The sequence below is a fragment of the Bidens hawaiensis genome, unplaced genomic scaffold, assembly GCF_021521415.1.
Source record: "Bidens hawaiensis isolate Kalapana, Puna unplaced genomic scaffold, B.hawaiensis_p1.1 tig00014729_1, whole genome shotgun sequence".
Lineage (NCBI taxonomy): Eukaryota > Viridiplantae > Streptophyta > Magnoliopsida > Asterales > Asteraceae > Bidens > Bidens hawaiensis.
The window spans coordinates 222,168-294,256 of record NW_027492294.1 but is presented as its reverse complement, the minus strand read 5'-3'; the positions used below and the strand labels follow the sequence as shown (position 1 = coordinate 294,256).

At 35.3% G+C, this 72,089-nt stretch overlaps 4 protein-coding genes and 1 pseudogene across 4 annotated transcripts; 3 read left to right on the top strand and 2 right to left on the bottom strand.

The window, feature by feature from the left end:
- The first annotated feature begins 3,171 nt into the window (after positions 1 to 3,171).
- On the top strand, positions 3,172 to 3,272 carry LOC143547544 (small nucleolar RNA R71; annotated as a pseudogene).
- A 4,780-nt stretch (positions 3,273 to 8,052) lies between these two features.
- LOC143547527 (CDPK-related kinase 7-like) lies at positions 8,053 to 10,057 on the top strand. The gene is made up of 6 exons (XM_077038928.1): positions 8,053 to 8,490; positions 8,949 to 9,079; positions 9,159 to 9,200; positions 9,272 to 9,380; positions 9,582 to 9,660; positions 9,741 to 10,057. The coding sequence occupies exons 1-6, from the start codon at positions 8,053 to 8,055 to the stop codon at positions 10,055 to 10,057; spliced, it is 1,116 nt and encodes a 371-aa protein (XP_076895043.1).
- Positions 10,058 to 28,097: 18,040 nt separating this feature from the next.
- LOC143547535 (CDPK-related kinase 7-like) lies at positions 28,098 to 32,508 on the bottom strand. Its single transcript, XM_077038936.1, has 11 exons — positions 31,876 to 32,508; positions 30,952 to 31,082; positions 30,809 to 30,850; positions 30,627 to 30,735; positions 30,409 to 30,487; positions 30,032 to 30,328; positions 29,424 to 29,536; positions 29,209 to 29,316; positions 29,054 to 29,116; positions 28,795 to 28,962; positions 28,098 to 28,444 (listed from the first exon to the last, which is right to left on the bottom strand). Exons 1-11 carry the CDS (start codon positions 32,362 to 32,364, stop codon positions 28,307 to 28,309), a joined length of 1,737 nt encoding a protein of 578 aa, XP_076895051.1. The 5' UTR covers positions 32,365 to 32,508; the 3' UTR covers positions 28,098 to 28,306.
- A 10,983-nt stretch (positions 32,509 to 43,491) lies between these two features.
- On the bottom strand, positions 43,492 to 45,129 carry LOC143547534 (T-complex protein 1 subunit delta). Its single transcript, XM_077038935.1, has one exon. It carries the CDS (start codon positions 45,121 to 45,123, stop codon positions 43,522 to 43,524), a length of 1,602 nt encoding a protein of 533 aa, XP_076895050.1. The 5' UTR covers positions 45,124 to 45,129; the 3' UTR covers positions 43,492 to 43,521.
- Positions 45,130 to 48,796: 3,667 nt separating this feature from the next.
- LOC143547526 (uncharacterized) lies at positions 48,797 to 50,191 on the top strand. Its single transcript, XM_077038927.1, has 2 exons — positions 48,797 to 49,154; positions 49,953 to 50,191. Exons 1-2 carry the CDS (start codon positions 48,797 to 48,799, stop codon positions 50,189 to 50,191), a joined length of 597 nt encoding a protein of 198 aa, XP_076895042.1.
- The last annotated feature ends 21,898 nt before the right edge of the window (positions 50,192 to 72,089 follow it).

Genomic DNA, 72,089 nt, shown 5'->3' with positions numbered 1-72,089 from the left:
CGCGGAGCCGAGTTCACTTGGGAAAGGGAATATCAGATGAAGATCAAGTACCCGCACCTTTTCTCTGCGCAACCTACTTCGAGATAAATTTCGGGACGAAATTTCTTAAAGTAGGGGAGACTGTGACAACTGCCCAATCCGACCCGACCCAGGTACCCGTTTTCTGATCCGATTCTTCTTTTTATGATTTAAAATTTTGATTATTTATCTTTGTAAATTTTATATATATATATATATTTTTATATTACTTACTAATAATAATAATTTCTTTTCCGCCGTCCCGCCTCTTTTCTCTCTTGTCGCCGTCCCGCCTCTTTCTCTCTCTTGTCGCCGTCCCGCCCCTCTGCTTAACCCTTGCGCCTTGAACTCCCTTTTTCTTTTAACTCTTTGCTTGTCCTTTGGTTCTTCCCGCCTAAGGATGTCTGCGCAGCTCCACGCGCCAGACTCCTTACAAGGAAGCCTGCGTGAAGACCAGTTGTTCCTGCGATACGCGAGGCGAACTGTTCTCGCAGCGCGCTAAGAATTGTAGTTCTTCTCGTGGCGCGCTAAGGACGGTAGTTCTTCCCGCGACGCGCTAAGAATTGTAGTTCTTCTCGCAGCGCGCTAAGAATGGTAGTTCTTCCCGCGACGCGCTAAGGATTTGTAGTTCTTCCCGCGGCGCGCTAAGAATGGTAGTTCTTCCCGCGGCGCGCTAAGGATCTTAGTTCTTCCCGCAGCGCGCTGTGGATTGTTCTCTGTCTGCCTTCGCCCTCGCGCGTGCGCTCGAATCTTCTCGCGCTAGACCTTAAGTCTTTTCTTCTGTTTAGGTCAGCCTGTATTCTTTTGTGATATCTTATCTTCTGTCTGAATAGTCACTTTCGGCGCAGCATGCGCACCAACCCCATTGGTTGGCAGAAAAAGTGACTGACATAATCTTTTGAAATCTTCTTTTGCATGCCTTGAACAGTGTTTTATCTGACTCCTCCCATGCTTTATTCTGTAACCTGTCAGCCCTTTTTCCTGTTCCCCGGCTGCCATATCTTTTGGTATCTTTTGCTTTTGTTTTCTTGTGCTTTTTGATATCTTTTGCTTGATTTGATAAGATCTTTTCCTCTTTTTATGGGATTGTGTTCCCTAGGGTTTCCCTATATATAATACTATTTTCTTTTAACACTACACACACAAACACTTAAACTCCCCTCTGCTCTCTTCTCCTTGCCCTCTGCCGTTGTTCCTCAGCTGCCTCCTCTCTCTGCCTTCGTCTTTTCCCTTGTCCTGCCCAGATTTCCGGTAATATATAATATATAATAATTTGTTAAAGATACATATTACTATGCTAACATATATTCAAGGCATAAAACAAATCATTAAACCAATAAACTTTTATTTATAGGTTAACTTGTGCTTGTTTAAAAGTTGATTCTTGCATTATCTTTCAACACACCTTTTTCAGGTGAGTAATCTCAACCTAATCCCTTTTTATTTTTAATGTTTTGGGATGTTCATGTGTTCGTACAAACTTGAGTCTTAAACTTGTCTATAAACTTTTGTCGCGCAAAACCCCATGTGTTATGGACGTAGACTTGGCTGTTTATTTGTATGTGTGGATCATTAACCGTCTTGTCGGCCTATTCCGCAGTTTTCATGGATCCATTAGATGAACACGGGAGAACTATCGTTTATGATTTCTCTTTTGTTTACACTTGCACAGTTTTCTTGTTTTTGTGCTCAATTGGGAGCACGGATTGAACTATGAGCTATGATCTAAGGCTTGATCACAATCTGATTACACCCTTGTTGAACACCAGTTATACACATGATGCGAGCAGTGTTTGTATTATCTATTTATATCTATTAAACTTGATTTCTCACCGACACGCAAGTGTTGACGTTTTATTTTAACACATGTTCAGGTTTGCTGTAGCTGTTTCTGGAAGCTTGAGGACACCTAGGATGTTTTCTTTTCTTTTGGACCTAGTTTAAAATGTAACAAGACAAGTTTATGTTATTTGAATATTTTGAGATATGATATGATTTATGTTACTTTATGTCATGTTCTGCGCGTGCGCAAGGAAATGTATTTATTAAATATTGGCACCAAAATAGTGTCGCGAGTAATGAAACAATACGTGGCGCCCCGATGTATAATCCGCCATCGGTCAGGGTGTTACATTATTATCAACCCTCTTATCCCTTATTTTGGTTAATTTGTCATTTAAACATTTATCACAAGAACAATTTTCACAAGAAGATATTTCATTCGGTTGTAATTCAGAGTTGTTTTGAAAAATTGTTTCATAATTACTCACACTTTCAGTCTCATCACTGATATTTTCCATCACCCCCTCAACAAACTGTGGTGTTGGATCAACTTGAACACTAGAAATTCCAAAATTGGGTAAAAGACTTACCGCATTGATATGCACGTTGTTCCCCTTCTTTAAGCTCGAGCTGTTTTTCTTCAAATTCACAACATCGGTTGCAAGTTAACCCATTTGAGTGGTCAACGATTGAATGGCTTTGTCACGGATTTCATCCTTTTGCATGCGCACTTCATCAAGTTGATTTCTCCTTTGCATGTCTTGTTGTATCATCCTAAGCATATCCATGAATTCATTCCCACTTGAAGAACTTTGTCCCGAACACCCACTTTAACCACTTCCCATTTGTTGAAATTGACTTTGAAAGCCTTGATTGTTGTATTGTTGGCGTGGAACATAATTTCCTTGATTCCCTTGGAAATTCGGATTAGATTGAGTAGCCGGATTCCCATAACGAAAATTGGGATAATTTTTCAACCTGGGGTGGTAAGTGTTTGAATTCATGTTATAGTTTTGACCACCTCCCCCTTGACCTTGAAGTGCATTCACTTTCTCTACTTGTGCTTGTCCCACCGTACACACATCCGCCGCATGACCTAACTCATTGCAATTTGTACAAACATCAATTCTTTGGTTAGTGGTTTGTACTCCTACATCTTCTACGGCATGGACTTGCGGTCTTCCAATTGCCGGCCTTTCTCTTCTTGCGGTTTGAGCCTTTCTCTTCGATGTGACCGACATTTGCTCCAAGAATGCCCAATCATCTTGTTCATAATTGGTACCGAATGTACCATTTGTGATTGACATTAAGTCCCTCTCATCTTCCGCATTTAACCCCTCATGAAAAGCATTCAACAATTCCCAAAGAGCTATACCATGGTGAGGACAATTTTTTATCATCATCTTAAACCTCTCGAATGCTTCATGAAACATTTCACCCGATTGTTGTTGGAATCTTCTTAAACTTCGTCTTGCATCATTAGTCTTTTGGACCATGTAAAACTCTTCTAAGAACCTTTGTTGCATCTCGGCCCAAGTATAATTGATGCGGAAGGCAAAGTATAAAACCATCCCTTTGCCTTATCCTCCAACGAAAATTGAAATAAAATCAACTTAACCTCATCCGGTGAGAACCCTTGACCCCCAATCGTGTTGCAAATAGAGTCATATGCCTCCAAATGAAAATAAGGTTCTTCCGTTGCTAGACCCTTATAGTTTGGTAAACTTTGGAGCACATTGGTTCTCACTTCAAACGTGCATTCAATCGGTTTAGGTTTTTGTCGATCAGAACAATTAGTTTGTCGGTTGCTATAATAATTGCTCATAGGATTGTATTGACTAGTTATTTGTGAGAAAGCATACATTTGCCCTTAGTTGAGTCACACTGGCAGGGATTGTTTGATAACCGGTTCCATGTGTTAGCGATCGTGGATGCCTAAGGTTTAACCGATTAGCCAGTCTATATTTGACACAAGATAGTTAATCTGTTAAGTTGCATGAGATTACTGTTAGTTTGCTTACTTGAATTCCCGGGTGTGATTTGCTTGTTTAATTGATTAAATCTTTGATTACTTGTTTATTTATTATAAAACCCAATCTTTTGCTAGTGTGATCAGCACTATTAATTGAATTACTTCATAATGCTAGGAATCAGTTTCACTGCACATTGACTACATACTCCTCGTGGTTCGACACCATACTTACCCTAGCTTGCTTAGATGATTAGAAACACTGATTTAATTATTTTTGACTACATAGCGACAGTCTAGCATCAACAAGATGCTCTTTTTTTTTTTAAAGAAAAAGTTGTATTATTCACTTCATAATAAAATATAATATTTACATCAAGACAGAACAAGCTGTGTCGCAAACCCTTTTGAATTGCAAAACTCAATCTTTTGAAAACTACATTAATAGATTTTGGGGTCAAAACATTACTATCATGACCAGTTGGACTCGGCTAAAACGCTATTTAAGTCATAAAGATTAAAGATGTTTGGTGGGTTTAATGTCACGTAAAGAGACTAGAGTGATCGAAGCATTTTCTATGTGTTGGTGGCATAAGAAATCCAATTATGGTTGACAATAATATATGCTTTATGGACATATTTTTATTCCTATTCACATTATCCCATTATTAGTAAATAATATTGCAAGATGCGAAGCATACGAGGATAACATATTCGACACGCATATTATATTATTGGTTTCTTTTTAGTGTCACACTCTTGTTCTATCTTACATCAAAAATAAAATGAATCCAAAACATTGTATTATATATGTGAACTGGTATTTTCTCGGCGCGTTGCACCGGGTAGGTCCGTAAAACCCGGACTGTGGTAAAACCCAAACGTTGATACAGTAAGTTAATGCGAATTCGGTCGGTTTCGGTTACGTGCATTATCGTATAGAAACCAAGGCAAAAATAAAACAAAAAAATATGTATAAAAATTGGGGTGGACCAATGGCATGGCGTCGGTCGGTAAAACTCAATCGTTGGTAAAACCCGACCATTATCGATCCCAGGCATTGAGGCAGTTGAGTCTACGCGAAATCAATCAGTTGTCATCATGTTCATTACTGTACCGGAACAAAAAAAAACAAAAATCGGTATTCGGCTGGTTTTCATTACGGTACTGGAACTAAAGCAAAACGCGGTGAGTCTACGCGAATTCGGTCGATTTCCGTGGCGTTAGACACGATGCCATAAGTAAAACAAAAACAAAAATCACAATCGGCAGATATTCATTACGTTGGAAAAATCTCAGCGTTGCCAGGCGTTGGTAAAACCCGATTGTTACGACGATGAGTCAGCACAAATTCGGTCAGTATCAGCTGCATTCGTTACGATATAGACTTCATTGGTAAAATTTGAGCGTTAAAACCCCAAAAAATAATTCGTTAAATTAACATATAAAAACATTAACATACAAGAAAACAAAATATTTAAGACGGTGTTTATTTGATTGGCAAACCCAGGCGGTGGTAAGACTCAAGCGTTGTCGTTCCCGAGTATTGAGGTGGTAACCCAAAAAATGAAAAAAAAAATTAACATGAATTTGGTCGGCTTTGATTACGTACGTTACGGTAACGGAACTAAAAAATGGAAAAATATATATAAAAATTGAGGTGGACCAACGACCAATTTGGGGGGGAGCGTTGTCAGTCATGGGCTTTAAATAAGGCCGCGAGTCTGCGCGAATTCGATCGGTTTCTTTTAGGTTTGTTATGATACCAGAACTAAAAAAAATTGACGTTTGGTGGATCTCCGTTATGTTGATTATGGTAATTGAACTAAAAAAAAAGAAAAAAAAATTCACCGACCAATACGGTGCCACTAATTGGCCCAATAGACTACTTACGACACCAAAATTCTTATTTATATATAGTAATAATAATTATGATAAGCTGGATTTTAATAACTTAAATTATAAACTTATTGATCGATGATAACTTATATCGATAATATGATTTGTGGCACTCTTGAATTTTTACTTTAGTTACCAGAGACAATTACGCTATATGAAAAAAGTAAGTCCTTGTGCATCCAATAAACAATTGACTAGTTTTTATTGTTAGAAATCAGGCCCGATAACATGACACTGAATTTGATTTTAACCAATATCGACTCTTTCTGTTTATTATAATTTTTTATGTTTTCACCAATTATTACATACCCTAACCGTCTATTTATACTAAACAAATATCTTGCAAACAAGTTAATATATTCAAGGAAACTATATAATCTAATCTAATTTCCTAATAAAAGAAAATAATGAGGATGATGTGGCAATCCCACATTCATTCTTGGTCTAATCTCCCTTCTCATTCATACAACCTATCCATGGGTCAATCTTGTAAAAGTAGGTCTCCAAGGCCGAGTACTCTCCGAGCACTCGCTATAAGGTATGGCACCGAGGAGAGTTTCTGTAACTCCGCCTAGTTACTAAGAATTGATCAACTGTGATCAACCTAGGCCAGAATTGCATCTAGTCAATCAACTTGCCCCAATATTGACTTAAAACATAAAACATAATTCATATTTCTACACAATTAAAAAAAACATAATTCATATTTCTACACAATTAAAAAAAGAGTATCACATTTTAGTTATTGATTAGCAAATTTTAGAATAATTTAGTATTTAAAAATGTATTTGTCTTAATTATGTTGAATTTCGCTTATTTTATTATAAATATTAGCATACTTATGATATTTGACATATATATAATATCCAAAAAATAATTTTCTTTATATTTACCATTTTGTTATGAGCAAACCTTGCCATGGGTTATGAGCAAAACCATTTTGTTAAATGGATTATAATTTCCTTCTAATATTTCATCTCATTCATCATATCTATCCATAGGTCATGTGTCAAAATAACTTTGGTAAAAGGGTTATAATTTCCTTTATAATTCTCTTTCCTCATCTTATTTATGTTACGTATCCATGAGTCATGGGTCAAAACAATTTTGACTATAATTTCCCTTCTAATTTTATAAACTTTCATCTCATTCATTATAGTTATCCATGGGTAACAAGTTAAAACAATTTTAACAAATGTTGCATATTGTTGTTAAATTGTATTGGTTCATCTCATTCTAATTTCTAAGACTTCTTATTATTTGTCGTATATATTTTATTTTCTTCTTACAGTACCTTATTTATTTTTTATTATTTAACAAATCTCGTGTAATACACGGGTTCAAAAGCCAATACTTAATATTCTTATATCATACTAAAAGATATGTATCGAAATAAACATACTATAACAATTTCATTTAGCCCCTTAGATTTTCTCGATGACCCATTTTAAAATTAACTTTCAACATTTATTTCTATCAAATATTATAAATTGATTGACAACGAAATAAAGGAAAGTTATAAAAAGATAAAGTTACTTCTCTAACTGATATTGGCTATGACCACGAAGTTTAACTTGAAAATATCAATAATTACATTGTCATAATAATTTGTTATCAGTCAATGAGTCATACAAAGGATTATTAAAATCTAGTGCTTCAATTAAGGGTGTTCTCTGGTTCGTTTTTCGGGTTTCAAAGTTTTAAATCTTAACCCGAAAACCAACCCAAATCTCTCATGGGTTTTTCGGGTTTTGGCTTTTTCGGGTTGGGTTAATCGGGTTTCGAGTATCCTAGAAAATAAAACAAAAAACAAAAAAATTTAAAAAGCGTCAATGCTAAAATTAAATCAACATATTCTTCTTTGCTCATAACACAAATAATCAAATAATAAACCAATATAACTTGATAAAGTCATAAAACAATTCAAAAGAAGAATAACACTATGAAAGTTTATTAAAATAATAAATCATTGCAATTTTCTTTTTTTTTTTGGTAAAATTTCAAGAATTACATTTTTTTTTTTGATTATTTTTTCTCTTTAGACTCTATTTCAAGATAATAAATCTCTTTACATTTTTTCAAGAATTCTATTTTTTTTTAATAAATTTTTTAGTTTTTTTGGTAACATTTTTATTAAGAGAATGTATTTATAAAAATATTGTATTTTATTTATATTATTGAGTTTCCTTAGTTATCTTATAAGCAATTGGAGGTTAAATTCCGTTATTTTGGTCAATGATTTAACCCTGTTCTTGATTTTCTTGAAACTTAATGAAAAGCCCTGTTCTTGAAACTTTGTTTAATCATTTAGCCCTGTTCTTGATTTTCTTGAAATTTTATATATAAGAAAAGGCTCCTTGCTTTAATTTCTAATTTATAAAGCCATGGGACTTTGCCATGCAAAACCCAGGCAAACCCTCGAAACTCAACTTGAAACCGAACCAACGACACATAGTTCAACCGAGAATTCATCAAACTTTCCATACTACAGCCCGAGTCCGTTTCACAACAGCTCAGCATTCAGGAACTCACCTGCTAATTCTAGTGTTAAATTCGCACCACCATCGCCTGCCCACCCTATTAGATCTTTGCTTGCTAGAAGACACGGGTCTGTTAAGCCTAATGCAGCTTCAATCCCTGAAGGAAGTGAGTTTGTGGTTGGATTAGATAAGAACTTTGGGTATTCCAAAAAGTTATTAACTTATTATCAGCTCGGTGATGAAGTCGGTCGAGGGCATTTTGGGTATACTTGTGTTGCAAAGGGGAAGAAAGGGCGCATGAAGGGTCAAGATGTTGCGGTTAAAGTCATCCCTAAATCAAAGGTTAGTTTAGTTCATTCGTTTATGTTCGTTCGTTTATTTTTGTTTATGTTTGTTTGAGTTCGTTCGTTTGCATATTCATTTAAAATCTTTAGAACCATTAAAGTCTAGTCTGGTTTTAATAAATTTTTATGGCCAAAACATTATTTTCTTGTTTACTGTTAATTGGCTTTCGCTTGGTTATGCTCTTCATCTATTGTTAATTATGTTTGTTTGTTTACTCTCGTGAACCATTTATTAATACTATTAACGAACGAACACACTCGTTTTCTTAACGAATGATCACAAACATGCTCCGTAGTCCATCCTTGTTCGTTCAATTTGTTTACAGGCCTAGTTGAAATAAAGACTTAAACTTGTGTTACATTAAACTTAATTAAATCCACTAAAACAATAAACCCTTTGCCATCTATGTTATGTTTTTTTTTTCTTTTTCTAATAATATTCTTGATTTTGTTTAGATGACAACGGTAATTGACACTGAAGACACACGAAGAGAAGTGAAAATTTTAAGGGATTTAACTGGTCATGACAATCTAGTTCAATTTTATGATGTTTTCGAGGATCAAGATAATGTTTATATAGTTATGGAGTAAGTATATACTCTTCATAATTTATCACTATTGGAGGATGTTTTTTACTATTACATGATATGTTTTACCCTTTTGTAGGTTATGTAAAGGTGGTGAACTATTAGACCGGATACTTGCAAGGTACGCGGTTAATCTTATTTACGGTTAACCATGATCAACATGTTGCTCAAATTGTAAATACTTGTCAGTAGGGGTGGTACATACTCTGAAGAAGATGCGAAGGCCGTTATGGTCCAAATTTTAAGATTCATCGCGTATTGTCATCTTCAAGGTGTGGTTCACCGTGATCTCAAGCCCGAGGTATATAATTTATTATTTCATTTTTTTAATTTTTTTACTTTTGTTGTTTGTTTATTAAAAGTTTTAGCTTCTAACAATGTCAAATAAAGAGTCTTTATATGACTTTGAGTATAAAATTAGACTTTCTTTATATGGAACCACAAAAACATTACAAGAAATATAGACAAATTATTTGCTAACAATTTCTTTTTTTCATCTCAGAACTTTTTGTTTATATCTGAAGACGAGCATTCACTCCTTAAAGCCATTGACTTTGGACTCTCTGACTATGTAAAACCAGGTCAAAGTCTTGTACTTTAATCTATATGGTTCGGTTTAACCATGTTTGATTATGTTTGACCGATCGTTAAATATATGTAGATGAAAGATTGAATGATGTTGTTGGAAATGCATACTATGTAGCTCCCGAGGTTCTACATAGATCTTATGGAACCGAAGCTGACATGTGGAGTATTGGTGTTATCGCTTATATTCTTTTATGTGGAAATCGGCCTTTTTGGGCCCGCACGAATTCTGGAATCTTCCGAGCCGTTGTGAAGGCGGACCCAAAATTTGCTGAAGCCCCATGGCCTTCTTTGTCAACCGAGGCCGTTGACTTTGTCAAAAGATTGTTAAACAAAGATTACCGAAAAAGACTAACCGCTTCTCAAGTTCTAAGTAAGTTTCAATGCCTTTAAAGGAATATTGTGAAACCGAATCAATATTATCAACCTACTTGTCGAATGTCTAAAACACCCTTTTTATAAAATGAAGGAATCTTGTGAAACCGAATCATAGCGATAAACCTACTCGCGAAATGTCCGAAATAATCTTTTCTGTAGAATAAAGGCATCTTATGAAACCAAATCTTGGCGATCAACCTACTTGCGAAATGGCTGAAATACCCTTTTTGTAGAACAAAAGAATCTTGTGAAAGCAAGTTGATGCTATCAACCTAGTTGCCGAATGTCCAAAATACACTTTTTCATAGAAAGAAAGAATCTTGTGAAAGCAAAATGATGCTATCAACCTACTTGCAAAATGACTAAAATACCCTTTTTATATAATTAAAGAATCTTGTGAAGACTTAGAGTGATTGAGGTTAGACTATGAAGCTATGGGAAAGAGTGATTGAGGTTAGATTTAGACGAGAAACTCAGGTTACGGTCAACCAATTTGGCTTTATGCAGGGGCGTTCCACTACAGAGGCAATACACCTTATAAGAAGATTAATGGAAAAGTATAGGGAGAAGAAGCGTGATCTACATATGGTGTTTATTGACCTAGAAAAGGCCTACGACAGTGTGCCACGACAGGTGCTCTGGGAGTGCTTGGAGGGTAGAAGAGTGCCCAGGAAATACATAGAGATAATTATGGATATGTATACCAGGAGTGAAACAAGTGTCCGTGCGCCAGTGGGGGATACTGATTTCTTTTCTGTAGAGGTAGGTCTTCACCAGGGGTCAGCGTTGAGCCCGTTTCTTTTTGCAGTAGTCTTGGATGAGTTGTCAAAGTCGATTCAGGGGACTCTCCCGTGGTGCATGATGTTCGCAGACGATATTGTGTTACTTGCTGAGAAAAAACAAGATCTAAACATGAGGCTGGAGGAGTGGCGAACAACCTTAGAGACAAAAGGTTTAAAGATTAGCCGATCTAAGACGGAGTACCTCCACTGTGATTTTGGTGGGATAAACGACAATGAAGACGCACAGATCACAATTGAAGGGCAGGTGGTCCCGCAGGTAACGAAGTTCAAGTATTTAGGATCATTTGTACAGAGCGATGGGGAATTAGACAGTGATGTGACCCACCGAGTCCAGGTAGGATGGTGTAGATGGAAAGCAGCCACAGGTATATTGTGCGACAAGAGTTTCCCGACTAAACTAAAGGGAAAATTCTATAGGGTGGCAGTTAGACCTGCAATGCTATATGGAACAGATTGTTGGGCCATCAAGAAGGCACAAGTGCGGAAGATGGAGGTAGCAGAAATGAGAATGCTACGTTGGACGTGTGGGCACACAAGACTAGACCGAATAAGAAACGTTATGTTTCGCGAGAGATTAGGGGCGGCGAACATAGCAGACAAGATAAGAGAGTGGAGATTGAGATGGTTTGGACATGTAAAGAGAAGACAGACGACGAATCCTGTTAGATCCGTAGAAAACATTACTATAGAGGGGATGAGGGGTAGAGGACGACCGAAATTGACTTGGGATGAGAGGATTAGGCATGATTTGATAGACCTAAACCTCTCCGAGGACATGGTTGAGGATAGGAATTCGTGGAGAAGTAGAATTAAAGTTAAGGATTTTTAGAGAAAATTGAATACCTTAGGGCTTAGACTTAACTTATTCAGGTCACATACCATAATGGTATTTCCCTTACATATATTATTATTATTATTATTATAATTATTATTAGCTTTTTTATAGCTGTTAAATTGTGATCTTATTATTAATATTATTATAATTAGTAGTAGTTTTTATATAACTGTTAAACTTTGATTTCCTTTATTTTGCTTCATACACATGTTCTTAGAGCCGAGAGTCTCTCTGGAAGCCACCTCTTTATTCCTTTGGATAGAGGTACGGTGTGCCTACATCCCACCCTCCCCAGACCCTACTTATAGCTTTGCTGTCGGTGGGATTTTACTGGGCATGATTGATTGATTGATTGAATCTTGTGAAGCCAAAAATGTATCTATACAAGTGGAACTCAACGCTCCTGACTTGCGAGGAGGTTACAGACCTACCCGCATCATACCCAAAGATCAAGCAGAAAAGTCGGGAATTTCTGCACGTGACATTAGGACTTCCGCGGGAAAAATCCCCATGGAAAACCTTAAAACTAAACCCTTTTCAAAACCCTTTGCTTAAGTCCAAAAGTTCACCTCACTTATTAACAATTCATGAGAAGAACATTGGACTGGGGGGACTTGAAGAAGTAGGTCCCAGCAGAGCCCAGTTGGACCCTCAAGACTCACCTCAAAGAGGGACGTCTGCGCAGTTGAACCCGCAAGACTCACCTTCAACAGGGACGTCTGCGCAAAGGCTAAACTCGCAAGACTCACCTTGAAGAGACGTCTGCGCAGAAACCAACTGGATCCGCATGACCCACCATGCTCAGAGACGTGACGTCCTTACGCGCAGTACGCAAGCTGTTCCCGCAGGAAAAGCCTCCCAATGGTCGACGTACTCCGCCTGTTCCCGCAGCAACGGATACTAGCCATCAGGGAAGGCTACCCGCGCAGCAAGGCTACACGCACAAGGCACTTAACTCTTAAATAATTCAGTAATGTCACCTGAAGAAGGAGTGAGCAAGCCGGGAACACTCCCGCACAAAGCCGGGAACACTACCGCACAAATGAGCCAGTCCGTACGATACTGGAGGATCTTTTGTACTGTACCTGACGAGGTATGGACAAAAGATCAGACCAAAGATACGACAGCTCAATGACAAAAGTATGACGAGCAGCACGCTCTTGTACTGTATGTCACTATCAGCCGCTGCCTACTCACCAACCTGTCGGAGGACGTGCATAGCCTGCAGTTGGTGGAACAGGAATAGTACACAGCCGGCCTGGTCACTATCAGCCGCTGCCTACCCACCAACCACCAGCATGGCACGTGCGTAGCCCACAGTTGGCAGAACAGGAATACTATTCAGCCGGCTGTACCTGCTTGGAAACCTACCTTCGGCTATAAATACTCCAACACCTTGGAATGGTATGGACACATTACATTACCTTATCACATCTTATCTTTTCTAGCAATCTCTTAATATACACTTATATTCAAGAGCAATCTAGTCTGATTCTCACGCCGGAGGGTGGTCACAAGGAGGTACCCCCCCCCCTTCTAAGTGACGAGCTCACGGTGTCTGTTTTGCAGGTCATCTGAAGAACCATCTTTGCCGGATCTAACCCCTCGTGGGAACCATCTATTTAACCCCCAGATTATCCGTAATCTGCCCGGGGTCAATTAGTGTTTCTTCATTGGCGCCATCCGTGCATAAAAGCTAGAACTAATTCTCTCAGTTTTTTCAAAACCTCCGAAAAGATGGTTAACGTTACTCCGGTCCCCAGGCCAGGGAGTAACCAAGAAATCCCGGTAACCACAACCCCAGCTACTGGAGGGAACACCGGCGAATACACACATTTTACGAACACTACCCCGGTTACCCAAGCCGGGGCTAGTGCAGTAAATTTTACGAACACTACCCCGGTTACCCGAGACGGGGCAAGTGCAGTAAACAATCCTCCCCTGGGATTCATTGATACCCAGGTGGAAAGACAACAGACGAGGCACCCCCGCCAAACACTTGAACAAGTTAAAGCGTGGGCGGAAAAACGTCAAAGGGAATTCCAAGCTGAGTTGGATGAACGCTTACGTTCACTCCAACAGGCTGACGAATTCGGAAGCACTCAACAGCTCAACATGAGCAATGAGTGCGAGTACTTGGACGATGATTCGGAGGAATCCGACACCGACGTAAACCCTCGCCATAAGGCGAAAGGGAAGCGTAAGGACACGGACTTCCAACCGAGAAGGAATTTGGGAGAAACTTTCAAACCAAAAAACGCGGGTAGAAACCCACATGACTTCTCCAAAGCTTTTAGACCAACTGTTGCAAATGCGGTAACGTCCAAGTTTGCAAGGGACATTGCGGAAGCAATCGCCCCGAAGAGTGCCAAGCAGATGCCCAACATCGGCACTTATGATGGTATATCCGACCCAGACGATCATTTGAACAGATTCATAGCGGGGGCAACCGTCAGCAATTGGACGGAACCCACGTGGTGTTATATGTTCCAGATGACGCTAGTTGGAGCGGCTAGAGCGTGGTTTGACCGTCTACCGGTCCACCACATCTATGATTGGGCAGACTTCCAACAGAAGTTTAGCCAACACTTCAGCCAACAAAGAAAGTATACCGAAGAGCAATGGACAATCCTCAATTGCATTCGAGAGGAAGATGAATCTTTGCTAGACTTCATCACTCGCTTCAACTCAAAGAAGCTAAGTCTGGGTAGTATTAGCGAAGATCTTGTTCGCGCTGCTTTCATCCAGGGCACAAAAGACCCAGAGCTCATCCGCACCTTAACGGGTAAAGATGGCATGCCATCCACATGGGATGCCATCATGACACAGCTAAACGCTTCGCGGAAACGGAAAAGCAAATGGGTAGAGATCTTCCCCAGAGCACAAACCTCTTCACCCAGAAAACAAGAGAAAACAATGTCCTTACCGCCCGACTAAACAAAAAGAGGAAGCTATGCATTTGGCAGTCAAGGGTAAACTTTGACACCTCATCCGGCTCGCACCCTCGGTTAGGCGGAAAGGATAACATGCCGTCGTCAAACCAGAACTCCAGATGGAGCCACTCACCAAAAGCGTCACCGAGATATTCGACACCGAGAGACTCCCATGGCCAAAGGCTCCAATAATCCGAGAGCGTCACAACGCTGATCAGAGAAAATTCTGTGACTTCCACAGGACAAGAGGCCACAACACCGAGGAATGCGTAGACTTGAAGGACATCGTCGAAGCATTTGTCAGAGATGGGACGCTCACGCACCTCGTGGCGTAATGAACGCTGAGCAGGCTAATGCGTGTAGAACCCCAGTTGGGGAAAACACGAATAAAACTGCAGCTTCAATGTCGGAGACTACTTACTGCGTAAACAACGAGATTCCGAACCAAGTGCATATCGGCTCGAAAGGCTCGATGACACTCCCAAGAACATGGAAGGGAGCTCAATTACACAGTCTGCATGTAGATCAATTCCAAACTTGTAAAAGAAAAGGCCCAGAGCCACTTCTAATGGAAATGATTCTCCTTATCACATTGACGCTGATGGTCTTACATTTATACTTAATGAACTTTCCACACTGATATGCCGGTCTTCACCGCATACATAAGTGGGAAAACAAGTCGTTGCATGTGGAAGGCGACAAAACCCGCATAAACACAAAACGACAAATTTTTAAAGAAAATATAAGGAAAGCCTTCACGCAGGTCAGTCATAGGTAAAGTTTGATCATCCTACTAAATGAAAGTGCCGGTCCTAACCGCACAAATCATGATAGAGGACACCGAACTAACCTATTGACAACCGCGCGTCGAACGGTTAATTTATTCAAAACACTGATATGCCGGTTTTCACCGCATAAATAAGTGTGAAGAAATCGTTGCGTGTGGAAGGCGGCAAAACCCGCATAAACACAAAAAACGGCAAACCTTCACGCAGGTCAGTCATAGGTGAAGTTCGGTCATCCCACTAAATGAAAGTGCCGGGCCTAACCGCACAAATCATGATAGAGGAAACTAAACTTTAACCTATTGACAACCGCGCGTCGAACGGTTAACTTATTCAGAACACTTAGAAAATATCTTCAAGGAAAAAATGAGGAAAACCTCCACGCAGGTCAGATATAGGTAAAGTTTAGCCATCCTACTAAGTGCAAGTGACGGTCTTACCCGCACAATCACGAAAGAGGAAGCAAAACTTTAACCTATTATCTGCCACGTTGATAGGTTAACTTATTCAAAGTACTTAAGAAATTGCTAAGTTAAACTAAAGTATGCACAAGCGAATCATATATTGTTTATGCGGCAAAACAAGTGCCAAATTAAACTATAATATGCATGAGCAAGTCGTATAACGTTTATAAAGCAAGAATGACGGTCCTACCCGCACAAAAGATTTACATTCCATAAAAATTCAAGTATTACAAGAATGGTCGGGTATCTACCCGCCTACAAGAGTGTAAATCTATACAAAAACATAAACCTATCCTAACAGTGGGAAGTGATCTAAAGGTTCAAGCTTCAGGACCACTCCCTCCAAACCCACTTGTACCCGCACCATCAGTTGGCTGTGGCGGTTCAAGGTCTTGAGAATGGTTAACCCATCATCAGCAGCAGCAACTTCGTTCACCTTCTCCACCACTGGATGCGGGAAGGCAGCATACTGGTTCACTGCTTGGTCATAAGCAGCTTCAGTATCCACATCATATAAAAGGAAGTTGGAAGGCGGGATGCCCTTCTCAACGAACCCTAGACCAAGCAGAAAGCCAGCCTTTTCCCCATCCTCATGAGAAGCGTTGAGGGCTGCGCTCATGGCATCGTCATATGATGTGTCCATGAAGACCCGATGCACAACCTACAAAACAAAAATACAAGTATCAAAACATTTTCTAAGTATAAAGAAAAGCGTGAAGACATTATGAAGCTAAGCTTACCTGCGACAACGCTTCTCGTAGAAGCCATTCCTTGGTAACCAGAGCCTCCTGGAGGGCAGCTTGAGCTTGGTTACGGGCGCGTTCGGCTTCACTTTTGTTAAGGTTGGCAAGTAACACTTCCTTAGCAGCAGCCTCTTCAACGCCCTTTAGCTTACGCTCAGTATGGTCAAGCATACCCCTCTGGTCCAAGATTTCTTGAAGCTTCTTGGCGTCTTCCATGGCCAAGGCGTCATGAGCCTGCTGGAGCCTCTCTAATTTGGCTTTGAGCTCCTCATTCTCGGTGCGTAGAGGCTCAGCAACAGCTTCAGCCCTGGTGGACCTCTCAGTTGCGTTCCGAGAGGTTTCCTTAGCCAACCGAAGCTGTTCGTTAACAGCTTGGGCAGCATTGGAACGGGCCTCGAGACGGGCCTGAACTTCAACCTCAAGGGCCTTGAAGGCCTTCTCCTTCTCCGCAGCAACGGCGGAGAGCCTCCTGTTCTCCTCCCGGACAGCCCGCGCCTGAGCTACTTCTTGGATACGAGCTGCTTTTAACTTGTCGTTTTCACGACAAAGCAACTCGACGCGCGGCTGCATCCGGGCAAGGAGAATTCGAAGCTCGTTTGTCAGCCTACCCTCCTGGTAGCTTGACATAGCTTCTCCCAGTGCACCACTGGGGGCGACGTGGCGCGCCCACTCGACGCAGTCCACAGCCGTCCGAAGGGTGGTTCCCCGGCGGATGTTCCACCGCGGAACAAACACCTCATTCGAATCCGACACTGCAAAAACAAAAAGCAGTTAGGAAAAGATGATAAAAAAAAACATAACGGGCCAAAATAACCCTACGCACCTGTAGGGTCGACGACAGGCCTGTAGCCGCCAAACCCATCACCCGAACCTAGCGGATATCCATCCAAGAGGTCAGGCAGATGGGAAGGAGGCAGAGATTGGCTAGACGCCCCAACCCCAAACATACCTGCTGAACCGGCCGGGGGCGAGGTGGTCGCCGGTGCCGGATGCGCGGTTGAAGCCGCCATCGTAGGAACCAACGGAGGTGAACTCACAACCGTGGTTGCCGCTGCGGAAGAGCCCGCAGAAAAACTCACCGCCGGCTCAGTGAAGGAATCAGTGAATATGGCACTGACAGCCGGCGGAGACGACGTCACAGTTGGAACAGTTGCCTCAACCGAGTGAGCAACTGAACCAACACGTGAAGCAGGCGCAGCCGCCTGGGTTATCGCCTTGGGTAGGTTGACCAAACCTACCGTCATGGGTCCAGAAGTGCTCCTCCCCGCTCCATCCTGGAATGCGGTTGCATCCACGCCTGCATGAAGACAACATATTTAAATATAATGGCGGAAAGATATGAAGTTAAAGTTAAAGTTTACACTTACGAGTCCTCTTGAGCTTGAAGGTGCGAATAGGCGGGGACGAACCCGATGGAGCCGGCCTCTTCACGCCGGTCACCGTCGTTGTACTAGGCTGCCCGGAGGTGACAGCTGTCTCAACCTCCGGAACAGTGGTCTCATCACCACCAGGGTTCCCCGCCACCTCTTCACTCTCGGTCTCCGACTCTGACCGATTCCCCTGATCGGCAGTGGAGGCAACCTTCGCCTTGCCCTTCCCGCCGGCAGCCTTCTTCTTCCTCGCCAAGAAAGGACCATCTGCGGATTCCTCATCAGAAGATGACAAAATTAGAGGAATTCCCGCAGAGGTTTGAGCATTGAGAGGGCGAGGGTCAAAAAGTTCTTTACCTGGCCGCCTGGCGCTCAGGATCTCGTGGCCTGGCGGGTAGACCTCCACGAACCGATCCGCCGTTTGCTCAAGGATGGGCAACTCGTTCTCATCTAGAGCACGAGTACCCATCCGAGCGGGACCATCACTCTCCCGCGGCTGCAGGAGAGACTGCAAGTCGTTTCCCTCTAAAAACAAAAAGAAAAAACGGTTAGAACAAAAACCCTAAATTAACGGATAATATGAAGCATACCGTAAGGGACAGAGTTCAAACCGTATTCGAGGACGATGGGAATCTGTGACGCCTCCTTCCACACCCGGCTCATCCCGAGCATCACCATCCCGGACTCCGCAAAGCGGTAAACCGGAGACTGGATCCGGGAAACCTTGGAGAACCATTCCGCCTCCTGGTAGTTGGAGGCGTGAAGGTTCGGGAGAGCTCTCCCGTTCTTGAACGTCATCGCTATGGGGACGACGCGAGCGGAGATATAGAAGAACTCCCATTTCCAAGATCGAAGACTGTGCTCGGTAGCGCAGATCTTCAAACCCTTGATCCGATTGACCAAGGTATACCACCCCTGGATGCACCTCCAGGAATAGAAGGTCATCAGGCGGTCAACATGGGGCTCCACACCCAGAATGAGACACACCCACTCGAAATGGCGGATCTTGGCGATCGCCATTGGGTGTACCTCAGTCAGATGCACACCGTGTCTCTCCAGAACACGGTATACAAACTTCGTCAATGGGAACCTGAGATTCCCATAGACGAAGAATGCAGCGTACACCCCTATCTTGCCCTTGGGGGCATCGTACACCGTCTGATGAGGTGCAGGAAACTCAGGCTCGAAAGGCTCGAGCATGAACTTCCTGACGACGTACTGATAGAGGTCGACCGGAAGAGCACACTGGCACTCGCCAGCAGTACTCTTGTCATCCTTGTCCGACGTGGACGACGGATTCTCGAGGTATACATCGGACTCCTCGACAGTAACCTTAGGATCATGAGAAGACATGTTTGGGATGTAAACAAGAACGATTTCAGGAGAATGCTCGACAGAAAAGTTAGAGTATTCGTCGGAAATCGTTTAGAAGAAGAAGAGAGGTGAAACTGTGAGTTAAGATGCAACCTCTCCTCCCTTTATATACTCATCGCAATGAATGCGATGAATTTAATGCGGAAGAGAGAGGAAAACGCTGGTGCAATGAAACTATGACACGTGGAAAAAGCAAGCTGGCAACAGCTGTTGACAGGACGCGTGCCGTAAACTTCGCGGCCACGCGCCCAAAAACTCGCGCCCACGCGCCTGAAAAAGCGTCTGGAATGACCATATACTGTCACGTCGTCATAACTTCCTGCACGTCCTGACACTGTCAGAAGAAACCGTCGGACGACGTTTCAACAGTTTGGACTGTTCTTATCCTTTCACCAACTCTTCGAATTTCAAAAAGATTCAAAAGTAAGCGGGACTATACCCCTTACCTTGGCAACCAAGTAACTATAAGACAGGTGCGAGTACAGTGTTAAGGCAAAACCCTTCACATACTTAGCACCTGCAGGGAATTGAAGCCAAGAATACCTAGCCGACCAAGTAACTATAAGACGGGTGCGGGTACAGTGTCAAGGCAAAACCCTTCACATACTTAGCACCCGCAGGGAATTGAAGCCAGGAATACCTTGGAAGTAAAGTAACTATAAGACGAGTGCGGGTACAGTGTCAAGGCGAAACCCTTCACATACCTAGCACTCCGCAGGGAATTGAAACCAAGAAGGATCTTCTGGGCCATGCTTGCGGAAACGGGAATAACATCCCCGCATAGCGGGAACGTCGAGAACTAGATTGAAGCTCCAAGATGGAATTGGTTGTTTTAACATAATTGATCACTATGTTCAAAACTACCAAAACCTCATGGAGAATCTATACAAGTGGAACTCAACGCTCCTGACTTGCGAGGAGGTTACAGACCTACCCGCATCATACCCAAAAATCAAGCAGAAAAGTCGGGAATTTCTGCACGTGACATTAGGACTTCCGCGGGAAGAATCCCCATGGAAAACCTTAAAACTAAACCCTTTTCAAAACCCTTTGCTTAAGTCCAAAAGTTCACCTCACTTATTAACAATTCATGAGAAGAACATTGGACTGGGGGGACTTGAAGAAGTAGGTCCCAGCAGAGCCCAATTGGACCCTCAAGACTCACCTCAAAGAGGGACGTCTGCGCAGTTGAACCCGCAAGACTCACCTTCAACAGGGACGTCTGCGCAAAGGCTAAACTCGCAAGACTCACCTTGAAGAGACGTCTGCGCAGAAACCAACTGGATCCGCATGACCCACCATGCTCAGAGACGTGACGTCCTTACGCGCAGTACGCAAGCTGTTCCCGCAGGAAAAGCCTCCCAATGGTCGACGTACTCCGCCTGTTCCCGCAGCAACGGATACTAGCCATCAGGGAAGGCTACCCGCGCAGCAAGGCTACACGCACAAGGCACTTAACTCTTAAATAATTCAGTAATGTCACCTGAAGAAGGAGTGAGCAAGCCGGGAACACTCCCGCATAAAGCCGGGAACACTCCCGCACAAATGAGCCAGTCCGTACGATACTGGAGGATCTTTTGTACTGTACCTGACGAGGTATGGACAAAAGATCTGACCAAAGATACGACAGCTCACTGACAACAGTATGACGAGCAGCACGCTCTTGTACTGTATGTCACTATCAGCCGCTGCCTACTCACCAACCTGTCGGAGGACGTGCATAGCCTGCAGTTGGTGGAACAGGAATAGTACACAGCCGGCCTGGTCACTATCAGCCGCTGCCTACCCACCAACCACCAGCATGGCACGTGCGTAGCCCACAGTTGGCAGAACAGGAATACTATTCAGCCGGCTGTACCTGCTTGGAAACCTACCTTCGGCTATAAATACTCCAACACCTTGGAATGGTATGGACATATTACATTACCTTATCACATCTTATCTTTTCTTGCAATCTCTTAATATACACTTATATTCAAGAGCAATCTAGTCTGATTCTCACGCCGGAGGGTGGTCACAAGGAGGTACCCCCCCCCCCTTCTAAGTGACGAGCTCACGGTGTCTGTTTTGCAGGTCATCTGAAGAACCATCTTTGCCGGATCTAACCCCTCGTGGGAAACATCTATTTAACCCCCAGATTATCCGTAATCTGCCCGGGGTCAATTAGTGTTTCTTCACATCACTACACCCACCTTCTTCTCTCCGGAAAAATGTACATTATGTTCGCCGTAAAACGAACTTTAGCACCGCCGCACCTATCTTCTACTCGTCGGAAAAAGCACCAAGCCGCCGCTGCACCAACCACTTACATTCACCATCTTCACCTACCTCCGTCATTTCCATCGCCACCGCATCATCTCCGTCATCTCTAAATTACCAAAATTCACTAAAAACCCAATAATAATAACCGAGCTCACCAATTCCGTTAGGTTCTTGACTAGCTCATCAAGTAACCTAATTGAGAGATGTGTTGATTCGGTAGGTTTAGAAGTTGTGTTGGAAATATAGAAACGTTGAAGCTTTGGAGTGTGTAAATGAAGAATAAGTTTCCTTTGATATCCATGGATGATGAAGGAGTGAGTTAGATTGGATTGGTGGAAAGCATTGATGTTAAGGGTTTAATGTTATTGTACCTGGATATTATTATTATTGGGTTATTGAGTTAATAAATCGATTATTTAGAGGGCGAGGAAGGTGTTTAAAAGAAAAGAAAAAAATGATCAAAATGTCTCTGACTTAACGAATAAAAGTAGATGGAGTTAGAAAAAAGTACTAAAATTTCTGATCTTCAAGATTGATAGCTATCTGGTTATAACCCGAATAACCGTTTAAAAAAACAATAAAATTTCTGACCTAATAGCTTTTCAACAATCTGATCGATAAACTGAAGCAGAAAGTGATCTTTCCATGTTACCGCGCTCAGTTTTCGATAATCAATGCAAATACGTCACCCGGTTACCGGCTGGGTGGCAACCTCGTTACCTGAGTCGTCCTTGACGACTTGGATGCCCGCCTTCTTCGGAACTGTCTGAGTCGGGCTCACACACGTGCAGCCTGAAATGGCGAAAATAATACCAGCATCAAGCCACTTCACCACCTTCTTCTTCACAACCTCTCGCATGTTTGGGTTCAACCGTCTTTGTGCATCATGCGCGGGTTTCACATCCGGATTTGTAAGAATTTTGTGCATAACAATCGAGGAACTAATCCCTTTCAGATCCGCGATGGTCCACCCGATCGCCTCCTTATTCGCAACCAGCACCTTCAGCAAAGCAGATTCCTGTTCCAAAGACAAGTTAAAAGCTATAATAACAGGCAATGTATCATTCTTACCCAAAAACACGTATTTCAAGTGCCTTAGTAGCTCCTTTAGCTCCACTTTCGGTGCCTCCTGTAAAGATGGCTTCAACCCGGTATCGATCTTCTCGGGTAGCGATTCCACCTGAACCGACCACAGGGGTCAATCTCCCCGTAAAGTTGCAACCTCCAGCCTTATCTCCTTCTCTTCCAGTTGTTTATCTGTTTCCACCTGTAACCTGTCAAACATAAAGCACGTCTCCGTTGTGCCAACCATGTCCACGACCGAGTCGTATAACGGAATGTACTCGTCAATAATGTCCGCCATAAAGCATTCATCATCAACCGGAGAATTATTTACATGTGTGAAAACATTAAGTCTAAGCTTATGGCTACCAAATGCCAAGTCTACAGTATCGGTTCGACAATCGATTTTGGCATTTGCGGTGGCCAAAAATGGCCTACCGATGATAACGCTGGTTCTCTCACCCGAAACATAATCGAGAACCAAAAAGTCAACTGAAAAGTAAAAATCTTCCACCTTGACAATCACATTGTGTAACATTCCCCGGGGAAGTTTCGGTGTCTGGTCTGCGAGCACAACCGTGGTCGCGGTTGCCAGAAGCGGACCGAAGTCATACTGATCATACAAACTTCCCGGGAGGATGCTAATGCTAGCTCCAAGATCTAAGAATGCTGTGTCATTTTAAAATCACTCCACCTGAATGGATATAATGGGCGCCCCCAGATCTTGTAGCTTAGGTGGAAGAGCATCCGAAAGAATTGCACTCACATTATCTATTAAATCAATCTGTTTAGGAATCTTTCGGTTCTGTTTCTGTGTGCACAAATCTTTCAAGTACTTTTCATAGGCGAGAACTTGTTTTATGGCATCTAAAAGAGGAATATTAATTTTAACTTGTCTAAACATTTCCCACATTTCTTCCTGCTGTGGGCCCTGTTTAGATGCCATCTTCGCTTTTGATGGCGACAACAAAGCATTGGGATAGGGGAAGGTTTTAACCTTCACCTTGTCCTTAGAATTGTTGTTACCATCCTTCAGAACCGGTTCGTTAATTTTAATTTCACTTTTATTATGTTCAGTTAAAACCGGTTATGATTCGTCATCGCTGATGACTGTTTCATCAATGTCTTTCACCACCCCCATCGACCTGAGGTGGTGAACCCCCAACCTTATTGTCATACTTTTTACCATTTCTTAAAATACTTACCTGATTAACGTGCTTTTTCGAACTCGAACTGAAGTGCTACGGGTTCACTGTGGTATCACTCGGTAACTGACCTGCATTTTTCTGCAACTTTGCCATGTCTGTTGCAAGCTGACCGATCTGTTTCGACATTGCCTCTGAATACTTATCCCTCAACTCAAACTGTTTCTGCATTTCCTTCTAATTATCTGACACAAGCTTCAACAACGCATCGAGTTTTGAATGTACCGACTCGTCTGAACTACCCGAACTACCTGATTCTGATTACCCGACAAACTGTTACCCTAGTAACCATATATGTTATATCCCCGACTGTTTTTCTGACTGTTCGAACTGCCCTGGCGGTAGCTGTTTTGCTGTCGGTTCTGACTGGACCCCTGAAAATTCGGATTCGATTGACTCGAGGTGTTCCCATATCTGAAATTCGGCTGATTCCTTAGGCCCGGGTGATAAGTGTTCGAATTGAACCCTTGGCCCTTGGAATCCCCGTACGCGTAACTAACTTCCTCCTCGTCGGGATACTCGTCCTCATCAAACCCAGGGCATCTTCTAACTTATGCCCAATTCACCACAATATGCACAAACCGGGAATTTCACCCCAACTTTGCCAACCTCTTTCTTTTTCTCTCCTCTATAACCCGCAAGTTCTCTTTCCAACTCTGCAATTCTCTCTTATCACTCGATGCTGATTTAACTGATCTGGTAACCCCGTGTTTTCATCTTCGTTCTGCAGCTGCTTATGATTTGGAATCTTCACACATAAACTCCTAAAAATCCCAGTAATCCTCCTCGGGCTGATTCAACAACTGCCCGTTACACGAAGCCTTCAAGTGTTTTCTGTCCTCGTATGTCAACCCATCAACAAAACACTTAACCAACTCCCACAACTCAATCTGATGGTGCGTGCATTTCCTAATCATTTCCGTATAACGAGTAAATGCCTCATGAAACAACTCACCTGGTTACTGTGAAAAGTGTCGAATCTCAATCCGGGCTTCGCTAGTCTTCGACTGTGAATAGTACTCATTAAGAAAAACTTGCTGCATCTCACCCCAGTTCTCAATACTGTGCAATGGTAGCGATTTGAACCAGTGTTTGGCTTTGTATTTTAATAAAAACTGGAATAACTGCAACCGAACCTCATCCTGATCATATGTACCGTCACCGATAGACCCGCAAATAGCTACAAAATCTGATAAGTGTGAATACGGTTCTTCCGACGCCACCCCGTGAGAATGAGGAACTATATTAATATAGGATGGACGGGATTTTAATGTCAGTTGCCCCTGTACGTGAACCTGTGGGACAATCGGTGAAGCACCATCTGAAATCGCCAGTCTGAACCGACTGTTTACACCCTGAACCGGCGGCCCATAATTCCTTCGTCTGGTCCTCGGTTCCTCAAAACCTCCTCTGTTAACCTGTATCGGTTGTCTCCGATCTTCCCGATATCTTCCAATACCGTCCCTATCTTGGTTTCTCCACCTATCACCTCTCCCCCTAATTGGTTCCTCTACCTCTTCATTCCGAACAACCTCATCTTCATTTCTCGGCTCAAACCCATCATTCTTTCTACCCCTCCGGTCATCCCCGTTACTACCATCATTCCTCGGTTCCTGTTCTTCCTGATCCCCCTCTTCTTCATCCTCAGTGTAAACACTAACATCATCTAAATCTCGGATAATCGACTGTCGGTGACGAGGGGTATTGTTCGGGGCTAAAACTTGTTACCTACACGTTCAATTTCTGGCTCGTAAATCAGTGGGGAATTTCTCCCTGGGTGGTGGGTGCGCATAAACTTGTTACCTACACAAATAACACACCCCGTGTAAACTGGGAAAATAAACTAAAATAAACTTAAAAATAACAACTAGATTAAACCAAATTAAGCAAAGAAATCAACTAACAGAAAAACACTAAACGCACTAACTCCCCAGTAACAGCGCCATTTTGATGCTAGCCTGTTGCTATCTAGTCAAAAACAAGTAAATCGGTGTTCCTAATCACCTAAGTAAGCTAGGGTAAGTAAGGTGTCGAACCACGAGGAGTATGTGGTCAGTGTGCAGTGAAACTGATAGCATTATGAAGTAATTCAATTAACAGTGCTGATCACACTAGCAAAAGATTGGGTTTTATAATAAACAAACAAGTAATCAAAGATTTAATCAATTAAACAAGCAAATCACACCCGGGAATTCAAGTAAGCAAACTAACAGTAATCTCATGCAACTTAACAGATTAACTATCTTGTGTCAAATACAGACTGACTAACCGGTTAAACCTTAGGCATCCACGATCGCTAACACACGGTACCGGTTATCAAACAATCCCTGCCAGTGTGACTCAACTAAGGGCAAATGTATGCTTTCTCGCAAATAACTAGTCAATACAATCCTATGAGCAATTATTATAGCAACCGACAAACTAATCGTTCTGATCGACAAAAACCTAAACCGACTGAATGCACGAACATACTAAACATCAATACTTATAGATTAACATCAAGATAATTACAAATAGTTGTTCTAATACATGAGAAATAAACTGAAAGATTACAAATTATACATCCCGGGTATGATTCAAAGGATCTAGCCGCGTCTCGGCATCTCTCGGTCTTCGATTATGATGATCTGGAACATGTAGATGGCCTTGAGATGAATGGAAGTGATGGTAGGCTGCTATTCCTCTCTAAAACTGCTCTGGAAACTCAATGGGGGCGTTTAAAGTCATAAAAACATAATATACAATCAAACCCTAACTTTCTCGACTGTGGGGACCATCGCGTAGCGCGATGATCTCCTCCCTAGTCCATCGCGTAGCGCGATGGACCAAAAGTCAACGCCAATTAAATATATTAAATGTCATCGCGTAGCGCGATGCCCTGCCTTCCATACCCATCGCGCTACGTGATGGGTGGCTTCACTTAGCAGATCCGTTTTGTGTCTCAATTCGCATGCTGGACATCCCGGGTCTTCATCCTGTGCTCGTACAGGTCCAAATTAAGCACGTTAAGTACCTGTGACATGAGATATAATAAACACGTATGAAGTACCAAAGTTCCTACTCTAAACGAATAAAACAACTAAGTTAACGAACTAAAGTATGTACAAATAAACCGAACAACACTTGCTATGAAAACTTTCACCAAGTTCAAGCTAAGTTTCATTAGAATTTTGCATCGGATACCAAAACTTGGGTGATTTTTTTTTATAAAAATTTAAGGTATTTAAGAGATGAATCTCATGATCGAGAAAATAATTCAACATGTTCATATTATTACGTATATGTAATTGTTCATTACATACATGTAATAACAATTTTATCTATTTTATGGTGTAATTTTTATAGTAAATAAAGTTGTAAAAAAATTATAAATGTTAAAAAAAGGGAGAGTGGGTAAAATAGGCTAAATTGTGTCATTCAGTAGATAAAAAGATCATAGTTAATATAAGTCACTAACTAAAATATGTTAAATTAAGTGAATGACGCTTAGTCTTTCCATTAAATGCCAATGAGCTTTAGCTCAACCAGCATTTAAGGGTTTTGGACCATATGTTATAAGGTCATCATCGTACTCAGTATATCCCACCAATAGCAAAGCTATAGTAGGGTCTGAGGAGGGTAAGATGTAGACAGCCTTACCTCTATCCCATAAGGATAGAGAGGCTGCTTCCGGTGAGACCCCCGGCTCGATAGTAGTTTTGCATCAAGCCTTGGACATAAGGCACATAGCACTCAATCATCGGGACACCGGCTGATCGGTGCATGTACCCTTGTCTTTCGGCTATCAACGCCACTACATGATGCCTGATTAACCGTCCGTCACTTTTAACGTTATTTTCACGAGATTAGTAAAATAACGTCAAAATTAGTGCAATTTCACTTTTGCCCACCCGAGGGTTCACACATATATACATCACTTATGCCATAAGGTATCAAATTTAAATCACATCTCAAACAGGATTCATCACAGTAGGTCTTTGGGTGGCAGGTTGCCCCCGGAACTTGAGATGGTAGGCTTGAACTACCTAGCGTTGTCTGCGATCGCAGGCGTATGGGGTCACCTTTTGCATTGATTTACCACAAGTAGCCGGGCTTTATTCGTTGGTTGTTCAAAAAAAAATGGTTCTTCCATAACATAAAAAAAAAAAAGACAATACACTCAACCAGGTTGTTTAAACCATTATTAAGATAACATAAAAATGTTTTTTAAGTTACATAACATCAAAATAAACTTAAAACCAGAAAATAACCATTAAAAAACCACAAATTTCAGAATTAGCAAACTAAACACATTGAGGCCTACATTATGTACAATACTCTATTTTGACACAATTTGAAAATGAGTTTGCTGCAAATGGCCTTTTGGGTGAACAAGCCTGTGTTCAGATGGTGTAGTGATAATTTTATTATTTTTTTTATATTTGTATTTCAAGCTTTTTGGAGCGCGCGCGATGAGGCTCCATGTAGAAGCCGAACAAACCCTAAGAAACTAAGCTTCCCATCTGCGTGTCTAATCCAGTCTTCAAGAACCACATGAACTGGTATCGACGGGCTAAGCCCAAGTTCCTACATTTAAAAAAAACGTTAATAATAAATAAATTTAATTTTTAATATTCGAGAAAGATATATGTACTGAAACAGTGGCGGTTTCAGAGTTTTTTGACGAGATGAAGTGATTTTTTTACATTTGAAAATTTGTAACTAGAAAAAAGTGTTTTCAGGGATTTTTTTTTTTGGGGGGGGGGGGGGGTATTATAAAAATAATAAAGCAATATAAAAACGAGCCGAGCTCGAGCCATCATAAGTTAAAACGAATCGATCTCAGTCTTGAAAAACTATTGACAAGCCGAGATCAAGCTCTTGTAAATTAAACGAGCTCGAGCTTGGCTCGTTTACATCGCTAGTTAGATGCATACCGAAGCAAGTTCTTCAATCATGATAGGGCGATTTCCATCTTTCTCAAAGAGCTCATACGCACGACGTGCAACTTGCTCCCAGTTTTCCATTGCTTCTAACTGATGAATGCTTATGGCTGCTGCTCCAAATTCCTCAAAATCCATTTTTTTATATTGAAGAGAACTCACCTATAAAAAATATCAAAATGTTCATATAAAGTTTCCTTTGTTTCAGTTTTTTATTAACCTTGACCACTAAAAGGGTATTTTAGTAAATAACCATATGAACAAATTCGAGCACGTGTGAATCCTTCACTGCCTCGGTACAATTCTTCAATAAAGCCTGCAGATTTTTAACAAGAAAACAAATTATCACTTGTGATCACATATTATTAACCATTAATTTCATTAAAAAAATATTAGAAAAAGACGTACTGATTTGAAATTTTGCATGAATACGAATCCGTTTTTATTCGGCCCTAATGACACGAATTGGTCACGAAGATAACCTAGATCAGTAACTGTCAAAGTCTTTGCAACAGCCTGCCAAGTAGGATAATAAGTTTAACTATAAGTTAACTTAATATTAATATTTGGATTGACCCGGAAAGTCAAGGAGTCAAAACATTTTAATTAAAAGGTGTGCATACCCCTAAAGCGGCTTTTCTTAAAGGAGATGAACATATATATGCTTTTACGCTCTTGTAAATGATCATATCCAAAGGTATTCTCACATCATGATAATTGGCCAGCCAAGGATGACCTAAACAAGCAAACATAACAAACATCAGGGCATTATAGACATTTAGCGTGTAAATTATTTTGGCTTGACAAGATTCTTTAACAAGTAGGTTGATCAGATCGATTTGGTTTCACAAGATTCTTTTAAAACTATAAAAAAAGGGTCTTTTTATACATATTTGGCTTCACAAGATTCTTTTATTATATATAAAAAAGGGTATTTTAGACATTTTGTAAGTAGGTTGATAGCATCATTTTGCTTTCACAGATTCTTTTGTTCTATAAAAAGGGTATTTCAGACATTTCGCAAGTAGGTTGATCGCCAAGATTTGGTTTCATAAGATGCCTTTATTCTACAGAAAAGGTTATTTCGGACATTTCGCGAGTAGGTTGATCGCTTTGATTCGGTTTCACAAGATTCCTTTATTTTATAAAAAGGGTGTTTTAGACATGTGACAAGTAGGTTGATAATATTGATTCGGTTTCACAATATTCCTTTAAAGGCATTGAAACTTACTTAGAGCTTGAGAAGCGGTTAGTCTTTTTCGATAATCTTTGTTTAACAATCTTTTGACAAAGTCAACGGCCTCAGTTGACAAAGAAGGCCATGGGGCTTCAGCGAAACTTGGGTCCGCCTTCAGAACGGCTCGGAAGATTCCGGACTCCGTGCGGGCCCAAAAAGGCCGACTTCCACATAAAAGAATATAAGCGATAACACCAATACTCCACATGTCAGCTTCGGTTCCATAAGATCTATGCAGAACCTCGGGAGCTACATAGTATGCGCTTCCAACAATATCATTCAATCTTTCATCTACATATATTTAACGATCGGTCAGACATAATCAAACATGGTAAAACCGAACCATATCAATTAAAGTTCAAGACTTTGACCTGGCTTTACATAGTCAGAGAGTCCAAAGTCAATGGCTTTAAGGATTGAATGCTCGTCTTTAGATATAAACAAAAAGTTCTGAAATGAAAAAAAAGAAACTGTTAGCAAATAATTTGGGATTTGCAAGTCGATTTCTTGTAATGTTTTTTATATGTTTAGAAAAGCAGCGTTTGACTTTGACATGTAGTTTATTAAAAGCTTCGACTAATGACTATACCTCGGGCTTGAGATCACGGTGAACCACACCTTGAAGATGACAATACGCGGTGACTCTTAAAATTTGGACCATAATGGCCTTCGCATCTTCTTCAGAGTATTTACCACCCCTGCAGACACAAGTATTTACAATTTGAGCAACATGTTGATCATGGTTAACCGTAAATAATATTAACCGCATACCTTGCAAGTATCCGGTCTAGTAGTTCACCACCTTTACATAACCTACAAAAGGGTAAAACATATCATGTAATAGTAAAGCATCTAATGTGAACGGTCTAAAACACCCTCCAATAGTAATAAATTATTAAAGAGTATATACTTACTCCATAACTATATAAACATTATCTTGATCCTCGAAAACATCATAAAATTGAACTAGATTGTCATGACCAGTTAAAGCCCTTAAAATTTTCACTTCTCTCCGTGCGTCTTCAATGGCAATTACCGTTGTCATCTAAACAAAATCAAGAATATTATTAGAAAAAGAAAAAAAACATAACATAGATGGCAAAGGGTTTATTGTTTTAGTGGATTTAATTAAGTTTAATGTAATACAAGTTTAAGTCTTTATTTCAACTAGGCCTGTAAACAAATTGAACGAACAAGGACGGACTACGGAGCATGTTCGTGTTAGTTCTTTTAGCTGTAATCAAGCAAATGATCAAACACGAAAAATTAATCGAATGGAGTTTTCTTGTCCGTGATCGTTCGCTAAGAAAATGAGTGTGTTCGTTCGTAATAGTGTAAACAAATGGTTCACGAGAGTAAACAAGCAAACACAATTAACTACAGATGAACTGAATGAATGCCAATTAACAGTAAACAAGAAAATAAATGTGTTGGCCATACAAAATTATTAAAACTATAATAAACTGTAATGGCAATCATAAAACTAGACTGTAATGGTTCTAAAGATTTTAAATGAATATGCAAACGAACGAACTCAAACAAACATAAACTAGCAGCCATAAATGAAAATAAACGAACGAACACAAACGAATGAACTAAACGAACGTCCACCAAGAAAAAGGAGCGAACAAGTCACGTGTTCATATTCGTTCTATATTAACAAAAATTAGTGTTCGCGAACAGTTTACTCAACGTTCAGCTCGTTTACACGCCTAATTTCAGTTATTAAGTCAACATGTATTCAGTTTGACCAAAAAAGTCAACCTAAACAAGTAAGAGTTTCAAAACACAACCCAAAGAATGTTAAATGCTTATTAACAAAAAAGATAAAATCAAACCTTTGATTTGGGGATAACTTTAACCGCAACATCTTGACCCTTCATACTCCCTTTCTTCCCCTTTGCAACACAAGTATACCCAAAATGCCCTCGGCCGACTTCTTCACTGAGCTCATAATAAGTTAATAGCTGTTTAGAATACCCAAAATTCTTATCTAACCCAACCACAAACTCATTTCCTTCAGGGATTGAAGCTTCATTAGGCTTAATGGACCCGTGTCTTCTAGCAAGCAAAGATCTAATATGTTTTGCAGGCGATGGTGGTGCGAACGAACGTTTAAATATGCGTAAAGGTGTTGAACTAACACTAGAGTTAGCAGGTGAGTTCCTGAATGCTGAGCTGTTGTGAAACGGACTCGGGCTGTAATATGGAAAGTTTGATGATTTCCCGGTTGAAGTATGTGTCGTTGGTTCGGTTTCGGTTGCGAAATCGGTGCTTTCGAGTTGACTTTCGAGGGTTTGACTGGGTTTTCCATGGCAAAGTCCCATGGGTTTATAAATTAGAAATTAAAGCAAGGAGCTTTTTTTTATATAAAATTTCAAGAAAATCAAGAACAGGGCTAAATCATTAAACAAAGTTTCAAGAAATTTAACCTCCAGTTCTTGCAATTTTATATTTATAAAAGAAACCAAATTTCATGAATTTTGTACAAAAAAAAACCCAAAATCTTGAAATTTTATAAAGGCTCAATTTCTTGATATTTTATAAAAAGAAAGCAAATTTCATGAAATTTAACCAAAAAAACCCAAAAGCTTGAAATTTTATAAAAGCCCAATTTCTTGAATTTTTATAAAAGAAACCAAATTTCATGAAATTTTAGAAAAAACCCAAAATCTTGATTTTTTTATAAAATCCCAATTTCTTGAAATTTTATAAAAAAGCAAATTTCTTGAATTTACAAGAACCCAATTTCTTGAATTTTACATGAAGCCAATTTCTTGAAAATTTTGCAATAATCCAATCTCTTAACACAGCCCACTAAGAACAAGTACAGAATTCTTGAAAATCCCAAATAATTCCTGCAAACAAGAGATCAAAGCAGGAGGCTTTTTATTAAGTTTCAAGAAAATCAAGAACAGGGCTAAATCATTGACCAAAATAACGGAATTTAACCTCCAAAGATAACTAAGGAAACTCAATATTATAATTGAAATACAATATTTTTATAAATACATTCTGTTAATAAAAATGTTACCAAAAAAATCTTGAAATTTATTTAAAAAAATAGAATTCTTGAAAAAATGTAAAGAGATTTATTATCTTGAAATAGAGTCTAAAGAGAAAAAAAAATGTAATTCTAGAAATTTTACACAAAAAAATAGAAAATGCAATGATTTATTATCTTAATAAACTTTCTTAACACAGCTCACTAACCAGAATTCTTGAAAATAATTAAAGCTTGATTCTTGAAAAGCTATAAACTTTCTGATCAAAGAAACGTAATTGTTAATAATAATAATAATAATAATAATGTGAGAAAGATGGAAACTTACAGAAATTGAGAATTGAAGCAAGAGTTTTCAGCTGAAAGAAAGATTATTATGATGAATATAGTTGAGTGATAATAATAATAATAATAATAATAATAATAATAATAATAATATGAGGTTGAGAAACACTAGAGGGAAAGGGTGGGGGGTTGAGAGTTGAGAGTGGAAATAAAGGAACCCATAAATTGGAAAGCAAAGAAGATGCTTAAAAAAATATATGAATTATCCAACCATTATGCTTTTTTAAGGTTTCTTTTTTTTCTTTTTCTTTTAATTTTTTTTAAAGCATATATTTTCCACATAAATCTATTTTCCACATATTTATAATAAAATTTTAATCAATGGTATTAACTTTTATATTTATAAATTATTAATGTAATTATAATATTAATTATTCTAATTATTGTTAGAATTATAAAAATTATTAAATTTACTAGGTTTAAATTTTTCATCGTTTCTTCTTTAAATGGCACATGCTTCGTTCAAAAATCATAACGCTCCCCATCGTTTGTAACCAAATTCTTCGCCTCATCTATAACCGGTTCTTCATGATTTGTCAGTTTCATAATCCAAACAACATCAAATATGTTCATCGTTTGCAATTATCAGGTATGATTTATATTTTAGTGTTTAATAGATTTTTGTGAAGAACAACATCTAATCTAATGTAATCTAACTAATATATTAAAACAACACAATTTTGTCCACATGTCCTTCACCTAAGTTGTCCACATAGGCTTCCATGTCATCAACCTTCCATAAATCTATTTTTTACATATTCACAATATAATTTTAATCAATGTTATTGAATTTTATATTTTTGTAACTTATTATTGTAATTATGATATTAATTATTCTAATTATTGTTAGAATTATAAAACTTATTAAATTTACTAGGTTTAAATTGTTCATCGTTTCTTCTTTAAAAGGCACATGCTTCGTTCAAAAATCATAACGCTCTCCATCATTTGTAACCAGATTCTTCGCCTCAATTATAACCGGTTATTCATGATTTGTCGGTTTCTTAATCCAAACAACATCAAATACGTTCATCGTTTGCAATTATCAGGCATGATTTATATTTTAGTGTTTAATAGATTTTTGTGAAGAACAACATCTAATCTAATGTAATCTAACTAATATATTAAAACAACACAATTTTGTCCACATGTCCTTCACCTAAGTTGTCCACATAGGCTTCCATGTCATCAACCTTCCATAAATCTATTTTTTACATATTCACAATATAATTTTAATCAATGTTATTGAATTTTATATTTTTGTAACTTATTATTGTAATTATGATATTAATTATTCTAATTATTGTTAGAATTATAAAACTTATTAAATTTACTAGGTTTAAATTGTTCATCGTTTCTTCTTTAAAAGGCACATGCTTCGTTCAAAAATCATAACGCTCTCCATCCTTTGTAACCAGATTCTTCGCCTCATTTATAACCGGTTTTTCATGATTTGTCGGTTTCTTAATCCAAACAACATCAAATACGTTCATCGTTTGCAATTATCAGGCATGATTTATATTTTAGTGTTTAATTGATTTTTGTGAATAACAACATATAATATAATCTAACTACTATATTAAAGCAAAACAAATTTGTCCACATGTCATTCATCTAAGTTGTCCACATAGGCTTCCATGTTATCAACATTCCATAAATCTATTTTTTACATATTCACAATATAATTTTAATCAATGGCATTGAATTTTATATTTTTGTAACTTATTATTGTAATTATGATATTAATTATTCTAATTATTGTTAGAATTATAAAACTTATTAAATTTACTAGGTTTAAATTGTTCATCGTTTCTTTTTTAAAGGGCACATACTTCGTTCAAAAATTATAACGCTCCACATCCTTTGTAACCAGATTATTCGCCTCATCTATAACATGTTCTTCTTGATTTGTCAGTTTCATAATCCAAACAACATCAAATATGTTCATCGTTTATAATTATTAGGCATGATTTATATTTTAGTGTTTAATAGATTTTTGGTGAAGAACAATATCTAATCTAATCTAACTAATATATTAAAACAACACAATTTTGTCCACATGTCCTTCACCTAAATTGTCCACATAAGCTTCCATGTCATCAACCTTCCATAAATCTATTTTCCACATATTCACAATAAAATTTTAATAAATGGTATTGACTTTTGTATTTTTGTAACTTATTAATGTAATTATGATATTAATTATTCTAATTATTGTTAGAATTATAAAACTTATTAAATTTACTAGGTTTAAATTGTTCATCGTTTCTTCTTTAAAAGGCACATGTTTTGTTCAAAAATCATAACGCTCCCCATCCTTTGTAACCAGATTATTCGCCTCATCTATAACCGGTTCTTTATTATTTGTCGGTTTCATAATCCAAACAACATCAAATATGTTCATCGGTTGCAATTATCAGGTATGATTTATATTTAATTTTTAATCGATTTTTGTGAATAACAACATCTAATATAATCTAACTACTATATTAAAGCAAAACAAATTTGTCCACATGTCATTCATCTAAGTTGTCCACATAGGCTTCCATGTTATCAACATTCCATAAATCTATTTTTTACATATTCACAATATAATTTTAATCAATGTTATTGAATTTTATATTTTTGTAACTTATTATTGTAATTATGATATTAATTATTCTAATTATTGTTAGAATTATAAAACTTATTAAATTTACTAGGTTTAAATTGTTCATCGTTTCTTCTTTAAAGAGCACATGCTTCGTTCAAAAATTATAACGCTCCCCATCCTTTGTAACCAGATTCTTCGCCTCATTTATAACATGTTCTTCTTGATTTGTCGGTTTCATAATCCAAACAACATCAAATATGTTAATCGTTTACAATTATCAGGCATGATTTATATTTTAGTGTTTAATAGATTTTTGGTGAAGAACAATATCTAATCTAATCTAACTAATATATTAAAACAACACAATTTTGTCCACATGTCCTTCACCTAAATTGTCCACATAGGCTTCCATGTCATCAACCTTCCATAAATCTATTTTCCATATATTCACAATAAAATTTTAATCAATGTTATTGACTTTTATATTTTTGTAACTTATTATTGTAATTATGATATTAATTATTCTAATTATTGTTAGAATTATAAAACTTATTAAATTTACTAGGTTAAAATTGTTCATCGTTTCTTCTTTAAAAGGTACATGCTTCGTTCAAAAATCATAACGCTCCCCATCGTTTGTAACCAGATTTTTCGCCTCATCTATAACCGGTTCTTCATGATTCGTCAGTTTCATAATCCAAACAACATCAAATATGTTCATCGTTTGCAATTATCAGGTATGATTTATATTTTAGTGTTTAATCGATTTTTGTGAAGAACAGCATCAACTTGATTCATTGTTATTGGATTTAGGGTTTAATTGCATGATTTTTTATACTAATGATTAATAGATTTGATATTTTAATATTCATATTAATTGATTTATGTTTTAATCTATTTAGGGTTTAAAGGTATGATTTTTTTAAATTATCGGTTAATCGATATGATTTTTAATATGTTTGTTACTTAAAATTATGTTTATATATTGTGATTTTTTGTTCCTAATACGCCTTTTTCCAAGTTTCACTAATATTAATTTAGTTTTATGACCTATCAATTTAAAATTTGAAAATCTTATTATATATGAATAGGAACCTAATTGTTATAATAATTAAAATATTAGTTTATTATATTTAAAACATTCCTTTATTTGGTATAATATTAGTCAAACAGTAGTAATTGATTTAACGAGCATCTAATCAAACTAATATATTAAAGCAACATAATTTTGTCCACATGTCCTTCACCTAGGTTGTCCATATAGGCTTCCATGTCATCAACGTTTCATAAATCTAATTTTCACATATTCACCATAAATTTTAATCAATGGTATTGATTTTTATAATTTTGTGACTTATTAATGTAATTATGATATTAATTATTCTAATTATTGTTAGAATTAAAAAACTTATTAAATTTACTAGGTTTAAATTTCATTGTTTCTTTTTTAAAAGGCATATGTTTCGTTCAAAAATCATAAGGCTCCCAATCGTTTGTAACCAGATTATTCGCCTAATCTATAACCTACATTTTTTTGTTTCAAAAGGTTTGTGAACGAAAACTCTACACGGGTGAAAATATAATTTTAAACCTGGCATGTATTTGTAAGCTTAGTTTTCAAATAATATTTCAAAATCTGTTACTAATGTGTTTTTTTACTTTTTTCAGGTATAATGGTTCATTTATGTTATATTATTCCTTGTTTACTGAATTATTTATTTATAAAGTATTTTTTTTATATTAAAAGACATAGTTTAACATCTTTTGTAATATTTGCTGGTAAAAAACTTATGTCAGATATTTGTGTTGATCGAATATGTTTTTTTACATTTTATATTGTTTCTTGATATGTTTTCCAACTGTGTGTAACACGGATTGTTATCCTAGTATAAACTATATAAAAATACTTGAAATTATTTGATATATGTGTAGCTATAATGTATTGATTCAAACGGAAATTGAATTTAAATAATCTAAATTATGACTTACTGAGCGATAATAATTGATGTTACTCAAAATTTTCATTTATATTGTCAAGGACAACCCTACGCTAACAAGCTATTAACTTTTATATATTTTGTTTCAAAGTAATTCATAACATTTTAATTTGAATTAAACTAAATAACCAATCAATTGTTCACTAGGAGTAAGCAAAACTACTTTTTCAATAGTGTCATTACACTTACGGACGAAAGTAAAAATTAGAAACGTTATTGGTCACATCATTAATATAAATTATTATCTATGGGGTATAATTTTAGATAATTACAATTCCAATTTTTATGTTATAAATGCTTTAAATTGTACAAACAATAAAATAAATGAATGAAAAGGTATTTTATTCATGAATAGAAACATGCCCATTAGAAGTTATCACTTCTCAGCAATGCTAGCAGTGGATTAAAATTAAGTGATCATAAAACTTACTTAAAAAGAAAATTTATACAAAACAAAAATCCAAGTGTTTATTGTATATATTTGGGATAAAGAGGATAATGTTTTTATGTTTGACCAATTGAGTTTGTACCTGTCAAACCTGTTTTTGACTCTTAATATATCTGCATGCCAAACAATAATATTTTCGAAGATGAAATAATACTAAGAAGAAAAAAAAATGGAAAACTAGTCTACTTTTATTTTAAAAGAAAAATATGGCCTGAGTTATATATTAAACCTTTTGAGTTTGTTTAAAATAAAGTCATTGATGAGTTAAATAAAGGGTTAGGTTAAATTAATCTCATCCGTTGCTAAACGTATTTTTTCTTATAACTTTCATTTCCTTCAACATTTTTAATTGACAAATTAGCTACTTTAACATTTTTTTTTCATTTCATAGTGTTTTTAAAATTTCAAACAAAAAACTATTAAGTTATATTTTTTTTAATGTTTGTTGTTATTATTATTAAAATAGTAATTTAAATGAAAAATTAACAATCAGTAAAAATAATTCAAAGGATTATGTTTAGCAACCCCCTAAATAAATAAATAGAATATGATTTGTTAGTCTTGAAAAGTAAAATTTTTTATGTAGCAGTGTTTCAACCCAGTTTTGATCTTATAATTTCAAATAACTCAATTTCTTTAGTAGTAGTAAATGTCATTATCAAAATATAAAGAATAGTTTTTCTAAAATTAAAAATTAATATACGTGTACAAATTCCACCAAACGGTGCATACTTGAGCAATAATTGTGATAATTGATGGTGACATTTAATTTTCTTTGCTGAAGTGAAATTTGGAAGTAATTAATTTCTGGATTTTCGTTCAACCACATGTCACACTTTAGGCAACCAGCAGTGGGGTTACAAATTAAGGATAAATAATATGCCACGTCCGTAAAGAGATAATTTTTATTTTAAGAGTGCAATGATTTTGTAGCCCCATCATATCATCACATCATTTTTTTTATAATTAAATTCAATATTTTAAAAACCGGTATTACATTCACGTGGAATTTAAGCCATTTTGTAACTATCGAGAAATTACCGGGACGGATAATCTTTTTGTTTTTCTAGTGAAATTGTTACCAATCTAATACTAATTATTAATGGACTATATCATTCGATAATAAGTCGTCGACGATACTTATTTTTTTTACTCACGGTTTTAAATAACGTGAGACTAGTTATGTATACTAGCACGGCATAATGATTTACGACACTTTGAATAAATTCTTCCAATAAAGGCAGCAAAAGGCAAATCTTTATATCTCAATACAACATATTCTCTTACTAAGGCAAGTGATTTATATGTAAAAGAATAAAGTAATTTTCCCTGAAATAGATTTTATTTGTTATTATTACCCTTTTGGAGTGGTTGAATTTCTAAACATAATTTTTTCAAATATAATTACAGTGGAAAATTATGACAAATAAAATATCAAATTAATTGTTTTAAAAACATAGAAACTCAAGGAAACTTACTCCGTCACATGTCAAAGTACTTGTGAAAGTCGCGTACAATATAAAAAAAATACTTAATATTGACTACATCTCCTTTTTACAATGAAATTTATATAATAATGTTGAGAAAATAAAATTAAAGATAAGTGTACATTTAGAATACTTTAGAAAAGTAAGAAAAAAAAGTTAACAAAATTTAGTGAAAATTAATTATATTTAAAGAGTATATTTTGAAAGAGAAAAAACTCTTCATTTAAGTTCGTTTGTAACATATATAATGTGAATAAAATATTGCATAATTTTTACATTTTCACTATTGACTAAATAATTTAAAAAAAAACAAAAACTAAATTATAAAGGTAACATGGAATGATATCATTCATTCACTATGGGTAAAAGCAACCTCTAAAATCCCTTGTAATTGGAGAAAGTTAAGACCCAATGATGGGGAGTCAAACTGGTCGGAGGTGAAAATCTTTACTCACTTATATCGGGTTTTCTGTCCGGAAGGTCTCAAATTTGATTCTAGGCGAAGAAAACTATGGATGCTACCTAAAATATGATGAGATTATGCCCCATTTTGAGAGAGAATGCTAACGCGGGCTTTGGTTATACTTGGGTTTTCGTTGATAAAAGAAAATAAGAGAAAGTTAAAAAAATATTTATATAAGGCATTTAGTTTTATTTCAATTTTTTTAATAATTTACTATGAGAATTTTTGTAAAAATAATTTTGATAGAATAAACATGAAATAATTTTAAAAAAATGGATGTTAGTTATATACGAACTCAAATAAATGAAACAAAAACAGTGTCAAGTTATTCTACAAAGAGAGACAAAAATAAAATGAATGAGAAGGATTTATAGCAACACAAAAAAGCCCCTAAAAAATTTTAAAAAAATCATAACTCAAAATTTAATAAAAAAAGTAACAAAAAAAAATGTTTCCACCGTCTTTCTCGTTAAAAAAAAATACTCAATGTTGAAGGAAAAGATCATTGTGTCTTTTGTTTATCATTGTGTTTTATGTTAATATTCGTCATTGATTGCGTGTGTTTTTTCTTTGACATTGTGTCTTTTTATTTTTCTTGATAGTATGTTATATTACTAAACATTATGTTATATTTTAAAATATGTTGTGTCTTTTTTTAGTTATAATTGTGTATTTTTTTCATTTTCATCATTATGTCTTTTCGTCGTTTTTTTATGAGAATGACGTAGGAAATATTTGAGTTTTTAATTTTTTTTCGTTTTTTATTTATATTTTGAGATATGATTTTTTTATTATTTTTATTTGATTTTTTTTAAAGGGTTTTTGTGTTGCCACAAATCATTCTCACGCCTCTTATTTTTGTCTTTCTTTATATTTTAACCTTTCCCACAAAACATTGATTTTGAAAAAGAGAAATTTCTAATCATTTTTGAAACTTTATCAGAAAAATAATAATTTCTTAAATCATTTTAAACAAAAAGTATTAAAATCTTAATGAAAAACAAAACTGAGCGTCGTAGTGGAAACAATTTCCCTTTATTCCTTCTTTACCACTTTATTCCTGTAAACACTATTTGTAAATATTATTTTTCCATTTTATATTTTAGGCTGATAATATTATAGAATATAAATTACTCCGATAACAAAATAATAAATCAAATTTTATGACTTTTATCAAAGATTTATGCATAATATAAATAAAAACAATCATCATACTAATTTTGTTGAATGTCTTTTTTTATTTTATTTTATTTCGTTTATCTACAAATATATATATATATATATTATGTAATCTACATATGACATACACATGTATAAGGTATATTATTAAATATTAATAACCGAACAATGAAATTATGAAATAAGTTTATCTAATTCTTCTTTTTAAATTCAAGAGAGATGAGTGGGAAAACAGAAAATATCATAAATTTTCTTTTATATATTTCTAGTGTATTATGTTCTTGTTCAAGTTTTAAATTTTATGTGATGTTGTGTAGGTTTTATGAACTGATTGAAAGATTTTTGTTCACCTCTGATTTACTAAGATTAACCGGTTGGCGGGTTATAAAAATTAGGCTAAAGGGCCCAAAATGGGTTAGTGGGTAAACTTATTTAACTAAATTGCTTAGTCAAATTAACCGAACACGATCCGTTTATTAAACAAATCAGATATAACAACCCAACACCTAATTATTTTGGTGCAATGTTTCAGATAGCCTTCGAAACTCATCAACCCTTCATCCACACCATAGCAACATAATTGATGATATCATAACAAACAATGAATAATATAATATAAAGTTGGTACGCACACATAATATCAAATATGCGATGAGCATGCAAGAACATGGTTTACAGATGATTCTCCGTTGGAATGAAGGGAACTCAGTCAATAGCAAGCCTTATCACACATATTATTATTCTATTTTAATTCCCAATTTAAAAATACGTATTCAATCATTACAAATGTTTGTATATACCATATATAAATTTATTACTTTTAACCTTTGTAAAATAGTTTTTATGTACAAGTAAATTACCAAAACATTTTTGATTGTTGATTGACCAGAAATTACACATCCAGTTATTACTTTTATAGTACTTGCCCTTTTAGCTGAATGTGTTGTGTACGAATCAAAACCACGTGAATTACTGAATTTGAAAGTGTTTGTAGGTACAAATCAAAACCGACCCAAACCCTTGAATTACTTAATTTCATGTTAGGTTTATGTTGTGTTTTCATGTCAACCCAATTCAGAACTCTGGAGTTGAAGTTCAGTTTTGCGTTATGAATGAAACACTCATAATGTTTCTCTTATATTGAGATTGCACATAGACCAACCCAACCCAAAAGACCAAAGACCGGCCCATAACATACCAGCAATAAATTTTGAGTTTGGGTTCAGCCCAGTTTAAAGCTTAGAAAAATAGCAAGCTATTTTATGACATCAACCTCAGGGGTGTGAACAAGACAAACCCAAACCCAAACTCGACTAGGCTCGAGCTCTGCTCGTTTTAACTTACTTGGCATGCGATTCTTTTTTCAAACCTGAGCTCAACTTGGGCTTAGTTTGTTTATTATTCATTAACTAATTTATATACATTTTAAATTATTTTTATATATTTTGAGAAAAACCTTAAACAAGCCTAAGCTCGTGTGTCGTAAATTAAACGGGCCAAAGCTCAGCTCGAGTTCAGTTGTGCATTGAAAGACTAATGCATAGAAGTCCAAATGATTAAACTTAAAATTACATTAGGCTCGACAACCTAATCGACTTCCCAGGCTCAAGCTTGGGATCAATAACTGAACGAGCTTTATTTGAGACTTGGGCTTTGCTTAATATGACTCGGTTCGAGCTTTTTATCAATCGGATCTCTAGGAAAGAACAAAAGCTAGCCAATTCTCTTTAATAACAAGCTTAATAATCCAGTAACCCCAATACAGATAACAAAACCACTAGATAAAACATATGGGATAATAAAATTCATAGACCAACTCATATAATAATAATAAGCAAAAACATCAAGTCAAAACATACAAATAAAGTTCTACATAAAACACCATAAATCCCATCAAAACAAAACAGAATTCAAACCATAAAAGAAAAAACATACCTCAAATCTCCAACTGATGAACCTGCATCAATTCTACCTGACTGTAACAATATCATCAATCTTCAAAATCATTCTCACGCACTCGGTAGCCAAAGTGATCGCACTCGTGCTCACAAGCAACGGCTGCACCACATTCTCCTCCAGAATATTAGTAATCTGCCCCTTCCTCACATTAATCCCAGCATTAATCTCACCCTGCGCGTGCCTGTTTCGAAGCTCTGTAACAATACTAATCGGATTCAACCCCGCGTTTTCAGCCAAAGTGTACGGTACAACTTCAAGTGCCTCCGCGAAAGCCTTAACACAAAAACCCTCCATCCCCTTCAAAACCTTAGACCACGCACCGAGCTGCCTCGAGAGTTCGATTTCAGGCGCACCACCACCTGCAATCAAGAACCGCTTGTTCACCAAACACCTGACCACACACAAAGCATCATGCAGACTCCTCTCCGCTTCATCAAGCACCAGCTGGTTCGACCCGCGAACAAGAACAGTTGTGGTCCGACCCATATCCTTAATCCCGGTAATCTTAACAATCTTTCCATCCCCAAGCGAAACCTCCTCAACCACATCCGCAAACCCAAGCTTCTCAGCACGAAAATGCTCAATATTCGCAATCGGTAAACAATTCAAAGTCTTGGTAATGAACTCGATATCATCCCGCTCCACATCCTTAATCACCAAAATCTTCGCCTTCGCAAGATAATGCAAAGACAAATCCGTAACCGCGTCACGCAAAATACTCTTCTGAATCAACAACACATTACACCCCGTCGCCTTAATCTTCTTAATCATCCCCAAAATATAATTCCTCTCCTCCTTCAAAATCCTATCCATCTGCGTATAATCCGAGACCACAATCGACTGCTCAATATCCGTCTTCGGCGGCGATATCTGAAACTGAATCACCGCAATCTTCGCATTCTCCACACGCGTAGGCCCGCCCGCAGCATGACTAACCTTCTTATCAAACACCAATCCTTTAACCAGCTCGGTATCGTCAACCGTCCCACCTAGCTTCTTAACTATCTTAACGTCTCGTAAATCTACCAAATCGGGTTTCGCAGGGTCTACAACGGATAAAACAGAGTCTACGGCTAACGGAGCTAAAAGCGAAGAGTATTGTGAGACTACCTTACTATTAAGTGAAGTGGAAGCCGATTTAATTAACGACTCCCGGTCCGAAAGCTCGACCGGGACCGCCATAGCGGTTAAAACGTCAACAGCTTTTACTGATGCTTTATAAATCGAATCGGATACAACAGTCGGGTGGATACCTGAATGGAGGAGTGTTTGGCATTGTTTAAGAAACGCGCCGGCGATGACGACGACGGTGGTGGTGCCGTCGCCGGCGACGATGTCTTGGGATTTGGAGAGTTCGACGAGCATCTTGGCGGCGGGTTGGATGACGTCCATTTTGTTGAGGATGGTGGCGCCGTCGTTGGTGATGATGACGTCACCGTTGGCCGTGGAGATCATTTTGTCCATGCCTTTGGGGCCGAGGCTGGTGCGGACGGCGTCGGCGACGGAGCGTGCGGCTTTGATGTTGGCGGTGCGGATGTCGTCTTTGCGTTTGTTGTCTACGTAGCTCTCGGTCTTGCCGGAGCGTGGTGGTGGGACGGCGGTGGCTGCCATTGGTTTGGAATGGAAATTGAAAGCCCTAATTTGGAGATTTGAGTGGAAGAGAAACCCTAGAAGCGACTGGTGTGGGTGTAGATCTAAATAACACGTAACGTAATATAAAGTAGTAAACCGAACCGGATGACACTTTGTCGGTTAAGTTTTTGTTGGATAAATGGATGGTTTATGAAAATTCTGTTTAATGAACGTTCATTAAGGAATTGAGTTTGTCCGTCCGTTAATATTGTAAACGGACAAACGAATTTTAACGGACCCTAATGGACAAATAAACACTAACCGGCATTAATGAACAAACATACATAAATGACTCTAATGAGCAAACGAACATGATATATTACATATTAATTTCAAAAAGTATAATCATTACTGGACGTTCACGAACGTTATTGACTAGAGGTGCACAAACCGATTTAAAACTCAAAACCGGTTTGGGTTTAAACCAGTTCTGTTTGGTCAACAAAAGTCAAAACCGGTTTATGATCGGTTTCGGTTTTGGGTTGAAATTGGTTTTTTGACCAGGTTACGACCAGTTTCGGTTCGGGTTTTGATCAGTTTCGGTTCGGGTTTTGAGCGGTTTTTGCCTGGTTTTGGCCTTTTTCGATTCGATTAACCCGGAAGAAAAATTACAAACCGGTTCCAAACTGACGTCTTCAATCGGTTCCAAACCGGTTTCTACATAATCGGTTTCAAACTGGTTCGGTTTTAGTTTAATTTTCGGGTCAGTTCGGTTAACCGGTTTATTTGCCCACCTCTACTATTGACTGAACGCGGTCTCTATTCGTATTCGCTCGTTAGTCTTACTGAACAAATTATTTTTGTTCATGTCCGGTTCATTTATTAAACAGACGAACATAAACAAACTTCTTGCTAAGCGGGCGTCCAGTCGTCCGGTTCATTTACAAAACTCACGCTTAGTAAGCTGTCACATTATAAAAATATAATTCTTCAAAATAACCCAAAACCAACCAATAAGGAATTCAAAAAACACTCAAAAACATCGCCATATTATCTCCACCTTTTACGTCCAAAGTCCTTATCCGGCCCCACCTCCATATCCTTTTTCTAGTTTTTACTTAGAGAACTTCTTAAAGAAACAAGTCATAAAAATGATGCCCGCAAAAGGTAATAACTAATTACGTGTAACGGAATCAAAAAACAACCTCTAAAAAATTCCTTTTTATGGATGCTCTTGGTTATCTTTCATGTCATATTCCTGAATCTGATTTAACGAGTGAAATGAAATGGAAGGTAATACAGAAAAAGTCTATGTTTTTGAGTTTTATTAACAAAAGAAGTTGAGAGAAAAGATATTTCTTTGTATCCTTTCAATCAGGGTCGTCATCAAGAGCTTGATGGCTCTTGCATGCCTTATGCGAGTTATAATAATGGCTTTTAAAATATATTAAAAGAAATTAAAAAATTGATATAATATATAAAAAAAAATTAAAAACTTATGGGCCTCTAACCTTGGTGGACCTTACACAAATACCAAGCGTGCACATACTCTAATACTGTAAGACGTCGCTTCTAGGGTTTCAATTCCCATTTCCATTTCCATTTCCATTTCCATTCCAATCTTACAAATCTTTAAACTTTCACATAATTATCACTTTTTTGTTAATTTGTCTTTCATATTGAAAATACTTTTTATAGCAAATCAAATTATTTATAAAAAAATTGATAAACACTTTGTAATAAATAAGAGCATTCCCAACTCATTTTCTATCTTCATTTCTAAAATTACACTAAAGCTCCGTCCTTTTTCATTAAATAATATTTTTTATACCTTTATCGTTACTTTTTTTTTCTTTCACTCACAAGAACTTTCAAAAATATTAAAAAATTATGAAGGGTGAACAGTGTTTCTCAAAATTTACTCATTAACAGTAACATTTTATCTCTCCTTCACTCACAAATATACCGTAAAAAACGGAGAACACATACTTTCTTAGTAACTACATTGTTGTAAGTTGTAACTGTTTCTTTCTTGTGTAGTGAAAAATCTTGTGTGTCCCAGCCCAACAATGTAATTTTTAGACAAAAAGATGTTAGGCCCACGACAGCAAACCCTCACGCAACTCCAGCCCAACAGTTTAATTTTTAGGCAAAGTGGTTAGGCCTCTGAAAGCTTTCGGGCTAGGCCCATTCTACTGTAATTTGGAGTTATTTATTGATATTATTGATATTTGGAATTTAGGATATATAAGTTTATCCATATAATGAAAGTATATGCGAACTCTTAAGTATTCATAAAGTGAAAATAAATATGAATTCAAATTTGGTTTAAGTTCCGTGATACTAGAGTTTTACTAGAGTTAGAGTATCAATTCCTAATTACTGAAAGTTAAAGAGTGTTTGCGGGAGTCTAATGTGAAATGTAGAGGTTTTTGATGTGTTCATAGAAATTAATTGACTAAATTATTATTATTTGAATCGTTTAATTTGATCCATGATAGGCTCATTTTTTGCCCCCACTGACAAAAAATCATGCATCCGACAGTTTCAGCCGCTTCTTTCTTCATCTCTCATGATATGTGACACTCTCTCCTTGGTTATCTATTGATTTTAGTTTGTTGTGTTTTTAATTTCTTAACGTTTCAATAAACGATTGTAATGTTTGCAATATATCAAAATATAGTAGATTGCATTTTTTTCCTATCTTGGTCTAGTAGTATTTTTCTTTCACATATTATTCGTTGTGATATTTGGGGACCATCTCCAAGTGTCTTTATGTTATACCTATCACTGCTCATCACATTAACTAATGATTTTAGTAGATTCATCTGAATATATCCATTGTCTATGGTCCCCAAGCTAGGGATTCATTTCATTACTTTAAACCTATGTCGAAAATTTATTTTTCTGCATAGTCAAACATTTAACATTTAAAATGTTACGATGCAACCGAGCTCATTCATTTCTCGATGGCCTTTGATTCATGCATTTCCTACTGCATTTTCGGAAAAAGGCTTTTTAGTTAATTACTGCCGATCCAAGCCCGTATAAAGTAGAAGATTTTGTAACAAACAAATTTAGAAAAGCCTTGGATTTCTACTTCACTTTGGGTCACCAAAATGGTTGAACTGCGTTTTTATGAATCTACCTAAAAAAATGTTGGTATGATGTGTATTCCACTTTTATCTTCCTCATAACCATTTTCCTTCTCCAACACTTAATCATTCATCTCCTTTGTTGACCCCTTTTCGATCTAACTTTGATTACACGACAATACGACACATTTGGGTGCCTTTTTTTTTTCCATATATCTATTTTGTTGGGATATCCGACCATAGAATTCTAGCTAGGGTTTGTGGAGAAATTGGGTTGTCGTATTAAGAACTTGGATAATACTTTGATTTTTCAAGGTGTAGTCATTGTTAAAAATGTGTAATTTAAAAAGCTAATTAGAAAGTTGAGTTGTAGTTGAAAAAATATAAATGTCAATCACTATTACTTAAGTTTTAAACTTTTAATTATGTGAAAAAAATGAAGTCCTATGTAAATTATTGTGATCATTTATTGTCTATAGTTTTCACTTAGGCTTGAGTTTGTGGACCTAAATTAGATAAACATCCATTATTGACTTTTCCAAGTTATGATACCCATCCTATTAAAAACATCTCATTACTCGTATGAAATTTTAATTATCAAAATCTAAACATCAATGATGGTTTCTTCTAAACAAAAAGCAAACCTTGAACCCGAACCATGGAGAGACCTCAGTGACAAGGTCGTGATGGTTACCGGTGCATCTTCTGGCATAGGCTGGGAATTGTGTATAGACTTAGCCAAATCTGGCTGCAGGATCATTGCGGCAGCTCGTCGGATGGAACGCCTCAAGGCCTTGTGTGATGAAATCAACAGTTTGGAAATCCACGGTTGTCATGCGAATCGAAGTGACATATTGGCGGTGGCGGTGGAGCTTGATGTCATTGTTGACAGCCAAACCATTGAAGCGTCTGTTCACAAGGCTTGGGACGCTTTTGGGCGCATAGATGCTTTAATCAACAATGCTGGTACTACAGGTACATAACTAAGTGTGCACATTTTATACTTATGATGATTCGTTAACAAAATTGTTTTTCAGAACATGTGTTTTGGTTAATATAATCCACAAACAAAACATAGAAGGGGAAACTTTATACAATAACTACAAAGATGTATCACACTTACAATAAGCAACTATATCTTTATACAACAAAAATGTTCTTTAAGCATTCGCACCAACTTCTTTATCTTAATCTCAATAATTAAATTAAATGTCACATTTCTTTAAATTTATCGCTAAATGTTATTTATCATACTACACTTCTCTATCTCTATTTTTATCTCACTCACACTTATATTTATTATTATTTTTTCTTTTTCTTATACACTCATAAATATTTATAGATGTGATAAATAGTACATCTCTATATTTAGAGAATTACTATTCATTAAACCATATATAGATAGACGGAGATAGAGAACCTGATGGAGATACAAAATATAGAAAATCTATATATTTTAGAGATAGAGATGAATATAGAGAAGCTGATGTAAATGCTCATATAAATCATAGACAACATCCAGGGTGTCATGATTTGACCCCAGGGCATCCACAATTTATGATGCATGTTTCCAATCTCTAATTCATGTCTTAGCTAGTTCGATTAAAATAAGTAAATATAATGTGAAATATCAGCTGAACTATATTCCATAGAGTTTTAGAAAGGTGATATAACCCTCTTTTTTACTTTACAAACATCTCAACACTTGGCAAACTTAACGAAAACTTCGATTGAGGATTTCTTTGATGTAGTATTATGTGTGCATATATGTAGGTCCTCTACAAATTTCATTGGATTTGTCAGAAGAAGATTGGGAAACAATTTACAAAACAAACGTAAGAGGACCATGGTTAGTATCAAAGTATGTGTGCCTTCGAATGCGTGCTTTTAATCTACAAGGATCCGTAATCAATATTTCTTCTGTTGCCGGTCTTGGTCGTGTTCATCCACATGGAAAGGTTGCATATTGTTCATCGAAATCAGCCATTGATACCGTAACAAAAGTGAAGTGAAACGTCCCACATTTATTGCTTGTTATAACTTATGCTTTTGGTTTTATCATTATTTACTTGCAAAATAATCATGTGTAAACTCGATTGCTCCTGGGCTTTTTAAATCTGAGATTACGAAGGAACTCATGCAAAAGAAATGGCTCAAGAATGTGGCTTTGAAAACGATACCATTGAAGGAATTTGGGAAAACTGATCCGGCCATAACGTCATTGGTTAGGTTTCTAATCCATGGCTCATCAGATTATGTTACGGGTAACATTTTTATTGTCGACTCGGGAGGTTCATTTTCGGGTGTACCAGTGTATTCTTCACTTTGAACCTGTTATCAAATTATGTATTGGCATGCTAACGACTATATGCCCTTGGACTAAGTTTATTGGTGACCTCATAGGGGGTCATGGCACTATTCAAGAAATAAATAAAAAGATTAAATCCTTTTTACCACACAATCCAAACCTAGGTCACAACCCGCTTTTTAATTAAATATTCTTTTCTTTTTCTTTTCTTTTAAACAATTTGTTTTTGTATAACTTGATTTTTATTTAATAATTTATATTATTAACTTATTTTAAAAATCTAAAGACTAAGTCTTATTTAATTTATTTTTATGAACATTTTGATATAAATTTTATTAAAAATTGAACACTTTTAAAAATATGTATTTTCTAATATTGTTATATCTAAAATTTTGTTTTGTTAATGCCTGTAAAAATTCAAGGTTTTTTTATAGAATTATGATATTATCTTTTTTTATAATTTTTTGCACTTAAAATAATATTCTTAAAAAGTGAATATTTTTATTAGTTTATTAACTTTTATAGAATAAACTAAAATCTAATAAGATATATGTATTAAAATAATTGGTTTGTGTTATGTTGTGAATAAATGTGAAAAATTGAGTTGTGTAAAAGGAAGAGAGAGAAATTAATTTTTTTATTAAAAGTTGGGTTGAGTTGAGTTGGGTTGGATTGGGAATAAAACTAATCTTATAATTAAGACCTTTATCAACTTGTCACATATTTACCATAAATGACATATATGCTGACTGATGTGTTGCAATTTTTTTAGTCATTTTGCAGGTATGAGGTTTTTAGCATAATTATATTTTTTATTTCTTTTTGAAGGCAACATAATTACATTTTAAAACACCGACTTTCTTACGAAAATCCGGTATAACCGAGTCTAAAAAACGGTACGATGCTCAAGCAAACCGCTCGAAAATACCGGCTTTTTTACCAAAATCCGGTATAACCGGTTCTACCGACAGGTACGTACCAGTTTTTAAAACATTGGGTCCAATTAAATTAACGCATACCATGTATAGTGGTTTGCGCCATGTGACGCCACGTGATCACCATATAGACTTAAAAAAAAGGTGTAGAAGATTGAGCCACTACTAATCATTATCTTATTATTATTTTTTTATTAAAAATAATACAACTAAACAAACCCACCAATCAAACATAACCTTCGTCCCTCCATCCAACGCTTTGTGGGAAGCGCTCCCCCCTCTAAAGTGCCTCGGAGGCGGTGTTCCCTAACGATTTGGGGCTTTTTGGATATGGGAAGCGCCCCACTACGAACGGTCTTAAGGCTGTGAGCCGAGCCAGGGAAAGGTGGGATTGGTTCAGCTCGAGTTAAATATTAAATTCATCTAACTACTATATTAAAGTATTACAAAGTTTTCGCATGGCATTTAACTAAACTATCCACATATGATTCCACCTCAACAATTTTTAAAATTATAATTTACATCTAATAAGCTATTTAATTTTAATACTATTACCATTTATATGATTACTAACAAAGTTACAAATATAACTTTAAATGTTGTATTAAATGAGTTTTTATATATTTATGAATTATAAATTTTTATTTATCATTATTTATATTTTATGAATCCATAATGTATGTTATTATGTCTATTATTAAATTTAATTTTTTTGTTACAATTTTTTAACCACCCATGTATTACACGGGCTATATCCTAGTTATTATATATAACAGTTACAAAGTTTGGTGACACTAAGTGCCGATTGGGCCACTTGGCGGCGTCGTATTGGTACGTTATTGAATTTTTTTTGTTTTAGTTCCTGTATTGTAACGAATATAACAGAAACCGAATGAATTCGTCTAGACTCGCAGCCTCAACGATCGGGGCAGACAACGCGTTTTACCAACATCTGATTTTACCAACCAACGCCACCCCATCAGTCCACCTCATTTTTTAATATTTTTTCCAGTTTTTACCTCCGGTAACGTAACGAAAGTAACCGAAACCGACCAAACTCGTGTCGTGTTACCGCTTCAAAGTCCGTGATTGACAACGCTTGGGTTTTAGTGTTTTACCATAGCGTTGGTTTGTCGACCAAAGAAACGTCGAATATTTAATTTTTTATATGTTAATTTGACGAATTTATTTTTCGAGTTTAACGCTCAAGTTTTTTGACGGTTTCTATAAGTTAACGAGCGTAACCGATAATGCCCGAATTCACGTTGACTCGCCATCGTAAAGCTCGGATTTTACCAACATCCGGGTTTCAACATTTTGCTTTTTTTTTTACTTTCAGTATCGTAATAAAAATTGACTGAATGCCATTTTTTTTGTTTTAGTTCCGGTAGCATAACCAACGTGACGGAAATCGGCTGAATTTGCGGAGACTCACCGCCTCAACTTCCGAGATCGACAATGCTCGGATCTTCCCAACTCCTGAGTATTACCGACTGACGCTACTCAATTGATCCACCTCAAATTTTATATGTTTTTGTTTTATTTTTGGTTTTTAGTTCCAACATCATAACGCACTTAACCGGAACCAGCCGAATTTGCGTCAACTTACTCCCTCAATGCCCGGGCCCTACAACGTTTGGGTTTATCATTGCCCGGGTTTTACCAGCCTGATCGGTGCAATGTGCCGGGTAAAACCCTAGTTCAAAATATTTAAACAATACATTATTCAAAGTTCAAACACCCAACTTGTAACTTCAATTTACAATGTGTTAATGAAGCCAACATTTTAGGGTTAGAGACGTGAAGCAAAAGAATGTTAAGATTTAGGAGAAGAATTAACTCAAAACAATCTGCTAACTTTTATTCATGATATGATACTTATTATATAATCAAACAAAATACTAAACATCCATTCTACTAACCATAAAAGACCTAACACGTACCCAAACTTGAAAATAATAACCAAACATATATAAAAAAAAATATCGTAACACAACAAAATATAACAAGCTGCTTGGCCTGGTTTAAGGATTCGAGCCAAATTAAGGCAAAATAACGAGCGAGCCATCCTCGGCTCGGGTCGGCTTGCTTACAAACAAACCAGCTCCGCCAAATTTTAAATCTAGTCAATTCAAACGAGCTCCGAACCACAAGCTTTCTGGACAACCTCCTTTTTTATTTTAAAATGAAAAAAAGTGACGTTAACTTAGATATATTTAATAACTAGGTTAAATACCTGTGTAGAACACGGGTTATAATAAATAAATTTATTTAAATAATAACACAATGTGAAATATAAAAAATATGTTCAACATATAAAATATATAATATATGGTAAAATAAATTAAACAATATACAATATGAAAATAAAATGTTGAAAATTCATAAATCTCTAAATATTTCTTTGCATACAATATTTGTAATTTAATTTTAATTTTATCATTCGTATTAAAATTAGTAGTTTTATTTAGTTTTTTGTTTCAACTCTAAATAATGAAACACATAACTGACCATGTGTTAAAATAAGTTGTTTTAAAAATAAACAAATCATTTAAAGCGATTGGCCTTAGCTTTTATCTATCTTCATTGCAAAACAAACATTAAGTGGAAATTTCTTTATTTGAAATTTAAAATTAATTATTTTATCTAAATAAATGTGAAAATACATTACTTATAAAAAATTAATATTAATAACTAATACACTATATTTATATAAAACTAAATAATATTTTTATGTTGGTATTAAATTTTTTAAAACAAAAATAATTATTAAAAATAGAAAATGACAGATCAAATAGAAAAAGATTAAAATATGAATCTATTAATAAGAAAAAGAAATGTATATGTATATATATATATATATATTTATATATATATAGGAGTGGGTTCAAGAGAAAACTCCTCTTAAAGAAAAAACTTAAAAACTATTTTTAACTTTTTTAAAATTTTTTTTGAAGTTTCTTTTTTTCATTATTCTTATATGTTGTTATTGGTTAAAAAAAATCTTGTCGGTAACCTCGTCAGTATAGTACACATGTGTAGTAGTATGCATTGTATATATACAAAGGTGTTGTATTGCATAGAATACAACAATATTGCACATATTTGATATACACTATTGTATATATGCAATATAAGACTAATACGCATATCGAATACACATTAGTACGTATGTGTAATATAACATTAATGCACATGTTCACTACGTCGACTTTTATTTTATTATTATTTTTTGCATATAATATAACACTACTACATATATACAATACACAAATATTAAATATATACAATTAAACGCTGTTGAACTTAAAAATACGTAGTAATACACATGTGTAATACAACGGTTTCACACAGTAATATTATGCGCATTACAACAGTTTTTTTTTAATTTTTTAATATTTTTTTCGAGTTAATGGTAAAAAAATATAAGAATAATGGCAAAACCAGAAATTTGAAAATATTTTTTTATATTTAATTAAAAATAATTCTTTATGAGTTTTTAAGTTTTCTCTCTAAAAATGAGTTTTCTCTTGATTCCTCCCATATATATATATTATATAATATGAGAGAGATGTGGAAAAATTTTTGTAAGGCCCCCCGAGCCCAGGAACCCTACTTTCACGCTGGTTAGATTTACTCATTCACATAATTCGGAAAAATCAGAGTTAATTAAAACATTTCGCGGAAATAAAAGTCAACCATTCATACATAACGTAAATACTTTGTCTTAAACAGAATAACATAAGTCTTAAACATAAATGACATGATAATCTTCTTCATAGCGATGTCAGTCTTCCTCTTATTGCCACGTGTCCTCATCAAGCAACTTGTCTCATTCTACTTGCCTGCATGCATACTAAAAGTCAGCTACGCTGAGTGAGTTCTAGTTAATTAACATACATTACATTCACTTACTTACTAATACGTGTCCGGAGATACGTATTAATACTTACCTGTTCATATATTATTCAAACATACTTACATACATTCATGCTTCTTACTGACTACATACCTCGGATATTATAAAGGTCCGATCCCTACATACCTTGGATATTATAAGGGTCCGGTCCCTACATACCTCGGAAATTAATAAGGATCCGGCGTTCTACATACCTTGGATATTATAAGGGTGGGTCTAGTCCCTACATACCTCGGTTATTATTAGGGCCCGGTGCCCTCTAACCTATCATACAATTCTACCTTCGTTACATTTTCTTCTACTTCCTTCTATCATAACTAATATAACAACTACGTGCATACTAGTTAAACAATCCATATCATTCACATTCATACGGAAACATATATCTAATATACACTTACCATTTAAGGTAAGTGTATTAATCTAACACATCGTAGTATGCACACAGCCTCGAAAACATAACACATAAAAGGGGCTAGAACTCACCTGTAGTCTGTTCCGCTCGAAATTAATTGTAATGCCTTTCTTCAACTGAGCTCGACTAACTGTTGATAACGTAGACGTATTAATTCTCTATTTTTAAACTTCTTTATTTTCTTAAGTTAATGGAGTTAACTCTTTAAGTTAACTGAACTGAGCGTATAACCTTACCAACCGATTGCATTAGTTTAAGGAAAACTTAACTTTATTTTATTAGTTTATTAAATCTTAACTTTATTATTATTAAGAAACCAATTCTTATAAGTTATGAACCGGGTTAACGGTTATCAACGAGCTCTACAATTTAACGGTTTCGTAATGAACGTTTCGGTTATGATTTAACGAACTTATAACTTTGCCAAAGCTTAACTTTATTATTTTAACGAACTAATACGTTAACGGTTTCTTAACGAGTTTAAGGGTTTCATTAACGAGCGGATCTCGGTTTAAGTTCTCACATCATTATTAGTTAACACTTTTCCTTTTAACTAACCTATGTGTCTTTAGTTTCCTTCACAAACATACGGGTTATGATTCCTAGCGAGTCGGGTTCGTATTTAAATCAAGTTCGGTTAAGTTCTCTTTTATATTTATAAGCTAACCATTATTAGCGAACTCACATATTCTCAACAAGTTTTATAAGTTAACGGTTTATTATGAGTCGGTTATGGGTTCTAAACGAGTCGGGTCTCGGGCTCAGGTCTCGTTTATTTTTATCTTACTCTTTTATTATTATTATTATTATTACTTATTTACAGAAATGCCCCTCCACATAAACCTTTTATACACAGATCCATAGATCCCCTCCTCCCTCATGCTCCAAGCTGCTCCTCTTAACGATTCCGGCAGCCATGGTGCCGGAGAAAAAGAAAGGAAGATGGACTAAGCCGGCTCATGGTGTACACGCATACTTATGTACTTGCCTTTGGACTTAAACGGGTCGAGTGTCGGGTTTTTGTGATATTGTTTGAATCGAGTCTACTATCATCGAGCCGACTAACGATTCAGGCCGAGTTCAGTTCTAATTCCAGTCGACACCCAATCAAGTCGCAACAGGGACGTCACTCGAGTTTATGTTTTTGGCTCGAGTCTGTACCACCTTATCTATACATTGGCTCGAGTTGGACATAAACTCGTAAAACCAAACTCGGACCTAGTCCGAATCCTACTTGCTTGGTTTTGGAGTTCGGGTCACGTAACCATCCCACTGGAATTGAGCTTGTATTGTGTACACTTGTATATATTATGGTAAATCATTTAAACCAAAACCAATACCAATTTTCTTATTTGGTTCAATTAGTGTCGATTTGGTTCAGTTCGTTTCGTTTCCAATCTTTCAAGATCCATTTGTTCGTTACCTCTTTACAATTATTAGAACAAGATGAAGGTGAACAAAAGATTAACCTTTAATAAAGTAACATAACTTAATGTTTAGGATAGATTAGATCTTTGATTTCTTGAGATCTCTAAACAAATCTCTTAAGCATCTTGAATGAAACATGAAAGATAAAATGTTTTGGTGCACACAGGAGGGTGAAGTGTGAGTAGGTATGTTATCGTCAGAAGATAGAGGATGATGAATTGATGAAATAAGGGATTTAGGGTTTTAGGAGAGTTTATCTCCTTAAATACTCTAGGCCCGTAATCCTTCTAAACCCATAAACAATAGCTCATGAAAAATGTTAGTCTTTTCTTTTCATCTTATTATTATTTAAGCAATTTAAATGAAAACACACAACAAACAAATAAAGCTCGTCTTATTATTAATTCACGGATGTCACAATTTTGTAAAAAGCACTCATGTGTAAAAACATATGGCATTAAGACTCGTGTATAACACAGGATATAATAAACGAATTTATTTAAATAATAACACAATTTGGAATACAAAAAAGATGTTTAAAATATATAATAAAGATATAATATATGGTTGAATAAATTACACATTACACAATATGGAAATAAAAGGTTGTTGAAAATTCATAAATCTCTAAATATTTTTTTGTATATAATATTTGTAATTTTAACCTCCATATCAAAGTTAGTAGTTTTGCTCTGTTTTTGTTTTTAGCTTTAGATAATAAAACATATAACTTACCATGCGTTAAAATAGTTGTCTCAAAAACAAATCAATCATCTATAGTGATTGGTCTTAGTTTTTATTAATTTTTAACAAACATAAAGTGAAAATTTCTTTCTTTGAAATTTGAAATTAATTATTTTATCTAAATCAACATTAAAATTCGTTACTTATAAAGCTTAATATTGATAACTAATACAATATATTTATATAAAACTAAATAATATATTTATGTTGGTATTAAATTTTTTAAATCAAAACATAATTATTAAAAAGAAAAACAATAGATTAAAAAGGAAAAAAAGTTAAATATAAACTATCAATAATAAAGAGAAATATATTTAATAAGAGAGAGATGTGGGAAAATTTTGTAAAGAGTTATCTTGTGTAATGTCATGTGGCATTGAGAAACCTTTATTTATTATATAGTATAGATATATAGATATAGATATCGATCGGTGCCTTTTAAAATATGCTTTATTGCATAATAATTATTAGATAAACACTTAAGGGGTAAAGTTAAAATACAAAATAAATTGATGAAAATGACATAAAGGTAATAACCTACTTATGAATTATGATGACTTTCTCTCTCCACATCTAAGGCACATGTTAATTCATCAATTATTTTAAAACGTCTATAACTTTTTCATACGACATTTAAAAAAAAATCACCATAATAACAAGCGTTTTTTTATCTTTAATATGAATATCATATTGTTATATAAAAATAAAAGAAAAATAGTGTGTTTTTTATATTGTGTTACTTGGTTGTTCATTGTGTTTTTAATTGGGTTTTTCTATGGATTATGTTATAGATTTTGATTGTTGTGTTTTTCAATTGGTACCCGTATTAAAGATAAAATTTAAAACAAAGATTACGCCATTGTGTCTTTTTGTTTGTCATTGTTTCTTCCTACTTATCATTGTGGAGAAAAAAGTATTATGTTCATTGTGTATTGGGTTCAAGTCATTGTGTAATATATAGTTTCCATTGTGTTTTACGTTTCAGGTTATTGTGTTATATGTATTCACAATTGTGTCTTACGTTTCAGGTCATTGTGTTATATGTATTCATCATGTGTTTTTACGTTTCAGGTTATTGTGTAATTGTGTGTTAGCCTGTTAGGTATTAGATAATTTGTTGTTATCTTATCATTATATGTATATATTATTATTACACAACGGTGTTATTAGTATTAAAAAATACAATGATGAGTTGATGGGCACAATGACAAGAAAAATACAATAACAAACAGAAAGAAAGACACAATGATGAAAAAAATGCACAATAGTAAGCAAAAAGACACAATGACGTAATTTTTGTTTTAATTTTTATATAACAAAATTATACTCATATTAAAGATAAAAAACGTTTGTTATTATGGTATTTTTTTTTTTAAATATCATATGAAAAAGTTGTAGACTTTTTAAAATGATGGAGAAATTAACATGTGACTTGCATTTGGAGAGAGAAAATGTATACTATTACTTTTATATCATTTTTTCTTTATTCTATACCTGACACATGTCACTTAATTATGTCTACTCACACTTTCTATTTTTGTTGGTATTTATAGAATAACTCAACCCAGACTTAAAGATATGTTTGAAAATATATTACTTTTAGCCGTTTTTATCTTTATGCAGTATCAAACGTGAAAGGAGGCAAGGAGCTAATACTAATATTTACAATGAAATAAAAAAAATGGTTTAAAAATACTGCTAAAAGGTCTAAAATATAAGGCATGATAATCTGGATGTGGTTGGAAAGTTGAATGTATAAAAACAATATATGTGCCTATGTGGGCTATATTTCCATGGCTAATATTGCATGGAGTTGAAACATCGGTGGGCCTTGTCCACGTACGGTCCTACGGAGACAGGAAAACAAAAAAAGTTCGCACACGGGTGTTTGTAGAGGTGGAAAAAAAACCATACCCAAAACCGGACGCGAGAAAAAACACGGAACCGATTATTTTTATGCCCATAACCGAACCTGACACTACCCATAGGGTATGAATAATGTATGCGTTTTGAGCTCAATCCCGTACCCGAAGCCTACCTTGTTTGCCGATGTTCTAATACCCTTTCATACCCGAACCCGGTTCCGTACCCGAAGCCTACCCTGTTTCTCCCAATACCCGATGTTCTACTACCCTTTCATACCCGAACCCGATTCCGTATCCGAAAATGAGTACTAAAAATACCCGATTTTTGCACCTCTAACTGTTTGGTTACTTTAGGGAAGTGTTTTTGGGCTATGTCTAATATCCAAAAGGTTTTTAGATTGAAAAATATTGTTACGTTTTTTTTTTTAACAATAATGTTACTTTACTCTACTCTAAATTAATAATATACTTTTTTCTTGTCTAAGTTATGAACATGAAACCATTTCTTTGATATACATTTATCTCTATTAAGTGGGCTAGCCCCACATAAACTGTTAGTATTAGAGAATATTGTAGAATATTTTGTTAGAGTTTAGTATTATAGTGTTAGCATAATCAGGAGATTTTATTTAGTTATGCTTCATTGTATTTATCTTATTGTATTTATGTATATAGTTTAATCAATAATACATTACACCGTAAGGGGTAGGCCTGTAAACGAACCGAACGTTCGGTGAACTATCGTGAAACGTTCGGCGGGAAGTTCGTTTATGTTCGATTATTTAATAAACCAACGAACATGAACAAAAAATTTGTGTTCGTTTAATTAAACGAACGAACATGAACACATGTTCCGTTCGTTCATTTATGTTCATGAACGCTCGTTTATGTTCGTTTATGTCTGTTTATTTATGTATTAATATTAATAGAAAATAATTAAATATTATCTGGATATGTCATCTGATTAAAGGTTTTATATTTGTTAATTTATGTTCATTTAAGTATTTTCATTTAAGTTTGTTTATATTTTTGTTCATTCACGTTTGTTCATACATGTTCGTTTATCTTTATTCAGTTATGTTTGTTTAGATTTTAAACAAACGAACACAAATGCCCATTTTTAAATAAACGAACATGAACATAAATATTTGTTCGATTAAGTTTCAATGTTCTTTTAAAGTTAAATGAACGAACACGAGCATGCCCTTGTTTGTATTCATTCGATTCGTTTACAGGCTTTCATTATTCACATTGATGAAAACATCGGTCTCAATCTCTAGGCTCTACCGATTTTATTTGTGTTCCTGAACCGTTCGTGAACACATTAATTTCCTTAATTAACGAACACGAACATAAAATCTCGTTCGGTAAGTGTTCGTGAACCGTTCGTGAACACATTATTTAGTTAACGAACGAACATGAACAAGGCCTTGTTCGTGTTCGTTTGGTTCGTTTACAGCCCTAGTAAGGAGTTTTCATTATTCCACATGGTATCACAACGTTATGGTCAGGGGTCCTTTACCTTCCTTCTTTTTTGGGGCCTGAGACGAGTAAATTTTTGGGGCCGTCTCCAATAACCCCTTAAAATTTTGGGGCCTGAGACGAGTAAAAAGACGTGCCCCTAAAATCGCGTTCTCAATTATGTAATAGATAATTTTACAATTTTGCCAATAAGGATGCCTTTCAAAGCCAAAACAAACAAATAATAATAAAATACATATAAATGAAAGTTTTTATCTATAAAAAAAGAAGATTAATTATGGGAATCAAACCCATGACATTTGTTTCCATAGTTCATAACACTTTCCATTCAACCAAAGAGTCATTTATGTAGCATTTTGTGTTAAAACAAATATATATATATATAATATATAAATTTTATTTTTAACAATTATGGGCCTCTCGCAAGAGTGGGCCTGGGTCTATCGACCTCCCCTTGGGCCAGGCCTGCCTTATGATTCTGGCCTGTTCTTTCTCTTCTTATTATTCTCGTCCTACCGTCCCTAGGTACGTTTGTATACATATGGTAAAAGAATAAAGAGTTTCTTATGAATGGTAAGAACCAATAGATTTTTGATATTTGGCATTAAAACCTACGGTAAAAGAATAATTCTAGGAAACTATGTCGGTTAAATGGTGAAAGAGTAATTCTAGGAAACTATGTCGGTTTTTGGTAATTTTAAATCTCAACCATTGATTAACATGATCCAATAGCTATGATTTATTCTTTGTCTTCCTAGAAAACTACTTTTTTTTAGTATAACCCTCCCCTATATATATATAGTAAGGATCCTAAGAGAACCATTAGCAAATTGAGAACTTTGAGAACCATTTTGGACCACTAAAAAATACCTCTAAAAAATATTAAAAAAATTATAAAACAAAAAAAAAACGAAAATTTTAAAAAAGTAAAAAAACCAAAATTCTTATATTTCATTCCGATTTCATTAAAAAAAACAATTTTTTTTTTCTTTTTAATTCGTATTATAACTATACACATATATATACTTTCATTTAATTTCTAGTTACGTAATGTACACATATGTACATTATCATTTACCTTAAATTATACATATGTGTATAGGAAAAAACATGTGTGTACATATTATACATGTATGTATAATAAAAAAAACCGATTTTTTTTCTTTTTAATTTGTATTATACCTATACACATATGTATACTTTCATTTAATCTCTAGTTACGTAATGTACACATATGTACATTATCATTTACATTAAATTATACATATGTGTATAGGAAAAAAAACATGTGTGTACATATATGTTCATATTATACATATATGTATATGTATAATTTAGCTAAACCGAGAATTTTTTTTACGTTTTTTTAAGAAACCGGGATGATAAATAAGAATTTTGGTTTTTTTACTTTTTTATTTTTGTGTTTTTTTTTGTTTTATTATTTTTTTTATTTTTGGGTTTTTTTGTGGTCCAAAATGGTTCTCATAGTTCTCAATTCTCAAAAATGTCTCACATGATCCTGATCCTATATATATATATATATATATATATATTACCTTCTTGAAAAATGGTTCAAATAAGAATAAAAAGTTTCCTATGAATGGTAAGAACCAATATATTTTTGACATTTGGCATTAAAACCTATGGTAAAAGAATAATTCTAGAAAACTATGTTGGTTATAATAGTAAAAAAGTAATTATAGGAAACTATGTCGGTTTTTGGTAATTTTATATCTCAACCCTTGGATCCCCTAATCTAATGGCCCATAATTATTCTTATCATTCCTATGAAACATTGTCCTTTTACAATAACCTATCCCTACTTTCTTGTGGCCATTCTTATGTGCTATCTCGAATCTGCATGCCTATTGGCCAAAATAGACCTCTTCGACGTTGCCATTTTAGCAACTAGCAATTTCCTTTTTCTTTGCTTAAGGGTCTATGGTTTTCTTTAAGGGTCGGTATGTGTCAATGGAAAATAAGGGAATGAAATGGACGTGATAATAGAATAGACAAAAGAATGAAATGAATCACTACATTTCATTGTCATGCTTGCCTATCATGTAGAAGTGAAATGATTCTTCATTTTATTATTATTAGTAAATAATAATATTATTATATTAACAATAATAATAAACTGATAATATTTATTATTATTGTTATTATTATTTACTAATTATTACTATTAGTAGAAAATAATAATAATTAATATATGAATATTCATAATAACTAGTTTTCAAAGCCCGCTCGTTACAACGAAATTATGTAATCGAATAAAAATAATCATAAAAACGCTGAATCACGCATACGTGTTGTGAAATGTTAACTCACCAAATTTAAATAAATAATAATTCTAATATAATAATAGTTGTATTATAATATACAAATCAATAATGATATTAATAACAATAATATACTATAATAATATTGACAATATAACAATAATTATAATATAATAATAACAATTATTATTATTATTATTGTTATTGTTACTGTTATCATCATTATTATTATTGAGTTATTTCCATTTCTTGAAGGAATGAGAAAAAAAAAACAAAACTTTTTAAAGGAATGAAAATTCTATAATTTGAAGGAGTTTCATTTCTTAAGAAATAACCCATTTCATTACCACATGATATTATGACAACCAAAATGTTTTAATTCATTCAATTGGAATAATTCATTTTATTTCACTCTTCATTTTTTAATACCAAACATATGTTACTTTTAGAGCATATTTGTATTTCTTTGTTTTGTTTTATTTTATTTTATCTGTTTCTTTTGTTTTGGTGCCGTGGGTCATTTATCTTCCTTCCTTTTTGTAATTATATTTATTATCTTTTTTCTTTGGTTAAGGACTTAAGGGTCTACGGTTTAGAGCGTCTTTGGATTCTTTGTATTTCTTTTCTTTTTTCTTTTATTTTATCTGTTTCTTTTGTTTTGGTGCGGTGAGACCTTTACCTGTTTTTTTTTTTTTTTGCAATTATCTATTTATCTGTTTCTTTTGTTTGGGTGCGGTGAGACCTTTACCTTTTTCGTTACACAAATGTCACTGTCTTTTTTTTTGTTTTTATTGTTTACATGTTAATCTAATGAATTTTTTTATGTCTAGTTTTCGTAATCCGTATATATGCTCAAAAGTGTTGAGAAGTTTACAAGTCACAAGTTGTTGAATGGATAGATGCATGAATCTACCTATATTATTAAAGCAACACATTCTTTTCGCATGTTATTCAACTAGACCCTCCATATAGGTGCCAAGTGTATAACTTTCTATTTTTACAATTTCCATTTAATGAATGATAAAATGAAAAATATGTTGTTGGTGAGAATTGAACTCACTACCTTAATTTTAAAATGTTTGTGGCTTACCAACTTAACTAGAAAGAATTGATGTTAACCTTCTCTTTTTCTTAATTGTTATAGATTCACAACATTCCATTTTGATTTCTTTTAAAATACAAATACAAAATATTCTTACCAATCTAAGTGTTTTAGAAAAAAATATTTATATCTTATAATCCATAAGGTATATTATTATGTATATTATTAATTTTAACTTTTTTGTTTACTTTTTAACCACCCGTGTGTCACATGGGCTATATCCTAGTATATTAAGTAATAATCACCAATAAAAAGTAAACATGTTGTGAAAAGAGCTTCAAATGATTAACACATGGGAAAATTCCCAAAATAAGCATTTATGAAAACAAATTTTAAGTTTTAGGCATCATTTGTAAAAATTCCAGAAATAAGTATTATAAACTAGTCAAAATGAGTAGTTTGTAGAACCAATTAAACTTGTCGCGTGTCCTTAAACTAACTGTAACGAGCACGCTCACTAATCATTTACTCGTCACGACTAAATAAGTTTCATGCCTCGTAATCAACACCCACGAGTAATTCATAAGTTATTTAGTCGTGACGATTAGTTTACCTGGTTTACATTCCCTACACGAGTAGTTTATTAGTAGTTAAATCGTCGTGACTAGTTTAACCTTATAATCTACTTGTCGCGACTAAAGGACTTATGAATTACTCGTGGACGTTGATTACGAGGCATGAAACTTATCTAGTCTTGACGAGTAAATGATTAGTGAACGTGCTCGTTACGGTTAGTTTAAGGACATGTGGCAAGTTATAATTGGTTCTACAAACTACTCGTTACGACTAGTTTATAGTACCAATTTCTGAAATTTCTTGCAAATGGTATCTAAAACTTGAAATTTGTTTTTATAAATGTTTATTTTAGGAATTTTCCCTTAATACATGGTCAAATCAAAATGCCCACATCGTGAGATATTCCTTGTTACAAGGGGCCGCCTTTTCGCCAGTTTTTTTAATCTTTTGTGCGTGAATGGAATCAGAGTCTTCGGTTTCAAAGGATGTTAACGTGCTACCAAAAAAAAAACAAAGAAAAAGTAGGCGTTTGCTTTTCACACCAACTCTACAGTTACTTCTTATTTTCTCTATAAAATTTTTATATAATAAAATTAAAAAAGAACACACATACGCACATATATATATAACATTAATACAACAAAATGATATTTTTATATAAATATTACAAATAACAAAAAACAATCCTCAACTAATAATGACCCCGTGCGTTACAGCAGGAGCCTTGATACACATTCTGTTCGTCACAATGAGCACGCTAATAAAACATAAAGTTAATAAAGTTTTTCCATATGTTACGATGACTCGATTTGTTTTGATGGTTGCTCACTTGTTTGGATGACTCCTGACATCCCAATACTCTGTGTGAAAAATAGTTTACCCTTAAAGTAATTTTTTTTAAGGGTAACCTCAAGTAATAAACTGAGAATTGTTATTAGATTTATTTTAATTTACGTAAGAAGGAAATTTTTTAAAATAATATTTTAGTGAATAAAGTTATTATTTTAAAAAGATGTTATTTAAAGAATTAAATGCATAAAAGTTTTAATAACACTTAAGTATAGAAATTAATGACTTTTTTTTCTCAAAAGAATGTTAGTGGAAAAATTATTTACCAACTAACAGGTTACACTATTACACGCCTAGGCCCTAAGTTGGGGTGTGACACCAAGTATGATAGCATTAGCTCTTTGACACATCGGATGATCAAGCCAAACAACAATCCCACAGCTTCACACCTTTTAATATAACATCAAATAGGCCATAAATTGAGGAACAACATCGATTAAATAAGTAAGAAGTTAACAAAATTAGTATTTTAACATACATTTCTACCACAACAATAAAAACGTTGGCCAAGGTTAAATTATGCCCAAGATGTTTGAACGATGGCTGACGAACCACATGGGCAATGCACCCTATTGTAATTAATTAAACTTGAAGATGAGCAGGAGGTGATCTGTTCATTTAGGGTTAGAGATAACATTTTAATTATAATATGTAATATGTAATGTCTTTTTTGGTTTGCTTATGTATCCAAAACTAATCCAAGTATCTGGTTGAAATAAATTCAAAAAAAGGTACTAAAGTTGCGTAATTGAACAAACAATATGTATGAAAATGACACTTAACTCAAAATAAAATATAAATAAAATAAATGAAATTATCAATTTACTCATGACTTAACAGACAAAATAGACGGGGTTAGAAAAAAGTAGTAAAATGACAAATTTTCGAAAAGTGATGTAGCTATTTGCAATAAAGTCAAAAACAGTACTAAAGTTGTGATGGTCGGGTATATTTTATATATTTAAATAGTTTATTTTTTAGTTTTTAGTTAAGATTGTGATACTTCAAGTATGTTTTATATTTTTATAGATTTCAAGACAACTAGTCATAAAAGTTGATTCCCGTTACATATGGTGGAATTAAAAGGATAATCAACACAAGTTATAAAATGGAGAAAATGGTGCATAACATTTTTTTTACTCCAAATTCATCAATATGAATAATACTCACATGGGTTGGAAGCAGAGGTGGGCAAATAAACGAGTTAACCGAACCAACCCGAAAACTAAACCGAAACCGAACCGGTTTGAAACCGATTATGTAGAAACCGGTTTGGAACCGACTGAAACCATAGGTTCGGAACCGGTTAATAATTTTCTCCATCAAAACCGGTTCCAAACTGGTTAGCCAAACCGAAACCGGCTAAAACCCGAACCAAAACCGATTAAAACCCGAACCGAAACCGATCGTACCATGGTAAGAAACTGGTTTCAACCCGAACCGAAATCAATCATAAACCGGTTTTGACTTTTATTGACCAAACCAAACGTTTTTAACCCAATCGGTTTTGAGTTTTAAACCGGTTTATGCACCTCTAGTTGGAAGAAAAAGACGTGAAATGCTACATCAAATTTTCAAGGGTAGACCCCAAGGATGTAAGAAACACATCAAACATAAATCATATAAGACAATTTTTTGGAAAAGGTGGACAAGAAGTATCATTCTTTTACTCCAAACTAGGATAGAACCCGTGTTACACACGAATGAAACATATTTAAAAACATAATATATAAGTAACATCATATAAATTTAATGAAATACAAATGTTGTATTTATAAATAAATGATAAATTTTATATGAATTATAAGACATCCTAGCTTATTTGAATCAAATACAAAAACATACTAATACTAACAAAAATAAATGAAAAGTTAAAATATTTTATAACTTATACAATGAAAACAATAATAAGCAAACAAAGGAAATTAGAGGGTGTTTGGTACAGAGAATGGAAAAGGAGAGAAAATAGAAATGGAAATGGAATTGTAGAGAAAGAGAATTGGTATGGAGAATGAGAATCATTTCTCTTGTTTGGTACACGAGAAAATAAACAGAGAACTCTTCCATACCCAACCCCACCTCCACCCAACCTGACACCACTCACCACCGCAGCCCCACCACCACAGCCCCACCACCACCAGCACCACCACCACAGCCCCACCACCACCACCAGCCCCACCACCACAGCCCCACACCACCAGCACCACCACCACAGCCCTTTCTTCAACCACAGCCCACCACCACCGGCTGCCGCCACCAAATCCCCTTCTTCAACCACAATACACAAGAAATTAAAAAGATTCAAATTTTTGGAACATAAGATATAGAAAAAGGAGGCTCAGATCTGTCATCACTGCCTCTTTGGAGATTTTGTGGTGGTGGTTGTGGTGGCGATGATGATGATGATAATCAGAAGCCACCTGCGACCACCGCCGATTTCCACCACCACTGTCACCCACCTGCGACCACAATCACCCGACCATCTGAAAACCCTAACCTAACACGAACCACCACTTGAAACCCTAATCTCCGTTCACCCATACCACCTGCAACTTACAACCGGTTACCATCTCTGTGTTCACCACTGCGAACGGCGGAGACGGGGTGGTGGTTGCAGACTTGGAGACGAGGTGGCGGTTGCAGACTTGGAGACGAGGTGGTGGCCGGAGACGAGGTGGTGACATGCTATGAGGAGGCTGCTGAGAAATGGATTTCTCTTTGTTTTAAAGAGAAATGGAATTCTCTAGTTTTAGAGAAATAGAAATGAAAAGTGGAAAACAAACAAAAGAAATATTTCTAATTCCATTTCTCCCCAATCAAATCCCTCTACCAAACACCCCCTTAGTTTCCAAATCAACAAAACAATTCTACAAGGTATATTGGTTTTTAATGATCCCAACTATAGCCTTTTGGTTACTGCTGGTCCCAACTAATGAATTGCCTACTAATGGTCCCAACTTTTAAAGTATTTTTTCATAACGGTCCGCGACTAACATAATCCTAACGTCGTTAGTTTCAGGTTGCCAGAAAAACGGTTTTGGCAGGAAAACTCAATTTTTTTTCCCGAAAACTCAACATTTTCGTCCCAAACATCTTGGTAACTTCGTATCGGACCTTTAGTAACTTTTTTCTAGTAAAATCCCCAATTATTGAGGTCGTCGGAAACCTTAGAATCATCGCCGGAATCGGTTAATGGTGCTCAAGTGGTGGTAGTTGGTTAGCGGTGAGTCAATTGGCAGTGGTTGCGGTGCTCAGGTGGTGTTTTCCGGCAACAAGTTTGAATTTTCTAGCCAAAAACGTTTTCCCGACGACCTGAAACTAACGGCGTTAGGATTCTGTTAGTCGCGGACCATTAGAAACAAATACTTTAAAAGTTGGGACCATCAGTAGCCAATTCATTAGTTGGGACCAGCAGTGACCAAAAGGTAATAGTTGGGACCATTAAAAACCAATATACCTTAAAAAAAAATAAAAACATTGCTTTTTTGTGTCTTACGTCAATATGAAGTTCCATACCTTTCGGATGTTGTTTTTAAAATATTTTATACTAATAGGACATTAAAAAAAATAGTGTATTATAATGAATATTTTATATTATTTCGAATATACCGACGAGAAATGCTTGCTTTTATCTACGGACCAACATAAATTTTATTTAAAACTGAGCGGGTTAAATTTTATTGAACATTTCGATATTGATTTGACACGACTCGAGTTTGAGTAAGTTTATGTCGGTCAGTAGGTAAAAGTAAGCATGTCTTTATATATATATCATGGTCATGCATGTATTGTAATCTTTTGTACCGTGCTTAATAAAAATACCCTAATTACAACCCGTGAACGTAGGTCATCTTGACCGAACCACGTAAAAATCTCGTGTCCCTTATTTTATTGAGTTCGTTTGTGGGTTTGTGTTTTATATTTCCGCTTCTACCAACTTTGATTGAGACCTAACAATTATCATTAAAATCTATTTTATGCTTTGTTGTATTAATTGTGCGGACTTTGTACGTGGTCATTGCCCCATATACTCACCTACCACGCAATTTTATTAACTATAAAAGGAGCTTAGATTATGGAAGGAAGATATAAGCATCTTCGAGTAGTGTTTTCCTCTATCAATCCCCTTTTCAACGCTTTTCGATCTAGCTACAAAATCACATCGTTCTCAGTTCGATCAAGAAACAAAGATAATGGGATGTTTGGGCAAGTTTATTCTCAACTACATAAAATAGAGGAAAACACTACTCGAAGATGCTTATATCTTCCTTCCATAATCTAAGCTCCTTTTATAGTTAATAAAATTGCATGGTAGGTGAGTATATGGGGGGCAATGACCACGTACAAAGTCCGCACAATTAATACAACAAAGCATAAAATAGATTTTAATGATAATTGTTAGGTCTCAATCAAAGTTGGTAGAAGCGGAAATATAAAACACAAACCCACAAACGAACTCAATAAAATAAGGGAGAAGTTAAAAAAAGGTTAGGTTCTAAAGCAGCTATCGGAGCAATAGCAGCTTGAAATTCGCAAGATGACCTACGTCCACGGGTTGTAATTAGGATATTTTTATTAAGCACGGTACAAAAGATTACAATACATGCATGACCATGATATATATAAAGACATGCTTACTTTTACCTACTGACCGACATAAACTTACTCAAACTCAAGTCGTGTCAAATCAATATCGAATGTTCAATAAAATTTAACCCCGCTCAGTTTTAAATAAAATTTATGTTGGTCCATAGATAAAAGCAAGCATTTCTCGTCGGTATATTCGAAATAATATAAAATTTTATATATTAAAAGTTATAAAAGAAAAACAAATATAAGTAAAAATAGTTATAAAAATATAATATATTAAAAAAAACAAACAAAAGACTAACATATCTTTGACTATGTGTTTGATGCTAACACGTCATTGACTACGTGTTTTGAGGCCTAACTCTTCTTTAACCATGTGTTAGGAAATCTAACGCGTCTTTGACGACGTGTTATGATAACATGTCGTCAAATACGCGTTAGATTTCCTGACAAATGGTCAAAAACCTATTAGATTTTCTAACACATGGTTAAAGAAAAGTTAGAGAGGATATTTTTAGAATTATTATGTTTGAGAAACAAAAATGAAATCTATTTTTAAAATAGGGTCATTTTAGAATTTTTCCCAAAATATAAAGCATTTCATTTTCAAATGCAACCTCATTCCCACGTTTACAAGATCAGACCATTATTATAGCCACCATAAATCAACTTTACACTCCACTTTAATAGAAAGTGCAGGGCTATATATGATGAAATAAAAATCTAATTGGGTTGATAAAATTTTACAAATTTATTCTCAACTACATACTTTTAATTAAAGTTTGAATCTTGTAATTCACAATTAAAATTAATAAAAATGTAAAAGTAAAATTGTATTTTCTCGCTCCTGAAAAATATGTTTAAAGGTTAAAACTATGTTGTATTAACCGGGTCTACGCTGACTTTCAGAGTTTGGTTTGGGTGATCCCTAGGAAAAGATACCGTCGGATGCCACTTAACATTCGTTAAAGCAAAATAAACTGGTTAACCGAACCAACCCGAAAATCAAAACTGAAACCGAACCGGTTTGAAACCGATTATGTAGAAACCGGTTTGGAACCGGTTTGTCATTTTCTCCACCAAAACCGATGCCAAACCGGTTAACCGAACCAAAACCAGCTAAAACCGGGCTAAAACCGGTCAAAACCCAAACCGAAACCGATCAAAACCCAAACTGAAACCGATAATAAACCAGTTTTGACTTTTGTTGACCAAACCGAACTGGTTTCAACCCAAACCGATTTTGAGTTTTAAACCAGTTTGTGCACCTCTAGTCATAGCCGAACACGTTACACTTACATTGTTATTGACGATCATTTTAAGTCCTTCATCAGCGATCGCCTTCATGAAATTTTAATCTACTAAAGACCTAAAGTTCATATCAAATCACAAGTTCATGTTAATTCGCAATCCTATAAAAATCACAAATCACGTGCTCTTATCAAATTTCATAATGGGAAAACACTATAAAATAG

Coding starts and splice junctions, on each gene's coding strand:
- LOC143547534 (XM_077038935.1), bottom strand. CDS start 45,123: ATGGCAGCCACCGCCGTCCCACCACCACGCTCCGGCAAGACCGAGAGC.
- LOC143547535 (XM_077038936.1), bottom strand. CDS start 32,364: ATGGGACTTTGCCATGGAAAACCCAGTCAAACCCTCGAAAGTCAACTC. Junction 29,117..29,208: donor TCATGCAAAATTTCAAATCA/GTACGTCTTTTT, acceptor AAAAATCTGCAG/GCTTTATTGAAGAATTGTAC. Junction 28,445..28,794: donor TGATTGAAGAACTTGCTTCG/GTATGCATCTAA, acceptor TTTTAAATGTAG/GAACTTGGGCTTAGCCCGTC.
- LOC143547527 (XM_077038928.1), top strand. CDS start 8,053: ATGGGACTTTGCCATGCAAAACCCAGGCAAACCCTCGAAACTCAACTT. Junction 8,491..8,948: donor AAGTCATCCCTAAATCAAAG/GTTAGTTTAGTT, acceptor GATTTTGTTTAG/ATGACAACGGTAATTGACAC. Junction 9,080..9,158: donor AATGTTTATATAGTTATGGA/GTAAGTATATAC, acceptor ACCCTTTTGTAG/GTTATGTAAAGGTGGTGAAC.
- LOC143547526 (XM_077038927.1), top strand. CDS start 48,797: ATGGTTTCTTCTAAACAAAAAGCAAACCTTGAACCCGAACCATGGAGA. Junction 49,155..49,952: donor CAACAATGCTGGTACTACAG/GTACATAACTAA, acceptor GCATATATGTAG/GTCCTCTACAAATTTCATTG.